Source organism: Lacerta agilis, chromosome 7 (genome assembly GCF_009819535.1).
Source record: "Lacerta agilis isolate rLacAgi1 chromosome 7, rLacAgi1.pri, whole genome shotgun sequence".
NCBI classification, from domain to species: domain Eukaryota; kingdom Metazoa; phylum Chordata; class Lepidosauria; order Squamata; family Lacertidae; genus Lacerta; species Lacerta agilis.
In genome coordinates, this window is record NC_046318.1 from 44,055,214 (window position 1) to 44,105,744 (window position 50,531).

Here is a 50,531-nt window from a genome sequence, read left to right on the forward strand (position 1 = left end):
AACACAAAACCACTGTCTGTCTACAGCTGAGCCCTACAATACAACCACCTCTGTCAAGACAGAGACTCAAAAACAAACAAAATACATCTGACATTCCTCTGACAACAATATGGACCCAACAAACTAAAAAGAAAGCAGACCAACAAGGCCACCTATAATCTACAACCAATCCTGGACAATGGTGCTTCCTTCTCACAGGGTTTGGGTGGCCTACCTGTGCTTGCCTACAAACAGCCCCTGACTAAAACAGCAACAATAGGCCACACAACAGTATATGGTCACAGAGATCAGCCCTGTGTCAGATCCAGATGCCAACTCTGTCTCCATGTTTACTTTGGTAACACTTTTATAGGACCTAATGATGTCATCTACAACATCAGAGGTTGATTCCCCTGGTCATCTTCCAATATGATTCATACCATAATCTACCAATAATGCCCTTCTGCATTCTACATAGGACAAGCAGGCCTGTCTCTGCGCAAAAGAGTAAATAGACAGACTTCTGACGTCAGAAATTGCAGAAAGGGAAATCCAGCCTCTTAGGGCACTTTTCAAGCAACCTTAATATGAACATAAGGGAACAAGGAAACTTCAAAAGAAGACTGCAATTTGAAACGGCTGAATTACAATTCGTCAGGTGGTTCAGTGCAATCACTTGTGGACTGAATCAGAATAATGGATGTTAATATATCAACAGTACATGCGTTAATTGGTTTACCAATACCAGGATGTCTGTGTTATCAAACACATGTATTTTAGTGACTGGTCGCTAAATCTATAGATTTCTGCTTTTCCTTTCCTTCTGATTTCATTGTTTACATGCACATCCCCTCCACAGCATGTACACAAGTGCCAGCAACTCATGAAAACTTTTCATGCATCTGATCATGTAAGCTTATGCCATAATAAATTTATTAGTCTTTAAGGGGCTACAAGGTTCTTGGTTTTTTCCCTGGCAGTGCTTCACTTGTGTCTAGTTATGGTAGCTGCATAAGAGTTTTATTTATTTACCTTATTTATAGTCTACCCTTCACCACATGGCCCCAGGGTAGAGATAAATCACATAAAAATCATAGAACGGACAACAAACACTATAAAATATCACAATAATAAAACACACAATCCACCATACTCAAGTTACTTCAGAGGTTGTTGACTCCAACTGTTGCAGTAGCTTGCAAGCCATGAAGCAGACTTAGAGAAAAACTAAATATTCTTTCCATGGCGTTCCCAAGTCCTCCTCTGGTGCACCCATGAGGAGATGGGAAACTTCTTCCTCCATTTTAGATTAAGTTGTGACTAATCTTAAATGGATGTCAAAACAAAATAAAAAAATAAAATATTCTTTCCAGTAGCACCTTAGAGACCAACTAAGCTTGTTATTGGTATGAGCTTTCGTGTGCATGCACACTTCTTCAGATACTTAAATGGATGTGAAACTCCCAAACTCCTCCCCATGGCTGCTTTGGAGGAGGCAAGAATACATGAGCCCAAAGCCTTGTAAACCACGGGCCCAAACAATGGTTTGACATTATATGCGATTGCAGCCATGCCAAGCGCCTACTTTTCAGCTGCTCCATTTTTCTTTCATAGTAATGTAATCTACTCAGCACAGATAGGTAATAATTATCTCCTGCCTCATGTTGAAGAGTTTAAGGACAGAGTGGTCAACATAATATTTAAATCTGGCATTCAGAAGTGCCATTTTAACCAAGACACACTTGATGGATTAAGACAGTAACCCAAAGGAACACTGGTTAGTATTGTGTTTCCATCTTTGGCGCTGATGCTTCTTCCCCATAGACAAATGCAAACCCTGCTACAACTCAGCATGTTCATATTCCAAATACCTAATTATATTTTATAACTGTACAGGTTTTCCCCTATGTGGCAACTGACAATTAGCTCCATTCACTCAGAGGAGGGAACTGCAGCCAGATGGTTTAAGTAACTTACCACGCTTACATTTATTCTTCCTTCGGCTGGTTAAACTTTGATTAGCAAAGACCTAAACTGGAGCCTGCGATACTTCACTATGTATTACATCACTGTGTCCAATACTTCACCATGTCTGGTCAAATGCTGAAGAGATGATATTATGTGTGTGTAATGCACATTCCAAATTATAATAAAAAGCACTTTAATATAATCTTAATTTTAAGAAACTATCTCACTGCATATCCTGAAAATACACTTCTATGGGCTGAAGCTTATATACAGTATGCCATCAGTGCTAAGTTCTAAAACATTTAATAAAATGAGTATTTATTTTTTTCTCCTGACTACGGACTTCGGGACATCTTTTATGTGTACAATTTGTGGGATAAAACACAGTATAGTGGAATACTACCATGTTTCTCCTAAAATAAGACATAGCCATAAAATAAGCCATAGCAGGATTTCTATGCATTTGCGAACTATAAGCCGTTCCCCGAAAATAAGCCATACCCCGAAAATAAGCCATAGTGACGCGGCACCTCCCATTAAAACAGCCTGGAGAGGCGTGGCTATGCAGCGTACCGATGCGACGCGGTTAAAATAAGACATCCCCTGAAAATAAGCCACACTGTGTTTTGTTGAGGGAAAAAATATTTAAGAAGGCGTCTTATTTTAGGAGAAACACGGTAGTTGCTAGCCTTATACATGTAGTTACTCACATGGATATGCGCTCAGATGCAGAAGTGGGCCCAGTCTTCTGACGCTTTCTGCTTGTGTGGTGACACCTCAGCAAAACCACTTCTTACTGTTGTAGCAGAGTTTCCCCCCGGAGGCAGAGGACAAGAACAGTAGCCATAGTCAAATTCCTCAGTCAATAACTTCTTTATTGCTTGACTGGTTGCACAAGCATTTCTGTTCCTAATATAGACAAACTATGTACATTACATCTGCATCTCTGCAGCATGGTATAAACTGTGTGTGTGTGTGTGTGTGTGCACGCGTGCGCCTTCCTTGTGTGGAAATTGCAGCCTGCAACTTCCTCCCTTTATTTGCACCTCCAGCTGACACCAATCAAGCCTAGAGTGCCACTCCCACACACTAAAGTAAATTCTGGAACCCTCTTTAAAATTTAAAGGAACTTTTATCTGTTTCTTAAATAATGTTTCCCTAACATCTTCTCTAACATTGTTGAAGCTAGGTTTCCTTTTCAGACCTTTGTGCTTACCCCATGAAGGACCTGAGGACAGGGCAGATCACCAGCCTCACTCCTGCTAGTGGCCTAATGCACAAGGGTTAGGGAAAACTAGATGTTAATTGCAACTAATGTCACAGGTCTGGATTTTATTATTTGTTTGTTTGGCTGCAAAGCAATTCTAATCTGCTTAACATTTTAAAATCTCTATGTGCTAAAGAAAAATGACACAAAACCATAAAACAGTATAATGAAAACAGGGATACAACATAAAATCAGTGAAGCAGTATTATAAAAATAGGAATTCAGAAATAACAGGGTCAGGGAAACCCAACAACAACAACAACAACAACAACAACAACAACAACAAAGTCTTCACAAGCAACTACAGTAGTACCTCAGGTTACAGACACTTCAGGTTACAGAATCCGCTAACCCAGAAATAACGCTTCAGGTTAAGAACTTTGCTTCAGGTTAAGAACAGAAATCGTGCTCTGGCGGCACAGCAGCAGCAGGAGGTCCCATTAGCTAAAGAGGTGCTTCAGGTTAAGAACAGTTTCAGGGTAAGAACGGACCTCCAGAACGAATTAAGTTCTTAACCCGAGGTACCACTGTAACAGGTTATGTTTCATGCATTAAAGAGGGATATGCAGCCCACAGTGTGGGGACAGTGGCAGAGAATGCCCACGATCAGGTCAACGCTCTCTGGTATTCTGTAGGGTGCAGTGCCACAAGTAAAATTTCCCTATTTAAAATTAAAATAGCTGCCAAAGGGGATCAAATCATGAATGGGCCCATGGCATGCAATAAGAGTGAGATTAACCCTTTCTCTACATGCCACAATACCAATTACAATTGCTCCCCCCCCCCAATGCGCTGTTCACTCTAGGAAGAAACCTTGCATTAGAACTGCTAAAAGTTCCCCTCCTCAGGAGAATGGCAGCTTCAAGATGGAGAGAGATTTTGGCAAGACCAGAACATAATGGCAGGGTTGCCCTATTTCAAAAAGTGAAAATCCAGACACAAAAGTTGTTAAGCTTTTTGGGGCAAAGGTTTTGAGGTGGTTTCCCCCCCAAAAAACCTCCACCCAAAATTGGATTTTAAGGAAATTGGTTGAAAAATCAACACTTCCAACCTGTGTGGCAATGACTGGGGGTTTCCGAAAATTCCACTCGGACGCTATTTCCGACGTACAAATCACAAATATGTCCAGGAAAGCCCTGCATAATGGGAAAAGGTTAAACCTCCACATGGTCCAATTCCAATCCTAACCCTGCTTCACTGTTGTTATTTAAATCATTTAAAAAGATATGCGAAATGTGACCAGACATGTGATTTGAATCCCAGCAACAACATTCTAAATCTCAGAAATCTAACCACATTTCACATTCTTGACATTCAGTTATCACGATTCTCACTCTTGCAGTTATTTGGTTTGGCTATAGGAGGTCCAGATTCTATCATACCCACATTCAGTTGTAATTTTTATTGGTTGGCTTGGGCAGAACATCATTTCCCAGTGTCTCTAGGTGGCTGTGAGACTAAATGAGACCACCTTAAAGGGCCGGGGGAATGCGCTATAGAAATTATTTGTTATTGATTGGTTTCTGCAGCTGTTTTAGATGCAGTTCTCCTTTCACAATCTGCACTACAGAGTAAAAATACACATCAAAATCTCCCAGCTGATTTTGCTAGTAAGTGTATAGGAGAAGCTATTATTTTTCATGCTCTCTCTATCTAGTGGTGATCAGCTTCTCTTGACCTACTTTTCAAATCTCCTGTTGGAATGTTCCGAAATATTGACATGCACACCCTAGCTCACCCCTTCACATTTTACTAAAGGCCCACATTTCACATTACAACAGCAAGTTCTGCCACACCTGGCTCTCATATATCTATCTATCTATCTATCTATCTATCTATCTATCTATCTATCTATCTATCTATCTGAGCAAAACTTGATTTGCAGATGTCGCACCTCTTCTGATTCTTCCAGCATCATCTTAAACAAACTGTTCTTCATTGGACAGCATTAAGCCATCTTTTCATTTTGCAGCAATCTCCTGAAAACAATCTGACTGTGAGAAAAGCCACCATTTCCTGCCAGCTAGCAGAGCCCTCTTTCCAGTAATTGCAGAAGCCATTAAGGAAAGGGAGGGGAGGGGAGAGGAGGGGGGTTGGGAGCAGGGAAGCAAGACACAAAAGGGAATAAATACTGTACATAGCCTGCAGCGCTTTCCCTCCCACACATATGATTCACTGTTGTTCCCTGCCTCACATGGGAAAACGTTGTCCTGCTGAAAACATACCTTACAGGCAGCTCTGCCTCAGAGACCTCACATATGCATATTGATAACATGCACTTTGTAATGCCTAGAGTTGTTTTTAATGAGGCATGCTGAAATGTACCAACAACTTTCTCTCTTCCCCTTCTGCGTGGCGCAGATGATTTTTTTACGTGTGTTTCCTGGTGGTCCCCTGTCCCTTGTGAGTATGCTAAAAGATGGCAAAGAGAAAAATTCTGAAGGGTCAAAATGGGGCAAGTCCAGCTCCTTTCAACACTTCTGAGCAGGCTTTCTCTTGCCTGATCACCTGCAGAGAAGACCAGGGCCCCCTCCGACATCCCTGTGCATTCATGAAGATTTGTGCTTACAGTGACATTGGAGCGGTTATAGCAATCCCCCTATCAATGCCATTTGCACCTGCATCCAGTCAATGCATGGCCCTTTGCTTTCTCATGAAACCCTATAACTAATAATAATAATAATAATAATAATAATAATAATAATATGACACCCATTTGACTGGGTTGCCCCAGCCACTCTGGGTTGCCTCCGGGAAAATATAAAAACACCATAAACCACCAAACCTCAAAAACTTCCCTATACAGGGCTGCCTTCAGATGTCTTCTAAAAGCTGTAGTTACAGGTAGGTAGCCGTGTTGGTCTGCCGTAGTCGAAACAAAATAAAAAATAAAAAAATCCTTCCAGTAGCACCTTGGAGACCAACTAAGTTTGTATGCACACAGAAGCTCATACCAATACATACTTAGTTGGTCTCTAAGGTACTACTGGAAGGAATTTATTTATTTAGTTTCTAAAAGCTGTATAGTTACTTATCTCCTTGACATCTGATGGGAGGGTGTTCCACTGGGAGAGCACCAATACTGAGGAGGCCTCTGTCTGGTTCCATGTAGTTTCACTTCTCGCAGTGAGGGAACTGCCAGAAGGCCCTCGGAGCTGGACCTCAGTGTCCAGGCTGAATGATGGGGGTGGAGATGCTTCTTCAAACATTAAAAACATCCATAAACAGAGCTGCCTTCAGATGTCTTCTAAAAGTCAGATTGTTGTTTATTTCCTTGACATCTGATGGGAGGGCGCTCCACAGGGTGGGCGCCACTACCAAGAAGGCCTTCTGCCTGGTTTCTTGCAGCGAGGTAACTGCCAGAAGGCCCTCAGAGCTGGACCTCAGCGTCCAGGCTGAATGATGGGGTTGGAGATGCTTCTTCAGGTATACTGGGCCGAGGCCATTTAGGGCTTTAAAGGTCAGCACCAACACTTTGAATTGTGCTTAGAAGCATACGGGGAGGCAATGTAGATCCTTCAGGACCTGTGTTATATGTTCTGTTTCTGTTTTTATTTTCTTCTGCTTCTGTTGTGCTATAGCACAGGAACGCCCCTCCAGCCAGCGATGAGATTGGTGAAGCATTGCAGAAGAACTAATAAAGGAGATTGATGTGTAGGCTTGTACAGCATAAGTCCACCTCTAACATTGTGTCAACGGCACGTTGCAGAATATGTCAAAAGGACCCCCAAAAGATAGAACACAGAATTTGGATGCTTGATTTAAAACAACAGCAAGCTACCATCACACCATACATGTAAAGCACTATGATATCACTTTAAACAGTCATGGCTTCCCCCAGAGAATTCTGGATTAGACCAATTCATGGTGGACAAGGCTCTCATTGACTATTAGCTATGGTGACTATGTTCTCCCTCCACTGTCAGAGGCAGAATGCATCTGAATGCCAATTACTGGGAATCACAAGTGAGGAGGGTGATGTTGTGCTCATGTCCTGCTTGAGGGCTTCCCACAGGTATCTGGTTGGCCGCTGTGAGAAAAGGATGGTAGACGAGATGAGTCATTGGCCTGATCCAGCAGGCTCTCCTTATCTTCTTACTGAAGTCACAGGGTTTGCAAATAGAAGTGACCCCCAACACTCACTTTTCCTTTGCAGAATTAACCACCATAGCATTCAAATAGTAGGACAGGTAAAACACATGCCCCTCGCCACAGGTAAAGTTTATTTACATGCATATTTCTATAATGGGTTTGAATCAGAATCAGACACAAGTAGGCTGGCCAGATGCAAATGAAGAACCTTGAAAGGTCTGTAAGAAGGGGGGATTTCAGCAGCTGTAACTTGTACGACCGCCTACAGCTCCTGAGATGCTCCCTTCCATGCAACTATTATAGGTGTAGGAACTCTGTTCTTTTAGCCATCTGGCCACCCAATTCCTACCTTTTATGCAAAGGATCATTCAAGTTTAATGAACACCTGATATTCTGCTCAAATGAATAATAAAATTTGAACTACATTATTTCATTAGTTAATAAATCTAATGTTTATCTTTCTTGCTTCAGGCGGTTCGCATTCCGTATAGAGTCCTTTTTATGACCTGCACATACATATGTTATTAAAGATAATGCAGCTCGTCAGACTTTCATAAAATAAATTTATGGGAGCAGTATTTGATACCACAAGGTTTCGTTTATATCCCTCTACCTACCATTTATATTTAGACTTCAATGAGCTAATGAGAAACAATCCTTTTATTTGGTAAATTTCTACCCTGATCCAGGAAAACAAACCTGAAAGATCAAGGAATTAATACTAAAGGTCATTGATGGAAACAGGTGAGACTAGCCTGTGGCCCTCCAGGTGCGGCAAACTACAGTTCCCATCGGTGTCAGCTGGCATGACCAATGCTGTCCTCATTGCAACTCTGTCCGTAATGGTGAGTATTTTGGTAAGAGACTTATACTTCTTGGGACTGGGACCCTAACACTGACAGCACCCTTGGGACTGTGACAGATAGTCAGGTTTTAAAGCTAGAGATGCATGTAACCTCCAATAAAGCCATTATATTTTTGAGCCAACAGATCAGTGAATTCTGAAAAAGAAACAGTTTGTTGTAGGAAGAAATTCCAAAAGCACCAGTGCCTGCCCAATAGTGATAGATCTCAAGCTCTAATGCCGATCATGTATGCTCCAGCCTCTTGAAGAAAATGGATCTTTAATAAAAACATTTTTTTTTAAAAAAAGTGAAAACAGAAAAAGGAAGTCAGTGACAGCAGAACCAGATAGGTGTGGAATAGCAAGGTGACTCAGAAGAGCTTTTCTGAACGATATAAGAGTTAAAACATGTCAACAAAATTTAACAAGGAAACCTTTTACTTGCTAAACCAGGAGGTTTTTTAAATGCTTGAAAGAAAAGGCAGATGAATAAAATGCAGCCCAATATAATAAACATGAAATACTTTGCTTCTGAGATTTCCGCGTCAAAAACCCAGCGGGTGGCAATGGAAAAATCATGTTAATCACTGGGATTTGTCTGTGACCTTCCAGCACACCAAATATAAACACCGAATCATAGTAAATGTCAAATATTACGGGAACTTCCGTGGCAGAGTAGCCATCTGTGATTGCCTGGAGGCATTAGAGAAGAAAGGAACTGTCAATGATTTCCTCTGCTGTTTCAAGATTTCCATCAAGGAGGCTCAATAAGGGCAGGAAGGAACGTAAGAGGCAGGAATAAAGAATCCATGTCCCTCCAGACATCACTGAATTGCAACTCGCATCCCCCTTGGTCATTGGTCATGTTGGCTGAGGCTGATGGGAAATGTAGTTCAGCAACATCTGGAGAGTTGCATGTTAGTCACCCCTGCACTACAGGCTTAAACTGGTTTAAACAGGATTCTGTTTGCTTAGGGGGTCTGGGAACTCTGGTTCTAAGAGAAGGTAAGGTTCTTTAACAGAAATCACCACATCCTCCCTGGACTATAATTCCTTGGATTCTTTCAGAAAACCATAATGATTAAACTTGTGAGTTCATTATTAGGGTTCAATTGCCTGTCATTAAATGGAAAAAACTGTGGCTAAACTTCTTTTAAAAAATATATTTATGCTTATATCGAAGATACCATCAATATATCATTTTCATATAATTTTCTCTTAGAACATAACATGCTGTAAATTTTATATCCATATTCCACAATCATTCCCATGTTTCCATGTCTATATTATGACCACTTTCTATTGCCCAATGTATCACTGAGTATATTATTTGCTCATCCTTTGTCTCCCATTCCAATAATATTTTATACATTTTAGTCAGCACTTTTACATTACATTCAAACAGGTCTCTCCCCAGTTGTGATATTTGTTCCCCAAACCCTTGTATCCTATCTTTCTTAAATGCTTCATTCAAATGATGATATTGTATCCATGTTGTTAATTTTCCTGATAATTCCTTAAATTGTTTTAATTTATACTCTTTTCCCTCTTGTTTTAATAAATTTCTGTAAGTTGTCCACTCATCTGTCATATAAACTGTCGTTAAACTTTAGCACGGTCTTTTGACTGCAAGGCTTTGACAGCCAGGGGAAAAGAAGCTGAATGGTTTTGTTTTGTTTTTTGCATTTATTGTATTAAGGTCAGTCATGTGCTCTACAGTGAACAAAGATTCATGCCTTGAGCTGCCTCTGAAGCTGCCATGCCAACTGCAAAAAAAGGAGGAAAGTGCTATATGTGGCTTTAAAAAAAAATACACAGAAAGATGGAAAGCATAGGTGAGCAGGCACTGTAGGGTGAATTCTGTGCCAGAGGTAAAATACATACACAAATAAGTTCTAGTAACAAATACCAGGATGTGCACATGTGACTTTTGGGCATCATTATAAAACTATACCCTGAGATGACAAGCTATTCTGGGAACAATCTATGCCTCAACTATATGCAGCATGCACAACATATCTGGCCTCCTCATGAGAGAGGAGTGTGAACTGAAGGATGGAGTGGTAGATGACACTCAGAGCAAAGTTTTGCATTCAGCAAGTTGTACTAGAAGTGAACAATTGAGCTTGTTGCAGGATGCTACACCTCATACAGAAAGCAACCTGAACTTCAGATCCTTGGAAGCACTTGCCATTGCTGTGTCATTTCCAGGGCAGTGGACCAGAGTCTGGTTACAGATAATAATAATAATAATAATAATAATAATAATAATAATAATAATAATAATAATTCTACACCACCCAACTGGCTTGGTTTCCCCAGCCACTCTGGGCAGATTTCAACACAACATTAAAAACAGAATAAAACTTCTAACATTAAAAACTTCCCTAAACAGGGCTGCCTTCAGATGTCTTCTAAAAGTCAGATAGTTGTTTATTTCCTTAACATCTGATGGGAGGGCGTTCCACAGGGTGGGCACCACTACCGAGAAGGCCTTCTGCCTGGTTCCCTGTAATCTCACTTCTCACAGTGAGGGAACCGCCAGAAGGTCTTCGGCGCTGGATCTCAGTGTTTGGGCTAAATGATGGGGGTGGAGATGCTCCTCCAGGTATACTGGGATGAGGCCGTTTAGGGCTTTAAAGGTCAGCACCAACACTTTGAATTGTGCTTGGAAATGTACTGGGAGCCAATGTAGGTCTTTCAGGACTGGTGTTATATGGTCTCGGTGGCCACTCTCAGTCACCAGTCTAGCTGCTGCATTCTGGATTGCAGTGCATTGCAGTAATCTAAGTGGGAGATAACTAGAGTATGCACCACTCTGGCGAGACAGTCCGTGCCAGTCTGTGCCAGTCCACAGGTAAGGCAGTGCCAGATTTACGTATAAGCTAAACAAGCAATAGCTTATTTTTTAAAAAAAATTTAAAGGAAAAAACAACTGGATGTATATTTCCAAAATATAAGATAAAAAACAAATAAAATAAAACCTACATACAGCAACAGTGTTTTGTGTTGTGTAGGCTGCTATGATGTAAGTAATGGGCCCCACCTGCTAGCCTGCTCCCTAAAATATCACTGGTTTGCAAATGTGCAAATGGCTTTAGACACCTATTAGGTCCATAAATTACCATAGAGCATATATTCAACAACAAAAAGCGACAAATTGTTGTTCACAAAGGACAGCTGGACATATAAAGGGCCTCATTACCTTCAGTAGCTTAGGGCCTCATCAAACCTAAATCTGGCCCTATGAAGTAGGGTCTCAGCCTGCGTACCAGGTGGAGCTGGTAGACAGCTGCCCTGGACACAGAATTGACCTGTGCCTCCATGGACAGCTGTGAGTCCAAAATGACTCCCAGGCTGCGCACCTGGTCCTTCAGGGGCACAGTTGCCCCATTCTGGACCAGGGAGTCCCCCACACTCGCCCGCCCCTGTCCTCCCAAAACAGTACTTCTGTCTTGTCAGGATTCAACCTCAATCTGTTAGCTGCCATCCATCCTTCAACCACCTCCAGGCACTCACACAGGATCTTCACTGCCTTCACTGGTTCTGATTTAAAAGAGAGGTAGAACTGGGTATCATCTAAGAGACCCTGTGATGTGAGATGACACAGAGACTGCAGCTGCTATGGGCAAATTTTACATGTGGAATGACACCCCTTCCCATCTGCCCTTGCTGTTTATCTGGCCACAGTATCTGGGTACCATTTCTCATATTTAGCATGACCACTTACACACTACCAGAAAAAGGGGGGGGGGATGCCTAACCAAATATAGAGGACAAAATGGACTGTTTCTTACAATATCACTATGGGGGGAAAATATTACCGCTTTCCCAGTCAGTGCCTGCACCGTATGAAGACACAGGTACAGTTTGAAATAATCAGCATTGGCTCATGAACCTTCTAGGTGAAAAAAGTAACTGATTCAACCATAAGGTGGCACAGTATAGTTGTAATTTCAGGTGAGCCATGACTGCTCCATAAGTGAAAGGATTCTCTCTTAGCTGAAATTGTTCACTTTGCATTCTAGCAAAGCTGGCTTGTTTTCCCCTTTTGTGCTTGTTTTTGTTTTTTTTAAATTTCATTCCTATTGTGACTGTCTATGCCTCCTTCTGTTCATTCTCCCGCCCATCTAGTCTTAGTGTCTTTTTTACTCTCAGTGTACTGAGGAGGGTTGTGGGATGGTTGTTGTAGGATTGACAGGTCCCCCTCCCCCAGAGCTTGCAGCAATGTTGATATGAAACACTCTCTCGTGTTAAATGTTTTAAAAGGCCCTGAAATGTTAAAATGCTCTGTATCCAAACCTGTCAGTTCGGAGCAGCTGCACAAACTGGAAGATACAATGGACCAGAACAATATCTGGGCACCAAGATGTATTAAGAATATTCTGAGGAAAACTCTGAGTGGGAAGCATGTTCATCAGCTTAGTCGATTGGTATCCTTTAAAATTCCCACAGTGGCCAGCTGGATGCCTCTGGGAAACCTGAAAGCAGGATTTTAGCACAGGAGCATTCTTCCATCTTGTGGATTCCAGAAACTGGTATTTGGAAACATTACTTATTCCAACCATGGAGGCAGAGCATAAGCATTATGGCTAGTCGCCATTGATATCCCTTTCCTCCATGAATTTTCCTGATCTTAAAACCAACTCTGCTTTACCAAGATGTCTGCAAATGTGACATGAAGACTGGCAACATTAACCCTGCCGTATGGGAACCGCTTGCAGATGATTGCAGTACCTGGAGACAGTCAGGTTGTGTATCCATAGGTGTGACCAGATGACAAATGACTGTTGGGAGGAGGGCAGAGAGAAGAAATACCATGGTGCACCTGTAGCAGCAAAACCGGATGCCTTCATCTGCCCCACCTGCAATAAAACATCTCTCTCCCGTATTGGTCACTACAGCCACAGCTGGTGCTGTAACTCTCCAGCAGTTTGACTTTACCCCCGAAAGCACTCTCTTTCATTGTCTCCCAAGACAGATGAATGCCAGCCAACCTTTTTAAAGCCATCTTGCTTTGTAGCCATCACGTTGCATTGGTAGTCAGCAAGCTGCATAGATTACATGCTGTTTCACTTTTCATAACTTGAGAATTTCAGTACGGTGTTCAAGTTGCAGGAAAATTCAGAATGCTGGCACAGCTTCTGGTCAACATAATGGCCACAATGTCTACAATAGGGCTAATTTCAAGCATTTGGTGGCACACAGAGAGGCATGGATACCAGAACATGGTCCAGCGTGATGCCCCCATCTCTTCTAATTTCAGCACTGAACATGCCATCAGCATGGCATGCTAGCCCAATAACTGGAAACTAAAAGTTCCTGCATTGAAATACAACTGCATGATGATGTGCACTGCAAAATAAAGACATGATTTGAAAAGAGATTGAATCTACTGGTATATGTCTTACATTCTAGATGTGCAATTGAATCTCCTGGCAATTTTTCGAATCCTAAGAAGGAACCGTGTGTGTTTCCTCCCCTTTGCCTGGGGAAAGGAAGAGGTGTTTCGGAAGGGTGTACTAAATCCTTTTTTTACTGACTGAAGTCTCCCATCTACCCAAGCTGCTATTGGATCAGCTGTGGAAAAAAGACAAATGCAATAAAGGGGCATGTTGTTTTTCCTGAGCAGGGCTAATACCAGCTTCAAGCAGGGGGAGATTGTAATTGGGAAAGGGATTCGAAGGGAAGAATTAATTTAAGCACCCCTCATTCAGCACCCTTTATTTTTTTTAAAAAAAAAGTCATGAGACCTGGTACCAGATTTCCCACATCATGTTTATTTTGTCCTAGAGTATCTTTGTCTTTATGTACTGCTGTCAGCTGTGTTTATGGTCACACACAAACATACAGCAGGATAATCTCCAATGAAACGATTTCCACACTTTTATCTTCCCCTGCAAAGGAAACCAAGTAAATTGCTAAAACACTGAGCACTGGACACTAGATTTAAGCCTTCATCCCAAGGTGCCTGGTTTCTTTAATGAACGAAAATAATTGGCCAGCCATCATGCCATTAATTAGTACCCCAGTGCATTTCATTCTTGCCATCTTAATGTATTTTTCAGGTTCCGCTGGATACCATTAAATTATCCTTTCAAAAGAAAATTAAAACTCCATTTTCAATGGATTATTATGACTATGTATCATAAGCCAGGTGACATCTTCTACTGAGATAATTACTCATTCTCCAAAGAGGTTAGAGCAAATCATAGCCACCCTGGGACCATGAGCTCATCTTCATGTCTGTCTTTCTAATTAGCAACACAAACAGCTCCTCACCTCTCCAGCCTCCCATGAGGTCCACTTGCTAACAGAGTGGAAGAAACATTCCGTAAACACACAAGCTGGATTCTTCACAATAGCTATCAATTCATTTAGTTGGGAACAACGTTTCTATTGATTGCTGTGAATCTTGCTTCCATAAGTAGGTTTATATTTTGTTAAAGCTACAAGAAGTACAGAGTAATAGTCTGGGACCACATACTAGAATAGGAATGATGAACTTGAGGCCCTCTAGAAGTCTTTGGACTCCATCTCCCATCAGGCCCACCCAACGTGGCCAATGATCAACGAGAACAGAAGTTGTAGTCCAGAAATATTTGGAGGGCTATAGGTTCCCCGCCTCTGCTATATGAAAGAAAAACCACCAGTAATCCCAGTTAAAGAAACCAAGGATTGCACTGTAGGTTGTGTTCATTCTGGAACTCTAAAGCACATTCTTTCCCTCAAAGAATTCTGGCCACTGTAGTTTACCCCTCACAGAATTACAATCCCCAGCAGCCCTTAACAAACTACAGTGCCCAGAATTCTTTGATGGAAAGAATGGGCTTCAAATAGGCATTTAAGATATTGTGTGTGCACAGCCACATTGTGGGAGAACAACATGCATATTTTTCATAAAACCTATAGGAAAGGATCTGAAATGACCACACATTCCTGTAGGTGGCCTTGCTCACATTTGCAATGGGTTGTCCCTCCCCATTCAAGGGCTGTGTGAGCCACCATGTGGTACAGGTGGTGGCGGGAGAGAATTATATACAAACACAAACTGCACATGAACAATGTTAAGGGATGGTGGATCTGTGCCTCTTGTCATCTGTGATGTCACAGGCACTCTCCAAGACCACCACAGCAATCTCAATGGCAATGAAGGCTAGGGATCTTATTTTAACTTAACACCCATGCCAGGTTTTGCATGGATGCCTGGAAAACGAGATTTCCCAATATCTAACAGCACAACTAGAGGGGAAAGGCTATCCTGTCCCTGAAAGTGTTACAAGCAGATCATCATTTCCTACAAAAGGAAGAAGAAGAAAAATACTGGTGCTGCTGACAACTGGAATCTTTCGACACAAGGAGAAATGTATCTGCGGCATTCATTTCTAAGGGTAGCTTGAGGACTTGATTACTTTGAGGGATGTGCCTAGATGGACTCTTTGACCTCCTCCTTCCCTTGTGGTCAGCTGTCCCCCATTTCTGTTTTAGGCATTTTTTTTTCATACATAAAAGGTTGTAAGCCACAGAACAACATGCTCAGATTTGAGTCTGGAGGCTACCGAAGCTTTCCTCTTGTCCCCTAGCAGTGTGTGCCAGTCAGTAAACTTGAACTGTTCTGGACAGCTGTGTAGAGAGTGAGAAATCATAAGTGCTTTGGAAAACATTTGTCCTTGCTTGTAGGTCTCCTGTTTGTGATGCAGCTGGTCCAAATTAGCTCTGAGAAGATGTTGTGCAGCTGTTTCTCTGAAGCATCACCACCAGGCAAATGGCATCACAGCCCAACGTTTTCCTGATCTCTGTAACTTGTTTTGTCCCTACCCTGTCATGTTTCATCTCTATACACATTAAGTCTTTATTTTAAAGTGTTGTCCCTGGGCATGTGCTCAGAAGTTTACAGGGACAACTTACCACACCATGAAATGCCCCTTTCCCTTCCACTTTCCATTTGGCCCCTAAAGAGTTGCCAAGAGAGGTTTCTTGTTTCTTGTGGCAACTTAGTGTTTTCCTGTCTTTTCTCCATACAAAAGGTTCACCCTTTGGGATGATTCCATCCAAGTTCAAGGCCAGCCTCTGCAGGGAATGATAGCTATGCCCCGTTGACATATATGAAAAATGTGTTTCCTTGTCATTGATGCTGTTAGGATTTTATGCTAGCTAGAATTTACTTGCACAAAATAAACAACATGCCATGGAATATATAAGAAGAACCATTCTTTCCAGTCTCAGGATAGCGTGCTGTTTGCTGCCCAGGAAACATGCCTCCATTTTTAGATCAAGGGCTGGTGCTAAACTGGTGTTTGGAGGCAGTGGTGGGAGGGATGCGGATTATTAAAGTGAAGCTGAATTCTGAAAAGACAGACGTTTACATATTCCAAGTTCTTCCAGATTGGATTACTCCAATGCACTATATGCTGCCCTCGGAGAGGACTTGGAAACTTCAACTGGTCCAAAATGCAGCAGCCAGATTACTGGTTGGGGTTTCATTTACAACTCATATAACCCCTGTTTAAAAGCAGCTGTACTGGATGCCAGTTTGTTTCTGGGTCCAGTTTAAGCTGCTCACCCTAGTGTTTAAGCCCTAAATGACTTAGACCCCGACTATCTGAAAAACTTCCTTTCCTGCAGGCTGACTCTCAGACGTTAAGACCAACAGAGGGGGCCCCTCTTGGTAATTCCACCACCCTCAGAGGTTCAGGGAGTGGCAGCACGGGAGAGGACATTTTCTGTGGCAGCCACTAAATTGTGGAATTCCCTTCTTACAGAAGTGTGTCTGGTGCAGTTTCCACCATATGTTGAAGACACACCTCTTTATCTGGGATTTTGACATCTCAGATAAACAGGTAACCCACATTTTAGGTGCCAAACCCAGAAACGTAATAAAATATGTCATTAAATGGGCAGGGCGGGAGCAGAACAGAGTGGAAATGAAATAGGATGGAATGGGGTGTGTCAATTGCACACGATTTCACGCAGGAACACAATGACCTGGAATGTAAGCCCCATGCAAATAAGGGGTTGCCTGTAATTTGTTTTAAATGGTTTTTTAATACTGCATTTTTAAATTGCTGAAATCAGTATTATAATGATCACAATCATTGTATCTTAACCTTTAAAAACAGGGACATGAACAGCATACACAAACACCCTCAATTTGATTTCATGGAATAAGGCATGACCTGATGTTGCTGTAACATCTAATTCACCACTCAGATGAGCACTTTCTCATCCATATACAGAGAGTCCTCAGTTAAGAATCTCCAAGGTCACAAGACTGGAAATGATGCAAATCCTGGATAGAGCAGAGTAGACTTATGATCTGAATTAACAAAGGATTTTTGAGAAAACCAAATGAACCTTGAGTAAGCCTAACCTCCACAGATTAACAAAAGTGACCCTTTTGACAAATAGCAATTCACATAACATACATAGAATAGCTGGACTTCACTGAAGCATAAAGAGAAAAGGGGGCACATGCCTTATACGTACAACAATGGTACAATATTTAAACATTTGATAAATTCATGTCCCCCCAAGAGAAGCAGGTTGTAACACAGTAGAATTAAGGACCTACAAATCCCACCGATTTCTCTGAGGTATTAACTGAGCTTAGCTGTGCAACAGATCGAAAACCACTGTAGAGTTTGAGAAGTAACAATGAAAAGGCAAATAAATATTTGGGGGGTGGATAACCTTCCTTGTGGACAATTGCAATAGGAAGGACAGTATTGAAAGCAGACTTGAGATGATCCCCGAGATGACATGGAAGAAATTGAGCACTCAAAATACAATAATGCAGGGTCATCCCAGTAAAATGGTAGGTAGAAAGTTTATGGCAGAGAAGAGTGGTCTTCCAAGGATACATTAATTCAACATTCATCAATCTGGTGAACTCCAGATATTTTGGACTACACTGACGATCACCAAAGGGTTGAGACCCATCAGCCACCCTCACCTGGTTTAGCCAGCCAGTTGAAGCTATTTCCCGGGGTGTGGCTGCTGTCACATGCTGACAGCTTCTAGGAGCCACAGGTGAGAGCTAAGTGCATGGTGGGGACCAATGGCGGACAAACTACCCTCTCCAGAGGAACTATCCCTCCCCTAGTGTCCAAACAGCTCACTTGGCAATCAGAGCTCTGACTTCACTCATTGGAAAATGTAAATTTTACCTTTGTACAGCAGGCTAGTTTCTACACATACCCACACAACCCTATGTATCCTCTGTAGACAAGCAAGGGGCATTATCAGAGTCCAAGGGCACATTCCAGCCAGGCACACTCAGAGTGTGAAACTGTGAGCAAAGTGTTTTGAGAGCTAGAAAGGCTCCGAAGGCAACACTCAGTCTCCAGGCCTGAGGTTCACCCATCCCTGCTTTAAAGAGCCTAACGTTTCCATCACGAACCCCTTTGGAATATTATTCCAACCCACAACCTGCAACTATTCATTCCTTATCAAAATGACATTTATTTATCATGACACCTAATTGTCAGTGTTCATATCTGACATCTTTATAACATTTTAAATGCATTTCAAGAAGAAAATGCAGGGATGAATCAAAACAGACCATAGTTTATTTACAAGACATAACCATAAAGAATACAGCAGAAAAGAGGAACAAGATAAAACTCTATTGTCGACAGTAGGACATCTTAAGTAGATTATTCCAAATGTTACACATTTTGATTTATAATACTATTATCACATCAGTTCTGATAAGGTTGAATGAACTTGTAATAATTTTTTAATGGCCATATGTTTAGTATGTTTACTAGTTTAGCCCTTATCATTGGTCCTACAAGTGATAGATTATCCTTCATGCAGCTCTTAATAGGCTTTTATAAATTGGATTCTGGATATGCACCTGAGATTTCAGAATGAAATATTTTGTGGACATCTCATTTTATTTATTACAGCTTTCCACATTCACGACAAAGATTCTTTTGACTCCTCAATTGTGGAGGGGCACGAGTGAGAAGCACGACACAATGCTTCCCCGCTTAATCCACACGCTCCCAAAACTAGCAAAGGAAATTGGCATGCTTCCTCCAAACAGATAACATTCCAAGTAAAATTGCTGCCTTTTGTACCAAACATTTAAACTGAAACATATGCAAATGACTACCGCAATTAACTTTGTAGGGAATTGGTCTATATGAAAGGCAAAAAATAAAAACAAGAACATTATAAAGGTGGTGTTCATGCTGCCATTTCTGCCAGTACAACACTAGAAACTGTGTATACACTATACACATATTTATTCTTTCCCACACACACAACAAAGTTCTTATGGTACTTTCAGCATCCAAATTTCGAATTATTTGGAGGATTTTTTTATTTTAAGGCAGAAAAGCTAGGAGAAAGGCAGCTGTGAGTATAAAGCATCTCTTTCAGAATAATTTCTATGACTTCATGCTGGCCTGGTATGGTACACAAAGTGAGATAAACTATTGGGTCTTTCTGTTGATGAGGGTATGTGAAGCCGTAGCAGTCTCTAAATGGTTTGCTTTGCATCTAGTGCTTGCTATGAACAACATGGCAACAACACTATCTCAAATATAAGACTCACATGTTACATCAGTTTGTAAGACATCTTAATAAGCCACTGAAATAACCTCTAGGTATATCACAGTCAGTGAGTTAACAAAATGTAAATTATAAACATGCATTGATGAAACATTACCAAAATACAAATTTAAAGCAAAAAGGCTTAGGAGGGAAAGTACAGTCATATATTTATGAAGTGAAGCTTCAGTGTATAACCAAAGAGTAACTGTTACACCAGTGCAAAACATGTTGAGAAACACAACCAAGGACACTTGTGAAGTTCACATCACTAGTGAAATGAAAGTTCTGTATCTACTTCCAGGATTCTATATTACATTGGCTGAGGGATCTTTCTGACTTTTAAGGTTGTGAAAGACACTGAGGATTCACGTAATGATACATCTTTATATATATAAAGAGCATTGGCAAGAGAGTTATTGTAAACTTTGAAATTACAGAGATTCCACCTGAAAATGGTGACTAAAAAGGTATTGTTTTGATCTCTCTCTTGAACAAGGTAAGGAAAAATGTTCTACGTCAAAACCACAAGACACCTGATCTTGAATCAGTAATTTGCTCTGGAGTAATGAGCTCTAATGTTGTCCACAGAACATCCCTAGACATTTTCATTGAGAGTTCTGTGCACATCTCTTTCTGTTTGCTGAGGTGCTGCACCACAGATGAATGGAATAGCTCTAGGTGTGTGTTGGGACACACATGGATATATTGATGGAGTAATGATTCATTGCCACATCTATTCACGTATAAACTTTATTGTACGCTACCTTATGACCATCAAATGGTTTGCAATGCTTACAAAATACACAGTAGTTTATTTTCTAAGATCAAAAGAAGAGTCTGCTGGATCAGGCCAATGGCCTATGTGGTCCATCATCCTGTTCTCACCGGACTGGGAGATCTGAGGGATCTGAATGCAGCAGCACTCACCAGGGCATTAGTATCTTTATTCATATGGTCTTCCTTTGGCAGACCTGGTGAATTTTGCTGCACAATATGATGTCTTTTTACTCAGAAGTTCCACTAAACCCAATGAGCATTACTCCTTAGGAAGTAACCTGGTTTGCTTAGGAATCCCCATGACAGGGTGAGCTCCCGTTGTTTGTTCCCAGCTCCTGCCCACCTAGCAGTTCAAAAGCACGTCAAGTGCAAGTAGATAAATAGGTACCACTCTGGGGGAAGGTAAACGGTGTTTCCGTGAGCTGCTCTGGTTTCACCAGAAGCGGCTTAGTCATGCTGGCCACATGACCCGGAAGCTGTCTGTGGCCAAATGCTGGCTCCCTCAGCCTATAGAGCGAGATGAGCGCCACAATCCCAGAGTCGTCCGCAACTAGACCTAATGGTCAGGGGTACCTTTACCTTTATACTCTCAGTTCTTTCCTTTTTTGTGCAGTGCATTTGGTGCTGCTTCACACTGGGCAATTTTGTTAGACGTGTGTTGCTTCTATGGAGGAAGAAGTGCATATTTCTTTTATCACGTTGTGTTTCTTGTGCATAAGATTATCTATGTACTTTTCCCTACTTAGAAATACTTCTCCCTACTTAGAAATATTCACCACTAGTATAGCAATCCTTTTCCTACAAGACCAGGTGTTCTCAGGGTGGTTCTGTACATTCACCACATTTCACCACCAAAAACCTTAATAGGAATGGATGAGTTCCATACAAAGAACCTCAGCTATAGCAAAATTCAGTTCTGGCTACATTCAGAGAAAGTGTAAACGTTACTCCTTTTTGACCAAAAGCATTTGAAGTTTATGAAAGGCAAACTCACCGTTCAGCAGCACAACATCACACAAAGTTGCAAGCTATTCCATGCTCTGGCTTGTTGATGCATTGAAAATTCACAGTTGCTATTTAACTGTTTCATTGATATTATAACTGCATGGAGATCATGCAACAATTGCACACATCTCTGTTGACAATGGCTTTCTGGCCTATGTATACTGAGTGTGAGCATAGTGGAACAGACATGTCTGCAACTGTCACACATGGAAATCTACACACAGTTTGCCTGGATTTTCCCCTAGAGCTTTTTATATAGGAAATGCATTGTGTTTGACGCAGCTCCAGAACAAATCTTTTTAGTGACAGAGTATTCTAAGCAAAGCATCAGTCACCAAAGCATTTCCCAGAAGTATTTTAAAGAATAATGAAAAGCCTGCTTGTTATACATTTTTTTTTAAAAAAAATCACATTGTGAGCAAAATAGTTACACAATTTTAAAATTTCAGTTATATAAAATTGGCACAGTAACATTTTATTTGTTTGAATAAGTGCACTGAAAACAGAACAGCCTTCAACTTCTTTTTGATACCTTTTTTGTGGAAGTATAAAATGTATGAATATGGCAATTCTTGTTTGTTTGTTTTTTGTTTTGTTTTGTTTAAATTGTCTTCTCCCAAATGTAGCATGGAAGGATTAAAAATAACAGGAGGACTAGAAGAAAGGGGGGAATAAGGCTTTTGCAAGCATTTGTTGTATCCTCCATGTTATCTCTGCTTTCACTGAACCTGCCATAGACTTCGTCATTAAAATTCTAATCAGGATTGACAACAGCCAATTAAGTGTCAGAAGAACAATCTGATAGACACTTCTTTCTGTGTCTATAGGCATCTTTTGATAAGTTTCATCTGTCAATCTGATTGACGAAGATTGCTATTTCCTGCTCATAACTGCTTGCATTAAAACCAATGCCTCTTTCAACATTCACTCAGAAAGCAGAGAGTGAATAAAAGGATTCCCTTATAGCTATTGCCAAGAGGACATTTATGAATTTGGAATAATCTATGAGGATCCCTCAACATAGTTAGCTGCTACCTTGTCAACAGAATGGGAGTCTGGTCTGATTAAACAGCTAATTCACTGCTGCCATTTCCCTACAGTTTTATGATGTCACAGGTGGCTAATTTACAACAAATCTGTCTCTTTTATGGGTGGAAGGCTATCTGTGGGCCTGCTAGTAGACTGTTCCCTGCTTTCAGTGCTCCTTGCTAGTCATACAGATGATAGCACCTCATTGGTTGGGTCTCTACCCTTCTTATCATCACCCCTCTCAAGGTCAATGACGTGGACCATTCCAGGCTTCAGAAGCAAATCATCTGTCTCCACCTGGCTCCTGGTGTCTTCAACTTCTATGTATTTCCCTTTGGACTGCTGGCTTGTTTTAGTAAACGCTTCTTTGAGCCGCTGTTTGAATTCAGCATCAGGACAGTAGACATATTCATAAAGGGCGCCGGCAAGAACTGCTCCTATAATTGGTCCCACCCAATATATCTGTACAAAACAGGGAGAAAGAAACATACATTAAGCATGGATTGGGAGTAATGTTTCAAAGAAATTTTAAGAGTCCAATAATGAAGTTGGATGTTACCAAGGTTAGCATGGTTGGTGCTTCCTTTATTTGGTGCTGCAGGAAATCTTAGCAACCTACCCAGTTTAGCAGGGCTTGGATGTGTAAATGGCACATCAGCAAATCACCTCCCAAGAGAAGAGGCTTTGCTGGCACAGTATGTGAACACATGTGTACAGCCAAACCACATGAACAGATGTTTTATAAATACCTGGAATTCTGTGTCTTTTATAGCCATAGGAGCACATACAGACACAGAATGATAAACTCATACCAAAGAACCTTAATTAGGCTGACTGAAGAATAGCTAGTATTCTTTTGAATTCTGATTGGATGATGTTTTGTCATTTGTATCAGCAATGCCTTTGTTCATGAATCCATCAGCATAAAATAGCTTTGGATGAAACAACACACTGTTGCACACCACCCCAACCATTGAGTGGTGTGAGATTCCAGCAGTTCCAGGCACTTACCCAGGGTTTGGTTTCCTTGGAGTGAGGGACAGTGGAGACTGTGGTGTCTTTAGGATATACAGTTTATTTACACATATATACAACCTTAGCCTATGATGGAGGGGTTCACAGCATTAACACCCAACTGGGTCTTTCTTCTCCCAATAATCACAGCCTTGGATTATAGTGGAAATCAGGAATGGCTCTGTCTCTCAGACTTCCCGGCCAGCTTCCTCCTGCTTCAAGTTTCTAGCTCACATGCCTCAACTCTGGCCTTTGTCTTTCTAACTAACTAACAGTTGAGGTAGTGAGGCCCATACATCTACTCTCTGCCACGGAGCCACTTCCTTTGTTACCTGAAGAGCATATACTTGATGGGTGATTACCAAGAAACTTGTCTGGCTATTCAAGAAAGTGGATCATTGTTGGATCCAAGAACTAGAAGGGACTCAGGCATACAGACTACCCACTCCCCAAACTCACAACAATACAAACTGGCACTTATGTTGCCAGCCTATCTCAACAGTTTCCTAACACTAAGAAAGGAAATCTGGTGAGCAATTCAAAGCAAGCCTAGAAACATACACTCATGAAGACACAGCTAAGGTTCTACGGTGACATTCCGGCAGAACCTTCTGAAATGTACGTAATTAAATCAGTTAGTTACATGAGACAACTGACATTTGTAGGAGCATTCTGTTTAAGTACAAGTTCTTATAGATTGCATTGATTTTGTTTCAATACAGCATCAAACTTAATATAGCTAATGTCTTACTTTGACTCATCTTGGAACATGTGGGTTTTTTTTACAATCAAGTAGTATATAATTTTTTTGAAATAAATAAAATACATGATGATAATAATACTGCTATTGATGGTGGAGGAAGCCATTGATGAGCCTTGTCCTCCACAAATTTGTCTAATCCTAAATCAGCATGTTGGTGGCCATTGCTAAATCATGCATGAGTGAATGAGAAGTATCCAGGTGTATTCCCTTACCCAGTGGTTTTCCCATTTCCCCATGATAACTGCAGGTCCAAATGACCTAGCAGGGTTCATGCTGGCGCCTGTGTAGCCAATCTGCAAGATATTTAAAAGGAAGACTGTTAATTGTTATTATACAACCATCAGATATCCACATGTTTTAATGATCTTGTGATGGAACCAGCTTATGACTGGCATTGCTCTAGATCTATTGCCCAAGTCACAAATGCCACTTTCCCTGCATTCTTTCCCCCACCTAGTTGGGGATAGGAAACATTTCTCAGTGGTCCAGTTCTAGCCCATGGACCTCCAGTTGCTGAAGTCTATCCTCAAGATTCATGCCAGTCCAGAAGCGATGAGCCAGAGACAGCAATGGGAACCAGGACACAGGACTGCTAGGAGATTCTTTCCAGGACTGTGAGTATCCCTCTGGACTATTCATACTTCATGGAATATGGACACTCTTTCCAACTTTCTTCTTCATCTCTATATGCTTTTCAAAGCTCAGATTAATTCTGCTGGATCTGACTTTTACCCAGATCTCTTGGAAAAGAGAATTATGTGTGTGCATCCTTGCCCTCTTTCTCTCAGCATAGTGGGGGAGGGTAATCTGGGGTGGGTAGAAGTGACTGAAGGAGTACTCATGGCACTCACTCAAAAAACAAAATGTGCTGGTGGGCCTAGATTTACCTGTATATAACACTTTTCAAAATGCAGAGGAAATGTGTACAGTGTGGATGTCACACAATTATGCCTACCAAACACCTATATGTACACACTGTTATTTGATTATTTACTATTTAATTATTTACTAAATTTGTTAGTCATTTGTTATCAACAACAAAAATAAAAAAATTCTAGACGCAACCTAGGGTCCCTCCAAATGCCCTTTTTTATTGCACATTCATGGTTATTTGTGCTCTTGATGTTATTGAGATGGTCACACATGACCTTGTTTTCCATACTTTTTGTTCCTGAAAAGGTTTTGGGGTGGTCATAGAATCATAGCATTGTAGACTTGGAAGGGACTATCTAGGACCATGTAGTCCAACCCCTTGTGATGCAGGAATATGCAGCTGTCCCATATGGGGATCAAACCTGCAACCTTGGCATTATCAGCACCACGCTCTAACCCAGGGGTAGTCAACCTTTTTATACCTACCGCCCACTAATGCATCTTTCTTGATGGTAAATTTCCTTACAGCCCACCAGTGCTCAATGGAAGGAGGATCCAACTTGCACCATAGAACCCCCTATCGCCCACCTAGAATCCTGAAACGCCTACTAGTGGGCGGTAGGGACCAGGTTGACAACCCCTGCTCTAACCCAACTGTGCTATTGCACTGAGCTTCATTTCCAAGCCATGCATATGCCTTAACTTCGTGCTGAAATCCTGTCACTCTTTATACCGAAAACATTCTGGTTTATTTTTCCTGGTTTTGTAGCTCTATAGGCCCTCTGGATGGCAATAATGTGGTAACATTGGGGAAGCATTGCAGAACAGACTAAAGCAGAATAAATCCCCAACCGACTAAAGCAGAATAAATCCACCATGAATGCACTATTATAATGTTACAAACACGTCACAGAATGCATCCACAATAAAGCACCAATCTGGAAGGGTCCCAGCAAGATGTCTAGGTACGCTGACTTTATATGTTTGCTTCAGGAATATTTCTATCACACCTTATTGGTGTCTCCTGTGAGACAGACGAGGATTGTTCCTATTTCACATATACAGTGGTATCTCGGGTTACATACGCTTCAGGTTACATACGCTTCAGGTTACATACTCCGCTAACCCAGAAATAATGCTTCAGGTTAAGAACTTTGCTTCAGGATAAGAACAGAAATCGTGCTCTGGTGGTGCAGCGGCAGCGGGAGGTCCCATTAGCTAAAGTGGTGCTTCAGGTTAAGAACAGTTTCAGGTTAAGAACGGACCTCCGGAACGAATTAAGTACGTAACCAGAAGTACCACTGTACAATTATATCATTTCAAAGCAGGGAGTCAATGTTTTGGAGCAAGTTAGTCGAAAGGTACCTGGGGATATACAGAAGAGTTTGGATTTGATATCCCGCTTTATCACTACCTGAAGGAGTCTCAAAGTGGCTAACATTCTTCTTTCCCTTCCTCCCCTACAACAAACACTCTGTAAGGTGAGTGGGGCTGAGAGACTTCAGAGAAGTGTGACTAGCCCAAGGTCACCCAGCAGCTGCATGTGGAGGAGCAGGGACGCGAACCCGGTTCACCAGATTACAAGTCTACCGCTCTTATTTTTTTTTTTTTTTATAAGAATTTATTGACATTTTTACTTATAACAACATACAACCTTAACCACACCTACATTTATACACATACAAAACAAATACAATTACACATCTAATACAAAAATTGCCATGATTTTCCTTCTTAATTAGACATCTCAAAAAAAAAAATTCTTTTTCCAATCTTGACAGTTGACTTCCCCTGCCTTTTCACCTTCGAGTTTATATCCATAATCTACTTTTTAACCTCTTCATTTAAAGAAATTAAACTTAATTATATATATAAAGTAAAACATTCATCTTAATCTTCATCTTAATCTTAATCATCTTAATCTATAAACTTAAACCACTTAAAATGACTTCATTTATACTACATCCTCATAAATCCTCACAAATCATCCTCAACAAATCTATCTCTTCTATCCTTTGAACTGCTGCTAATAACATAGAAACTTGAAATATCTCTTTTCATATTCAAACAAATAATAAAACAAACTATTGTTGACAGTGTTCACCCTCCGATTTCAAAATACCATAACAGATTGCTTTAGATTTTACTTAATACTTCACCCCACACCCCCTCTGTCCATTCTTCTTCTCCTGATGGCATCAGCACTGAACTTCCATGCAACTTCCCTCTCCCAACGTCCACAGATCCAGGCACAGTCCAAAGCTCTCCTTGCCACGAGCTCCGAGGTATCCAACTCTCCCTCTCTCAGCTTCTCCGGTTCTTTGTAGCATTCCTTTTCTTCTTGTAAATACCTTAATTCTCTGTCCCTGGCCCCCGAGCTCACACCTCGGGGACTGGATATAGCAAATCTTGACATCGCCTTGGGGCTGCCACCCCCAACAAGCGAATTTCCTCTCCGAAGTAGCTCATTCATTTCTTCCCATCTTTCCATCCATCCTCTCAGCTCTTTGACAAGATTTTCTTCCAAAGTGTCAAAAGTTTTGTTAGCCTCCTCTGTGGGCAGTTGGTTCCATTTCAGACCCCCACACAAGACTTTGACTTTTCTGTAAATTAGTTCCACCTTCAAGGCAGTGAGCCTTTGTTCATCTGTTAGTCCAGAGTTCAATACCAGTTCAAGGACGAAACCCAGCATACTGGCAGAGGAGGAGGAAGTGGGTATCATATTTCTTCTCCTGTCTCTTTGTTCGTCGCCATTTTCCTAAGCTGGAGCGCAAACACCGCAACTTTAAATAGAGATATTTTCCGCTAGTTAGCTTCCCAAGAAAAAAGTTTGCCAGTCTCATGTATCGATTTTAGATACTTTATAACCAGTTCTGTGGCAGCAATCCCTCAAATTGGTTAATTTCTTAGGCTCGAAGGGAGGGAGGCAGGCTGCCTTTCTCCTTCCCCCCGGATCGTTCCAAAAACACGATTTCTGCCAAGATTATTTACTCACGACCACCGGGTTCCTTTAGCTCCATTCTTCACAGGTAGAACTTGGACGCTCACCGCGGGCTTTGCCGCCGCATTTGCATCCCGGTTGGGGCATATCCCCGTAAGCCCGGCTCCGTTGTCCCTTCACCCCCACTCCCCCTTTACAGGGGGGCAGGGGAAGGGTTCGGAGCCTCCGCGGGCGCAGCCGGGGAGCCCAGGGTGCGGGACGCTCTTCCCGCACCCCAACCGGAGCCGCGCGCTGCGGTAGCGCGGCTCCTAACCCCCGGGATGGACAAGGCGCTTCAGACCCGAAGCAGCCTTCGACCACCCGGCGATGGCGTCGCCGCCGGAAGTCGTCTACCGCTCTTAACCACTACACCATACAGGCTTTACATCAAATTTACTTGAGCCAACAGTGGGTTTTGGAGTAAGATTCATAAAGCATTGTAATGACATGCACTTTACTGTTAGCTACTGTACCTAGCTCAGCTCATGGAAGAGGTCAGCAACTTACAGCAAACAGGTGTCCGATCGAAACTGAAAGTCCAATTGCAAGTGCCACTGAACCCGTGACATCACGTCGCTTAGAATCACAGCTGGCAAAAATAGTAAGGACCAGCTGGAACGTAATTATCAGCTCTACCACTAGTCCATGGCCAGCAGAAAGGTCCCCATGTACCTAGAAAAAAAGAAAACATGCTGGAGTTTCAGGAAGCACAGGAAAGGTGTAAACTACTTTTCTTACATCAGAAAAATATAATTTCCTCCCTACTAATTAAAGCCATTTCAAATTGGATGTGTCTGTAGTGAACTTAAGAAAACGAAAAGGAGGGAGAAGATTGTTTTAACTAATTTTATTGTTGTATTATTATATTGTTGTGAGCTGCCCTGGTAAGAAATCGAATAAATAATGTTGTTGTTGATGATAATGGATTAATTTAAAGTGTTTGAAATTACAGCCTTGTGCCACTGACTAGGATAGTGCTGGGAGGCTCTGCTTATTGATGTTTCTGGTGCTTCCTTAAAGGGTAGACCATGTGGTGGTGCTGGACAGGGCTCTGGACCAAATTTGGTCGAACCCTGAGACTAATCAGGCTGATTTGGGGGGATTTGGGCCTAGGTCGAGTTGGGAAGGGGCTTGCAAAGCAGCACCCCACATAGTCCTCCACAATCCTCAGTCCTGAGCAGAGGATTCAGGCCTGCAGGGTGGCAGAATTCCTTTACAAGCTTCTTCCTGTCAGGGAAGGTTATTGTGAAGGAGTGCCCTGCAGAATCCCACCACCACCTGGCCCTGTTGCCACAGTGACTGCCCAGGTCTACTACCACTGCTGCAGAGACCAGCAGTGATGGGAGAAGCAAGCAGGGAGCCATTGTAGCAGAGGAAGGTCTGGGAGTTTGCTATGGCAATGGGGCCTTGAGAATAGGCTACAAGGCCTGGCAGCGAGGTATGCAGGGAGGGGGGACTTTAACCTTCTTGCTCTCAGTGTGTGTGAGGCGAAGGCAACACAGTGCCTCTTCCTCTGTGCTCCTGGCTGTAAGTTTAATAAGAGGTTTTTAAAGGTTTTTTTTTTTTAAAACACCTTAATTAAACACAGTCCCAACTCGGAATTGATTCAGGACTGGATACAGGACAGGCTGGGTGATCTCTGGGTTGACCAAGGTTGTGCTCTGGCATGAGTGACACTATTTTAGCTCCCTGTGAGTCTGGTTATTTTTGCAGCTCTGATAGCAACATCGTGTAGCTGTGGTACTAATGTGGCGCCCATTTTTCAAATGTCAAAGTGACATAGTTCTTCACGTTCTGACTCAAGCAATTCTGCACTGCTGCAGCAAGCCACAGAATTGGGTGTTTAGTCACTGTCATATATGGCAGAAACATAAAAGATTTGGCCTAGCACAAGATGCAGTCTGCTATATGCATATAGCGCATATAAGGGTAGAGCACCGGTTTTTCCATTAGATGTTCACATGATATACTTAAGAAATGAAAGGTTTTTTTTTTCCTTAGGAGGACTGTAGTTTAGTGTTCTATTATAAATCCATTAATTAGCTCGAACTCAATTAATTTCAGTTTCAATTAAAAATAGGCAGCATGCAGTCCAAGTGCATTTTAATTTCCTTCAGTGAGGCTAACTGATGGGATTCTTTATTAGTGGAGAATGAAACTAGAATTTAAGGCACAGTCTATTATAAATAAGTGTGTCATCTTAAATATATGGCATTATCAGTCACTATAATAATGACATAGATTTCGACACTCCCATGTTTTCATCTTAAAATTGCATTTCACACCTGGCTGCTATGTACCTGGTATTAAATCATTTCTAAAAGTTTAAAAAAGAAAATATCTATTATTGAACAATTGCTGGGTGTAAAGAAAAGGCTGTCAGTAGAATAAATCAAAGGCGTTTACATAAAAATGTGCTGTTATTTTGAGTTAAAGAATAAATACCACCCACTCTTCACTAAAAGCTTACACAAGCTGCCTCCCCACCAACCCTGCTCTCACGAAATAGATTTTTAGCATTCACTTAATTATGGAGAGCTACATGGAATCTGTTCTTATGAATGGATTCATGAAGCCCTTGGCAGCCTGCCTATCAAGATTTTTGAAAAACAGTTTGCCAAGCATATGCTAAACTCTTTCATGGAAATGGGTTCCATTTCAGTCTCCACCACAGGATGACTATCAAGAGATCACCCTTTTTATTAAAAGATAGCAGTGTGAATCACATGAGAAGCCATTCCAAATGTGAAGGCACACTCTCAAAACATCTTCTTGCAGATTGTTTAACCTTGGCCACATATTTCTCCTTCGTTCATATAAATAAGGACATTAAAGCACATTTACATGGTATTAGTCTTTCAGTTTATATCCATGCAGGTCTTCTGACAAATCTATACTCAAGTGTGAATGTTTCCATGCATAAGGTTAATATAGAGAGCCTGGTGGAAGCAAGATAAAGCACAAGGGATACATTTTAATGCGAATGAGCTTTTGTGCCAGTGTAAATATAATTCAAAGTTGAAACTATATTGGCAAGAATGGTGGTTTGCTTTGCAAACTGGCTGAAGCAATAGCTGTTTTAAGCTTCATCAGCCAAAAAATAAAATAAAATTCAGTTGTAGTCTTTAATTAAAGTTTAATTAATGCATCGTGTTCTCTCAGTCACAATAACTGATACGTTAGACTCCACATTACATCATTCTAATGCTCGATAGAGTTGTCCACTGTTCTATAACTGTTCCACCATACCTAATACTTGACCACAGCTAATACATATTATCTACCTACCTACAATCTGTAGGGAAATCAACAGCGGGCAAAAATATGCATCTTCCTGAATTTAAATTGGAAACTTGTTGTATGGTTCAGGTTCTGTTTTATTATGTTTCATAAGAATAGGTAACTCCCAAGTCCCCTACCCTACCTGAGTAATTCCCAAGCCCCCTACCACACTCCGGGGGGTGACAAGGTAGAGAATTCCCGCCCCTGCGATGGCACCCAGGCATTGGGCTGCAATATAGAAGACTGACTTGGCAAGGCTGATCTTCCGAGTGCAGACCATTGCAACAGTCACAGCAGGGTTAATATGGCCACCACTGATGTGGCCAATGCATTGCACCATTGTTGCAATGCTGAGTCCAAAGCAGAGAGAAATGAGGACCATGTCGACAGGCAGAGGTTTTTCGGTTCCACCCCAGTTGATTGTAGAGCCAAGGCTGAGGAGGACAAAAATGAGCATGGCCAAAAATTCTGCAGAAACAGCTTTCCAGAAAGGCTGAGTCCAGATGCCTTTAAATGCCACCATGATGGCTTCGCACTTACACAGACGTCTGCACTTACTGAAAAAGGAAAACAAAGCAACATCAGGAGCTGACCCAGTAACTTCAAGGTTGGCTCTAAATACTTATAATCTGCAGAAGAATAGTGATAGTGACACTATCTATTTACTAGATTTCTGACCCACCCTTTCCCACAAGGTCCCAGACTAGGTGGGGCTAACATTTATTCATAACTAGCTAAGAGTGGAGTGAAGGAAGGGTGCTCACTTCCCACTTCCATTTACCACATGCCTCCCCTATTTCTCACTGTTATTTCCCACATTTACATACTGTACATGGCTGAGGCCATGACCATGGGAGGAGATCGGGGATTTCTCAAATCTGGTCCTGCTCTCTGCTATGCCACAATTATCAAGCACTGAGTAAGAGGTTATGAATGAATCCTACTTGCTACCCACAAACTGCATTTAGGAGTAGTGTGTGCACCATGTCCCAGAACTGTTTCTCAAAGGTGGTGAGGTCCAGGTTCCAGTAAACATTTGAAACTTCTCCAACAGCACAGCATTGTCAAACTGCATGGAGCACCCAAGAAAATTAGAAGTGGCATGAGAGAATTGTTGTTTTCCATGCTTTCAAGTGAAGGGGGTTTAGTAAAGGTGACCCACCCCCAATCAGGATCAGCTCAGACTGCTTTCTCCCTCCTTTTTTTGATTGAGGGGGGCAAGGAGAGAGTATAGGAAATACATCTTCCCCCATGATCCTGGACTCTTTAGAAGGAGGGATATAGGAATAGGAATAGGAATAATTTATTATTGGCCAAGTACATTTTCCAACATACTTGGAATTTGTTTCGGCTACATTGCAATGTAAACATACAGACACTGTTCCTCTCACAATATAAAGAAGCAAAGAAACCCCACCCATAATTTACCTCCCCTTCAGCTATACAACTACAAATTTAATAATTTAATGGCACAAGGGAAAAACCTATTCTTGTGCCTGGCCGATTTTGTATATGAAGTCCTGTAGCGACGTCCAGATGGAAGTAAATCAAGCAGATGATGACCGGGATGTAAAGGGTCTGCTACAATTCTCTCTGCTCTCTTCCTAACTCGGGTAGCATAAATTGTCTCTATTGAAGGCAAGCTAACACCAATTACCTTTTCTGCAATTCTTACAGCTCCATTTATATATATACGCCTCCATTTATATGATTTGGCCATCATCCCAAATTTAATCTCCCCAACAGGAGATTGTATGGTAACCAGTCATTTATATGAACTATGCCCTCACATCACTATGGGAGAAGATGCACAATCTCCACTTTTGATGGATACCTCTGGAAGAATGAGTCATTTTCATTTCCCCTTCCCTGCTCTCTTCCCTGTAACATCCAAAGACACCTTAAAGTTGTTATTTGAGTCTGTTTGCAGCACAGCTGCAGTACTTTCTTGATTGAACCACATATCAGATATATTAGTTGGTCAAATAGGCAAGTTAAATACATGAACCCAGGGCCTCTGGCTTCACAATCTCTGTACAATCTCAAGGAGCCAACAAAGCCTGTTACTGCCAAAGGGCTGAACAGTTTGGAAGCAATATCCCCCACTGCATAGTGTAAACTCATAAGGCCAGGACTTGAGCATGCCCTGACCCTGAGCAGTAGGTAGTGCTGTAAAACAGAAGTGGAACCAGCTACATCATGAAGGCCAGCAATGTAAGCCATACAAGTCTTGAACCAAACCCAGTTCCAAGTCAGCCAGAGCTCCCTAAACTGGAACCCCCAGAGATTGCTATCTCCTGCACCCCTGGAGACAGATTCCCTTTACACCAGGGACTTCCCACTTCCCAGTCCCTGATACACAATCCAGGCAATGCAGAAGACATGAGATGACTGATAGGCAACAGGGTTCTAGGCCAGAGAACTACCACTTTAAGGCACTCTACTCTTCAAGAATGGTGCAGAACATGGAAAGGATAGGGTGTCCAAAGGCTGAGACAGGTCTCATTTGAGCTCCAGACCTTGGTAAAACGAGTTGTCTGATTAGAGCTATCCAAGGTCCTGAAACTCCAGCTTGATGCTCTGTAGTTAATTAAGCCACCTACAGATGTCTATTGTGCCCTATGGACTTCCACTTGCAGTTAGGGTATGATGGTGCAGCAGCTAGGATTATTGCTGTACAGGCTCTTCTGCTTGCTCAGCCTAAACCTCCATGCCTCTGCTCTTCCTGGCTTCTCTCACTGCCTGCCTTCATTCTCCCCTGCCTGACCTACTAGACTCAACCCTGCCAATGATCTGCTGCCAAAATAAGAAAATCATGTCCTCATTACATACCGGTACTTGAGTTTCTCTTCCCAGATGTTGGTATGGTTCTATGAGAGACCATACATTATCAAAATAGAAGATATCCACCGCTGTATTTTACATTATGCTTTCACAAAATAAAGTTTATTTATTCCAAAGATTGATATACCATCTTTTCCTGAATTATACATTTTATACACTTTGTTGGAATTCCACTGACTCAGCTTTGATTTTATAAAAGCAACCTTTTGCTGATTTGGAACCTATAAACTTCCTATAAGGCATCAGTTCCAACTAAAAGAATATAGTGAGATGCATGACGTGAAAACCAGTTGGAAACACCTTATAAGGTTAATCACTTTCTCTTTTGCAGGATTCCTCATGTCATTAAGAGCTTCCTGAAAGACAGAAATTAAGCAGGTGAAACATTTCCTGGTACAAAGATGAAGTGATGGGGAAAGCTTCACCTCACGAATTTCTATGTGCTGTACAACTTTTAAATGAGCCCTTTGCCTTTTAAACAGTTGGCAATCCCAATACTGCCATCATATACTCAAAATACTGGAAACCAATGAACTCCACAGATACTTTTGCAAAATTTGTATGGGATTCTATCTTGCTGTGACATTTACTCATGGGCATTACTGTTCATCCCCAGGTAGGGAATTTATTGAATAAAAACACAACCTATATTTAAGCAAGATGATACCCTTCTTTATTGACTTTACTGCAGTAAAGGACAGTCCCATAAGTGATAGGTACTGTAATGACTACAGGTTTTACACAGCTTTTATACTTTCTCATAAACAGCATACATCATATTTGTTATATAATTACTGCTACACTATCCATCACATGCCAGCTATGACATGACAACTTCAGATACCTGACAAATTAACTGTACAAGTTGGCCAGTACAATAAACTAACTTTTGATCTGGACAGTAAACGGAAGCCAATCCCACAAAAGTTAATCTTTCAACTAATTAAATCAACAAATTCTCCATCATCTCCAGAGTTTTACAACTGAGCAGGGATCTGAACCTGAGTTTCTAACACCTGTACCCAACAGTGTGGCACTAGGAGTCATGGAAAAGACCCTGATGTTGGGAAAGATGGAGGGCACAAGGAGAAGGGGATGACAGAGGATGAGATGGTTGGACAGTGTTCTCGAAGCTACTAACATGAGTTTGGCCAAACTGCGGGAGGCAGTGAAGGATAGGCGTGCCTGGCGTGCTCTGGTCCATGGGGTCACAAAGAGTCGGACACGACTGAACAACAAAAAGGAGTCATGGAACCATAGAAGGGTTGGAAGGAAACTAAGGGTCATCTAGTTCAATTGCTGCAATGCAGAAATCACAGCCACCCAACCTCTGTTCAAAACCTCCAATGAATGAGAGTCCACCACCTTTGGAGGAAATCAGTTCCACAGTCCAATAGCTCTTTCCACCAGAAAGCTTTTCCTAAAGTTTAGCCAGAAGGAAGAGGGCTAAGAAAGGCCTTCCCTTTCCCTACCTTAATGGCCCTCTGTTCCAAGCCATTCCCATTGTGGAGGCAAGATCCACTCCAAGTTCCCAGTTGCAATCTTACAGACATGACACCCTCTGCAGTTTCATCCTTCCTCGAAGAGGAGAATTCTAACTATGAGCAGAGAGAGACACATTCCTGGCAGCAACAGTGCCTGGTTGCAAGTTCTGAGAGCACAGCAGTCTGGTGTGTGTTTGTGCGCCCGCCCGCGCGCCCGCATCTACCCCCCCCCAGCGCCACTTAGCAACCCAGTAGGAGGGGGAGGGACGAAAGAGAACAAGCCAAATATTATCTTTGCAAGCACGAGAATAGTATCCTTCCCTCCTCCATTACTTGTGCAAAACGTCCAGGGTTTCGAAACCTCAGCAAATGCCGAGGGTCAAGCCCGTGCTGGCGTCCAAAAGGGTCTGAAATTGGAGGTGGGAGGAGAATTTGGAAGACGCGACTTTTTACCTTCGGGTCCCGCGCCTGGAGTCCTCTGGAACGCAAACCTGAGAGTTGCAGTCGCGGGTCCCTTGGCCGCCCTCTCTGCCCTGACCCAGCCGCCACCTCGCAGAGTAAGCACAAACTGCTGGCAACGGTGTATTTTTAGGATTCTTTCCAAATAGGTGAAAAAGACGGGGACTGCCCTTGACCTTTCCGGGGACGCCGATCGCCTCGGTTTCAACTTTCAGGCTTAGACAGCTATGGGTCCAAGCGCGCGCGAGCGTACGCGCACGCAGCAAACCTTGTATATATTGCAAACAGGGGAGACTTGCAAGTGGGGCTTTCTCACGAAACTTCGCCGGCTTGTTTGGCGGAGAGGGAATATGTATGCTGCCAAAACAAAGCCAAAAAGCACCAAACAAATTAACAAACGAAACACCGTAGCAGATATTGATCAACCCAGAGCTCATCCCAAGGCAGCCTACAAAGAAGGTGGGAGAAGCGACCCAGAATCCAAACTCACAATATCGAGCGGAGGGTGCCGATCCGGGCACAGGAGGCCAGCGGTGGGAGACATGTGCGGCTCTGTGGGATTGCAGGGGAGGAGAGAAACGACGGAGTGAGCTCCGCCGAGGCTGCCGAAAGGGCCGGCGCGGCAGCGGGCAGGACTCCCACGACGGCCTCTGCTTCGCCCCGCCTCCCAGGCACTGGCCTCCGAGTGGCAAGGGGGCAACCGGGCAGCCTGCTGGACGTCCTTCTCGCGAAACAGCAGCAGCTGCTGCAGCAGCCGCCGCAACTATCCCAGCCCCTTCAAGCTTTCTGCCACTCGCGGAGCCTTGGCCAAAGCCTCTTTGCGTTATTGTTGCTGCTGCGGATCGCATCCCTTCCTCGTAATTCATCCCCCCCCCCCGAAAAGTTCCAGGAAAATCTCAAGCTCGCCTCTCTCTTCTCTTTTGGCAAACGGAAAGCCCCAAACGACCTGCTTCGCTCTTTCGGCGCACCGGAACAAAGCGGGGCTTGTTTCCCTTCTCCCTCTTACTAGCTCTCCCCAAACCACCTTTTGTGTGCGTATGTGTGTGTAGCTGCTGTCTTCATGCATCTCAACTGCAGCCCACGTCCAACCATGGTATAACTCCGAGGCATCGCTATTAAAAGTTGGGTGGCGTTTTCTGTGTTTGTTTTGTTTTTGCGAATTGGACTCCAAGGTCTGGAATGGTGCACAGTAGCCAAACCTTTTTGGGTTTCTCTCTCTGCCACCTCTCTTCGGCCCCGCGCCCCCTTCTTTCGCCTTCCCCACCTGCACCAACCCCCCCCCCCGCCTCACCAATCGCCTTTTCTCCCCTGCCATTTGGCGTGAAGCAGCCCTTGGGGGGCCCTCCACCCCACCCCACCCCACCGCGCCTTGCTGCAGCGCCCCGACGACTCACCCCCAGCAGCCTCTGGATGCGCTCCTGTCGCTCATTCCTTCCCAGGTTTGTGCGCCTGCCAGAGACGCGCCGGAGTTGCCGGAGAGCTAGAGCGAGCGACGAGGGAGGCGGAGGGAAGCTGTCCGGCGCGCTCTGGGGAGTCGGATTACTGTGCGCCTGGCCTGGTGGGGTTTGGGGGAGCCGAGGGCGGCTGGCCGAGCAGATGGCAGGTTGTCGCGAAGTTATATTTGAACTGCAGATAACTTTCCCTTACCTGATCAGCTCGAGGCACGCGGCAAAACGCAGCAGCAACAGAATCGGATACACACGGTCGCGAAATCAAGTTTTGACCATCATCACAGCAAATGTAGACCAGGCCCTCCTCGACGTCGTTTGTTTGTTTACAGGACTCTCTACACCGCCTTTCAGGGCAAAATGCCCTCTCCAGGCGGCTCAACAACACAAACGTGAAACCAGGCATCAAAATGGTGGAGGTGACTTCCCTGTAGATAGCGCTGGGGAAATTGAAGGAGGGCAGCCTTTAATCCAGAACATCTCTGGATTCACCCACCATCAGCAAAGGAATGTGGGCATCAACAGAAAAGGGTTGCCTATCCTTGGTGTAGATCTGGGGTCCTTAACAGCACCCTTAGACACCCACCCCCCCTTACCCACCCTGTTGTTTGCAGGGTGGGACTCTGAGCAGCACCAGTCATAGCTGTCAACCTTTCGCTTTTTTGCGGGAAATTCCCTTATTATAGCATTGGGAAAAAGCAGGGAGGGTTGGCAGCTATGGCACCAGTGCTCTTTTGGTCAACTGGGTATATTGTGGTGCCACAACAGTTCCTCAGATTTCCAAATTTGCCTTCTGCCCCCCTTTAGACCTACAAAAATATTCAATGAACAGCAGATTTAAAGAAACATCTTTTTTAATGGTCAACAATGGAGCATCGGTAAGCATAGACAGGTTGCCGCATTCAGCACCAGTGGAAGTTTCCAAACTGTGTTCAGACAGCAGCCCTGTAGAGAATGCATCACAGTTTACTCTGGATGTAACCAGAGCAACAATGACTACAGTGATGCTGAGCTGCAAGGCCCATGAGAAGGTAATTCAGCGGTGAAGAATTGGTCCCAGCCTGTAAGTCTGATCCTGACGTCTCCCCACCCCCACCCCCAGCACATCCATGGGCCATTTTGACCAGTGGGTGGGACTAAGCACTTGATGTCACCATGATGTTTTCCTTTGTCCATGGGTCTGAAATCCAACTGTACAGACCAAGGCACCACCAATCAAATGATCATGCAGCACCTGATCTTTTAGCAGGGAGCCATGTCTTTACCTGCCCTAAACCTGTGGTTATTTATTTATTTATTTATTTATTTATTTATTTATTTATCCTTGTTTATGACATCAAGCCAGACATCCTGGAGAGTGAAGTCAAATGGGCCTTAGAAAGCCTTGCTAACAACAAGGCCAGTGGAAGTGATGATATTCCAGCTGAACTATTTAAAATTTTAAAAGAGGATGCTGTTAAGGTGCTGCACTCAATATGCCAGCAAGTTTGGAAAACTCAGCAGTGGCCAGAGGATTGGAGAAGATCAGTCTACATCCCAATCCCAAAGAAGGGCAGTGCCAAAGAATGCTCCAATTACCGCACAATTGCACTCATTTCACACGCTAGCAAGGTTATGCTTAAAATTCTACAAGGCAGGCTTAAGCAGTATGTGGACCGAGAACTCCCAGAAGTGCAAGCTGGATTTCGAAGGGGCAGAGGAACCAGAGACCAAATTGCAAACATGCGCTGGATTATGGAGAAAGCCAGAGAGTTCCAGAAAAACATCTACTTCTGCTTCATTGATTATGCAAAAGCATTTGACTGTGTCGACCACAGCAAACTATGGCAAGTTCTTAAAGAAATGGGAGTGCCGGATCACCTCATTTGCCTCCTGAGAAATCTCTATGTGGGACAAGAAGCTACAGTTAGAACTGGATATGGAACAACTGATTGGTTCAAAATTGGGAAAGGAGTACGGCAAGGCTGTATATTGTCTCCCTGCTTATTTAACTTATATGCAGAATACATCATGCGAAAGGCTGGACTGGATGAATCCCCAACCGGAATTAAGATTGCCGGAAAAAATATCAACAACCTCAGATATGCTGATGATACTACCTTGATGGCAGAAAGTGAGGAAGAATTGAAGAACCTTTTAATGAGGGTGAAAGAAGAGAGCGCAAAATATGGTCTGAAGCTCAACATCAAAAAAACTAAGATCATGGCCACTGGTCCCATCACCTCCTGGCAAATAGAAGGGGAAGAAATGGAGGCAGTGAGAGATTTCACTTTCTTGGGTTCCATGATCACTGCAGATGGTGACAGCAGTCACGAAATCAGAAGACGCCTGCTTCTTGGGAGAAAAGCAATGACAAACCTAGACAGCATCTTAAAAAGCAAAGACATCACCTTGCCGACAAAAGTCCGTATAGTTAAAGCTATGGTTTTCCCAGTAGTAATGTACGGAAGTGAGAGCTGGACCATAAAGAAGGCTGATCGCCGTAGAATTGATGCTTTTGAATTATGGTGCTGGAGGAGACTCTTGAGAGTCCCGTGGACTGCAAGAAGATCAAACCTATCCATTCTCAAAGAAATCAGCCCTGAGTACTCACTAGAAGGACAGATCCTGAAGTTGAGGCTCCAGTACTTTGGCCACCTCATGAGAAGAGAAGAATCCCTAGAAAAGACCCTGATGTTGGGAAAGATGGAGGGCACAAGGAGAAGGGGACGACAGAGGATGAGATGGTTGGACAGTGTTCTTGAAGCTACTAACATGAGTTTGGCCAAACTGCGAGAGGCAGTGAAGGATAGGCATGCCTGGCGTACTCTGGTCCATGGGGTCACGAAGAGTCGGACACGACTGAACGACTGAACAACAACAACAACAACATGACATCAAGTGTAGGACAGGTCACCTGGTGTGGGGGAAATGGGACAAATTAGAACCCTTAATGGGCCTACACTGCTGACTTATAGGCCTATACTCTCTTGCCAGCATAAGCAGTGGCAGAGGAAGCTGCTCGGGTGCACCGTGGGGCTTCTCCGGAGACTGCCTGCCTCCTCCCACTCAGTCGCCCTACAGCTGGGGGGGGGGGAGGAGGCAGTGGACAACCATTTGGGCAGCACAGAGCCTGCAGCGTGCCCAAGCCACCCTGTCTCTCCCAGGAGAGACGCATGGCTCAGGCATGCTCCAGGCCCTGTGGTGAGTGCCACCCAGCATTTTGTCACCCCCCCCTCAGTGGTAACACCCGGGGTGGCCCACACCCACTGCATCCCCCTTCCTCTGCCCCTGAACATAAGTCATCCACCAGGATAAAAAAAGGCAGGCCAGACACCTGACTGGAGCTGAGCCAATTAATATAATCCAAAATGACATTTTCCAATATTATACTCAGGAATGAAACCTGAATAACTGAACAATAGTTATCCAAGATCAAAAGATCAAAATTTGATTTTCTTTAAAATATATCTAACCATTGCTTTAAAAAAAACAAACCCCGTAGTGACAATACCACCCACCAGAGAAACATTATCCCCTGCTGAGGTGCAGAAGTTAAGCCTTACGGTAAAGGGCAGGTGTGAAATCAATCAAATAAATTGATAAAATAAACTAAGCCCATAGCTGGCAAATTTTAATACCTAGGAAGGGTAAGGATCCACAGAACAGGTGACAGTTCTCAAACCTCCAAGAAGAGTGTTCTACATCATCCTTGTGAGCCATGAGGACTTTACAGTTCTCTCCTGTCATTTCAAGTAAGTACTGAATGTCCCAAATAGACATTGTGATAAATGGTAGCGAAAGCTGTTGCACCCTAGCAGAGCCAACAGAGACACTTTCCTCCTGATGAAGACTGACCACCAAGGTGACCAAAGCTGTTTCATTCCTGAAACTGGGCCTGAAGCAAACACTGGAAAGGATCCAAGTAATCAGTATCATCTTAGAAAGCCTGGAGTTGAGGTGCCACAACTCATCTAAGCACCTTGCTTAAAATGGCAGATTGGACAGAGATCTTAAATTATCCACAAGGGTGGGAATCTAATGATGTATTTTTCCTCAACAGAGACCTAGTCTTTCCAAACAGATGGTACAACAGCATCCTCATTGACTGTAGGGAGACACAGCTGTGTGCATACTTGGCATCTGTCCATATTGGTAGAACACATGCTTCTGTGAAGGTTTCAGATTCTGGGGAGGGCCATCCCCGATCAGAATATATAGGACTTCGGTAGTCCAAAGCAGATCTTTGTCTTTCATATTTTTAAAGCAAACAAATCTCACAATAAAGATGCATAGTATTCTGTCTCACATCTAAAACACACCAAGCACTACTCCAGCTTTTGTCGTAAACCGAATCTTCCCAGATCTATAATTTCCAACACTGTAATCTTAGCCGGGTCAGTTCATTAAGCCTTACTAGATGCTTCGTCCCCTGACATTTAGATCAAGAACTCCATGGGAAATCAGTCAAGGGATTTTGACATTGCTGCTGGCCATCATCCAGGGGGTTTAGTTTTACCATCATTCTCCAGCACATACAGACCTTCTCCCCACAGAAGGTGCACACATAATTCCATGCTAGGGGACTAGAAAATACAACATGACAATTCATTTGAACAAGTCCCTCCAGATTTTGTTGCTGTGTTTAAGAAAAACCTTCAATATGGCAGAATGGTTTGTTTCTTTAGCTGGCGTGAAAGTAATTTGCCAGTCTGAAGTATTTTTTTGGGGGGGGTGTTAAAGAATAAATTGCTATGGGAGAACAAATTGTAAACCAACGGACAATGTGGAAACAGATGGAAAGTGTCACAATGGAAGAACAAAACCTGCAAGATAAGTAGCCAAGTAATTTAGCAATGGGGTGTGCAATTGCCAAAATGAATCGCTACAGTTGCTGTGGCACTTAGGGCAAGAGTGCTTTATTAGATAGGTGTTTAATATAAGAGCACATCCAACACACAGCTCATTCAGGGTGTGCAGATTCTCTCATTCTGCACATTTCAATCCAGTAATTTTATCTTATCAACCTATCAGTATTTTGAGCTCACCCTTCAACCAACGTTCCCAGGGTGCAGAACAATTTATATTAAAATGCAAAATAAGATACCAGCATTTTAACCCGAGAACTATGATAATACAGAAAAGACCAACAGCAGGACAACAAAGCAACCACAGATCATATTGTGAGCTTCCAAGGGTCAGGATGAGCAATTGGCAGCAAAATGATAAGGACAAGGATTGGCATATATGGGGAGAGAAGCTCCTTCAATTACCAGGAATTCATGTAAATGTGCAGGAACTGGATTCACACTGCATTGGACCATTGTTTCCACACAAGGGCATTTAACACAATTGAAGTGCCACAGTTTTCACATTTCAGGTTGTCACAGGAATTCCTTCTCTAAAGCCAAGTATACAAGAAGCTGCTTTGTGGGGCAATCTAAGGCTAAGTTCAAGACTGCAAACTCCATCTTCTTCAGACCACCAGTCTATTTTTATTTACAATATTTTAGTTTAGCCAGAAGAATAGATACTATTTCTGATCTTGCAATAAACAAAATCAAATTTTTGAGAAGCATTTACTGTATCTGCATACCACTTAATAGCAAAATAGGCCTCTTAGTGGTGTACAAGCATAAAACCCAATGACACAAGCATCAAAACACAAAAATCTATAATTAAAATACACAACAAAACATAGGAATTGGCCCTGCTTTGTTTGGGGGGCTCTTCTGAATCATTCTGCTGAGCGGGGCCCCAATCTTCCACCACACAGATCTGTCCTGGTGGCACCACTGCCCACCATTGTATGAGCTTTTATCCTTAGGCTGTTTAAGTAAATTATTCAGAGGCTGTGCAACACACAGCTAAAGAGATTTGTAAAGAAACAAGGTTTGTGTGCATGGGTATATGCAGAGGCAGAGCTAGCAGGGTGGGGCGAGCGTCCCGAGTGGGGGGGACGCGGCGATGTCACCCCCCTTCAGGGATGACACACAGGGCAGCCCATACCCCCCCCCCCCCGCACCCCCTTTCTCTGCCAGTGGGTTTATGCAGACAGCAGCAGGGATTTCAAATCATACTGTTGGGGGCTGGTTCTTGTAGGAGCATTAAGGAAAACGCAAAGCAGGGTAAAATAAATCTGGCACAAGGCTTTAAATAGCATTTAAACATTTAAGCAATGTTTTCACACCCACCCAATAAGGAAGTTTTTTTCAGTCAATCACAAAACCATGTCTTCCCCCTAGTAAAGGAGGAGCTTAACCAAACGCTTTAGCCTTTCTAGATGCTGAAAAGTGGCTTTTAACCAGCTTGAATAAAAACTGGACCAAACAGAATGGCAAATATGGTGGGCTTTTCCACTACATTGTCCCCTCTACACAAACATCTTAACATGTCAGTTGTTCACTAGGCCTGTCTGTTTCCCCATTTAAACTGCCCATCCGCTTACTTGCCTGCCAATGCTGAGTTTTTACTACCGTCAACACTGCAGAGCCAAAGTTAGATTCTTTTCAACTACACGCATCGCTGAAACAATTATCTATAAGCCTCCAGTTGTGAAGCCTTTACAACTGGAAGTGGGAAGAAGAGTCGGTGAATGATTAATATTCCCCCCCCCACAAGACAACAGCAACCCTGTTTTAAAACATCCTATTGGTGACAGCAGAGAAAGCAAAGTTGCCAGTTAGGAATAGTGAAAACAAAGCAAAACATGATCAGAAAGCAAACTGGTTTTGTTAAAGAATCATTCGGAGATCAAGAATGTTAAAACTGTTAATCAGAGACTTTCCCGGCAGTACCTGAACTTTGATGACCTAGAGGTGTTTTGCTAGCTCCTTTGTGGTTAACTAAAACTTCTCTCTTTGCCAACCCAGAATGAGTCGTGCCATTCCTAAAACACCACCACTGATGACTTGAATGTTTAACTTTACAGGACAACATGAAAGGAAAGAAACACTATTCTAGTTAGCAAGGGTGAGGTGTTTGTCTCTTTTTGAAATTAGATTACAAAAAATAAATATGCATTCTTAGTTCCACTCTGAATAGGACTGTATCCTAACAGTAACATGAAGAAGAAGAAGAAGAAGAAGAAGAAGAAGAAGAAGAAGAAGAAGAAGAAGAAGAAGAAGAAGAAGAAGAAGAAGCAGCAGCAGCAGCGGAGGAGGAGTTTGGATTTGATATCGCACTTTATCACTACCCGAAGGAGTCTCAAAGCAGCTAACATTCTCCTTTCCCTTTCTCCCCCACAACAAACACTCTGTGAGGTGAGTGAGGCTAAGAGACTTCAGAGAAGTGTGACTAGCCCAAGGTCACCCAGCAGCTGCATGTGGAGGAGCGGAGACGCGAACCCAGTTCACCAGATTATGAAACTACCGCTCTTAACCACTACACCACACTAGTGGAATGCCACTCTGACTGCAGCTCCCTACATCACTCAATAAGTCTATCATGGCAGTTGGATGACCTTCAAGAAAGGCTTGAGCAGGTGCACCATCTTCCAAAGAACACTGAGGGGGCCCAACACAATGTCCTGACGTTGCTTGACATCCTGATGTTGCTTTATGTTCAGCCTCAACAATTGGAGTTGTGGGGGCTGTATTGGGAGGTGGAAACAGGGGTGGGGATGGACAGAAACAGCTTCATCACCCAGTTCTCGTTGACCCCCCTTGCAACACTGTAGCCTCACTTATCACATTCCAGGCCTTTCCTGAAAGGCCCCTTGAACTCCAGGAAAGGCTGCTTGCAGGGCACAGGTACTACAATGAGGAGAGGGGAGAGAAATCCATGTTGGATATGGAGTCTTCTAGTCTTCTGAAGAGTACATTATATTTTTCACAAACCTGGTGACTTTTGAATGATTGTGGTCACATGTAGTTGTTCAAAATTGTTCATGCTCAAGGGATCTGAGATTTAGCAAGAGTGTGGCACAAGGCTGCAAAACTAACAGAAAGCAGAGTGACCAGATGGGTATCTTCCATTAAAAGACACATAATGTGGGGCCAACTATGTTTAACATGCAAAAAGTGGAGGGCTGGGAATGGACTGAATGAAATTATTTGGGGGGGGGCAGTGTATTTTTAAAGTGTTTCTGAATAACCACTACACAGATTCAACTCAGGGTAAAAAGGTTCATTTCAGCTGCTTGGAAGCCCCCAATGAGTCTTTTATCACTAAGGAGGCAGAGTCCAAGGCGCCCACAGCATAAATGCAGGCTAGGGAAATACTTGATTTTTGAGTAAGTTCAATTTGTGTGGAATGTGAAGAACTGAAGCAAGAACTAAGAAAAGGGAGAGATGGCATATTTCCTTCCCGAGGATACTTAGAACTTCTAATTACTTCAGAGGCCTTTTAACATTGAAGTGAAAAGGGTACTGTTCTATGGTTAAGAGGCAGAAAGAGAGTGAGAGGCCTTTCATGGCCTTCTAGTAAATGGTGGTTGGCAGGACTGAAAAGGCTGGCATTTCTTGCTACCTCTAACTGCAGCAAAAGAACTTTCCATGAAGCCCCACAATGGTTTGATCCTAGGGTTTTGCTGCTGTGCCAAGGTACGTTGTCTAGGCATAATAAATGTGAACGAATGGAAAGTCCAAGTACTGGCGGTTTTACATGACAAGTACCCAGATTCTCTCGTTCAGCATATTCACACCGCTCGGCAAGCTGAACAGCTTTGGCAGAAAGAAAGCAGCAAACATCTTTAAAGCTTTTGCTAGGAGAGCTTGTTTCCTTTGCCAAAAAGGATGCTTGGGGAAGAAAGGAGATGCACTGAAAGTGAATAGAGGTGATTCCGCATAAGAAGTGTTTAGTGTGATTTTTTTGCTTTCAAGTCTGGCACATGTGTACTATGAATCATAGGATGGCTTGGCAGTACCCATGAGACTCTTTGTTTCTGCTCAAATGCATTCTTTAAAAAAGGATAACATGGCTATATAGGACTCATTCTGTGGTCTGAGGCATGAAGAAAATATGGCCAGCACCCACTTTTTGGCTCCTGCAACTAAAAAAACCCAAGCTGCCTTTATAACGAAGGGCTCATCCACACTTCCTCTTATCTCACTGCTTTCCCCAGGGGAAAACCACTCTTTAGCACTCAATCAGAGTAAACAACAATTTGGGGTTTCTCCAAATTAATGTTTGCTTCAATTTAGCACCAAATAAAGGGCAGTGGTGTAGGAGGGGCAAGGCGAAGGGGGAGGGCCGCCCTGGGTTCCAGGGGAGGGGGGTGACACTCCCTGGTCCCTCCCGCCACTCCCCTGCTGCCCGGCACCCCGTCCGTGCTTCTTTATGGACGGACGGGGCAGCCCCACGGGCCGCCGCTCATTCGCTGGCTTGCCGCAGGAGCAGCAACACCGGCCCAGTTGCACTACGCATGCCTGGAAATTCTGGGCATGTGCAGTGCATCCGATGCACGTGCCGTGACGCCCCGCCCCCAGGGGGATGCCTCCGCTCCACTACCCCAGGTGGCGAAGAGGCTTCCTCTGCCACTGATAAACAGTTATCTCTGGGAAAGGAGAGGGGCGCCCTAAGTGAACCTGCAGCAGCTATCTGGACTTAATAAATAATAACAACAATGGCTGAGTTTTCAATCTGATGCCAAATATCTAGATCAGCATTTACTTGCAAATTCATTTGAATTGCTTACATAGCACAAGTTTTAGCAGAATCATTGATTCAGTGATCAAGTCCTCCTTTTAACTAATGAATGTTCTTCTGGATGTTATATTTTACTTGCTGTTGCACCGCACTGTAGTGTTATCGCATCAACAGTAATTTGTACATTTGGTTTAAGACTGCACCACATCATGGATTTTGTAGTCTTAAAGTCTGCACAAACAATTGTTCTTTTGCATGTGCCTTATTTGTTTACATGAATTAAACTACTTGCAGACAGATAGATGGTTTGGAGCAAAACCATAGATGGTTTGGAGCATCAAGGTAAAATGAAGATTTAATGAAAGGTAGTTTAAAGAAGCACTATTAGCGTTGACAATAAGAATTGTCATTTACATAAAGCATCTCTCCCAAATTACAGAATGCAATTAAAGACAAAGAGTGAAAGATGCCAGAAGGTGAAACAACTCTCTTCAATGAGAAGTACATTTTTTCACTTAATGCATGATCTCAGAAGCACAAAAAAGAACATTGCTATTTCTTTTATTGCTTTCTGTGACATGCAAACAGTCCCATGCATTACTCTGGAGTGAATTCTTTCAAAATATGAGATGGAGGCAGGTCACAATCTTGAGCTCTCTTACCAGAGATAAACAAGCACCTGAATTTTGTCCCACTGACCTGCCATCAAATCAAATCAATGGATGTGAGGGCGATCTGGCTGCAACATCTGGCTGCCATATTTTGACTGAAGACATATGTTGGAACTACTTAAGACTATTATTACAGTAACTTTTAGAGAATTTTTTTTAAAAATACTGAATTATTAGCAAAATTCAGTTTATTGTTCCCATTTCTGCCTGCTTGCCCATGTTTTAGCAATGAGGCAATACAGTATTCCTGCAATTTTCAACTTTTAAAATTTTCAAATTCTAAGTACACTTAAAACTTCTGTAGGCTTGGATGGGACTTCTGATTCCTGTATGTTCCCTGCCTCCTTCACAAAACATGTGGATCTGTGTCTACATGAACTTGTTAGCAGCTATGTGGGGAACAAAGAGGAGAGCTGGAAGCAGAGTAAATTAGAAGACAAAGGGAAATTCCAAAGGGGAACATGAAAAAGCTCTTCCCAGAACACAATGATTTACAAAGTGCCATTATTGTTGTGAAATCAGTGCCAACATTTATTCTTCTGGATTTGCCCCCGATATAATGTACTTCTGCACACAAGGACAGGAAGTCCTGATAGAATCCTAATAGAATCTTTGTGCTCAAAAGCCATCCATGTACCAGACAAGACTGCCATCTATTATTAGCATGAGTCCATACCTGTCGGCAAGACTAAGGAGGCTCCCAGACTGTCACTAGTTTCAGGTGGGATTCAAACACATGCTGGTAAATGCAAAATTGTAGTGGATTGAGAGATCTTCCCCAATAGATTGGACTTTTTGTAATGAGGAAAGTGATGGGAAGAGGCACTATAAAGTGGGGGGGGGGAATAGCACTTGCTTTGACACAACAAACTCCAGCTTTGAATCGGGATGAATGCTCAATAAACAGGTCATCTGAGAGCACCCTGAATCTCATCAAGGAAAGGGTACTGTATCTGTGGGCTATGAACAAGCCCAGGCCTCATCTCAAGTTCTTAGAAGATTTAGAACCAGCTGTCAGGTGGAGTGTAGAATAACAGATCTAATCCAGATGGAACAATGCGAGATCTGGTCCTTTCCATAACCTGTCTCAATAAAGGTTTATGTCAAAATGATGCTTGCCTCCAAGATTGGCTGGCATATGGCTTGGGAAGCACTGTCCATACCTCTTTGCCACTTTTTCCTACAGGCAAAGAGAGCACGTTGACAAGCACAGGCATGAAAAGGAATAGCAATTTTTAAACACAGAGTTACATTTTGCTGCAGCCTTGCGAATTTACACTATGCCATTTAATGGTACAGGGAGCTCTCAATACATACCGGTAACTGTCTAAGGATATCAGAATGCAGCTATCCCAACACTAAAGTTCCAGTAATCAAGCTTTTGTTTGATATGAAAGTGTAGCTACATCAAGATCAACACTTGTTTACTGCTGTTACAGGCTGCTAGCTATTTTAGATCAACTTCTCAGATTCACATGACCACCATGGTTTTAGTGAAGAGGGTACAATTATTAGATTAGGCCTAATTTTAAAATATCACAATTAGTTTTTGCTCACCAGACCTTCGCTTTAAGTCAGGAATGGGGAATTTTGTAGCCCTCCAGGAGTTTTTCAGAAGCTGGAAAACTGAAAGTTATATAATTTAAGCAGGATTTCAGCTCATTTCTAAAAATGGTTGGAATGACACAAATATGTACAGATTAATTGCTTTATTAACAACGTTGTTTTGTGTGCACACCTGGCTTCTGTGTTTCGAACAGAATATAGTTCTGACATTACATGGGTCTCCCATTATTGCCACTGCTCTTATGTTCTCACAAAAATGGGAAGCATCCAACAGAAATGATAAAAATGGAGAACCAATCTCAAGATGCTGAAGAGGACTGCACTGTTTATTAGTGCTTTGCTTTATGTTTCCAAAAGGTCCCTGCCATCCTTTCCCCTTCTGTAGTGTAGAAACTGCAGATCCTCTTGGGCTTGGTTGGCTATAGGAGGAGGGGGAAACCTCAGATCAGGATTGGCATTGTCACTTCCCATCTTACTATGCTCCTCAAGAAGACTGTCACTACCATCACAGACTTTCTTACAGACATGGCCAAAGGAGGGGAATGCAGTGACTTTTGCTGTTGCATTTCAGCTGCTATGATCCTAAGCCTGGAGAGCAGGTGGCTGCCATATATTTGTGCTCATTCATGTCTCTTAAGCACCAAAAATGACCCTCAGAATACAAGGGAAGTTAGGTATGGGAAGGGTTCTCTCTCAGACTCCACTGCAATGGCACACTGTTCCCGAAGGGGTAGAGGAGCACCACGTGAACTGTGTTCCTCCCAGCCTGCCCCATAGTTGTTTGCTGGGTTGGAGGGGGTGTGATTGCAATAGGTAGGAAGCTGTTTGGGGGAACTAAAGGAAGCACCATCTCTCATTGCTGGGGTGGGGAAGGATCTGTTCTCCTCTGCCTCATCAGGGACTTTAAAAGTGAGGATCACACTGGCTGCTGCCCCTGTAATCCCCACTTTAAAAGGGTTTCCTACTCATTGCTGTGATGGAGAAGCCTGCCTTTCTTGACCTGAGCAGGGAGAGACTATGACAATGCATGTGTATGTGTGTGTCCACATGCACATGC

The 50,531-nt window shown here is 42.9% G+C and overlaps 1 protein-coding gene across 2 annotated transcripts; it reads right to left on the reverse strand.

Annotated features, from left to right (window-relative positions):
- Positions 1 to 21,894: 21,894 nt before the first annotated feature.
- Positions 21,895 to 37,700, reverse strand: AQP4 (aquaporin 4). Of its 2 annotated transcripts, none has more exons than XM_033155081.1 (5): positions 37,617 to 37,700; positions 31,578 to 31,992; positions 28,661 to 28,825; positions 24,513 to 24,593; positions 21,895 to 22,985 (listed from the first exon to the last, which is right to left on the reverse strand). In XM_033155081.1, exons 1-5 carry the CDS (start codon positions 37,649 to 37,651, stop codon positions 22,707 to 22,709), a joined length of 975 nt encoding a protein of 324 aa, XP_033010972.1. In that variant the 5' UTR covers positions 37,652 to 37,700; the 3' UTR covers positions 21,895 to 22,706. The 2 variants fall into 2 exon arrangements, with proteins under 2 accessions (XP_033010972.1, XP_033010970.1); XM_033155079.1 differs by lacking the exon at positions 37,617 to 37,700 and adding an exon at positions 36,217 to 36,675.
- Between the last annotated feature and the right edge of the window lie 12,831 nt (positions 37,701 to 50,531).

What these genes read in the sequence shown, in the direction of transcription:
- AQP4 (XM_033155079.1), bottom strand. Translation starts at nt 36,659, where the DNA reads ATGAGCTCTGGGTTGATCAATATCTGCTACGGTGTTTCGTTTGTTAAT. An exon ending in TCCAGGCGCGGGACCCGAAG is followed by an intron (nt 31,993 to 36,216) that starts GTAAAAAGTCGC and finishes TTCCTTTTTCAG; the next exon opens with TAAGTGCAGACGTCTGTGTA. An exon ending in CGATCGGACACCTGTTTGCT is followed by an intron (nt 24,594 to 28,660) that starts GTAAGTTGCTGA and finishes AATATCTTGCAG; the next exon opens with ATTGGCTACACAGGCGCCAG.